Source organism: Balaenoptera ricei, chromosome 8 (assembly GCF_028023285.1).
Source record: "Balaenoptera ricei isolate mBalRic1 chromosome 8, mBalRic1.hap2, whole genome shotgun sequence".
Taxonomy (NCBI): Eukaryota; Metazoa; Chordata; class Mammalia; order Artiodactyla; family Balaenopteridae; genus Balaenoptera; species Balaenoptera ricei.
The window spans coordinates 89,290,307-89,361,873 of NC_082646.1; the positions used below are offsets into that span (position 1 = coordinate 89,290,307).

At 44.4% G+C, this 71,567-nt stretch overlaps 1 protein-coding gene across 3 annotated transcripts; it reads left to right on the forward strand.

The window, feature by feature from the left end:
- Positions 1–13,527: 13,527 nt before the first annotated feature.
- On the forward strand, positions 13,528–55,996 carry EHF (ETS homologous factor). Of its 3 annotated transcripts, none has more exons than XM_059931373.1 (9): positions 13,528–13,702; positions 35,012–35,111; positions 38,758–39,003; positions 41,206–41,268; positions 43,932–44,000; positions 44,119–44,187; positions 49,639–49,701; positions 51,269–51,464; positions 51,568–55,996. In XM_059931373.1, exons 2-9 carry the CDS (start codon positions 35,015–35,017, stop codon positions 51,665–51,667), a joined length of 903 nt encoding a protein of 300 aa, XP_059787356.1. In that variant the 5' UTR covers positions 13,528–13,702; positions 35,012–35,014; the 3' UTR covers positions 51,668–55,996. The 3 variants fall into 3 exon arrangements, with proteins under 3 accessions (XP_059787356.1, XP_059787357.1, XP_059787358.1); XM_059931374.1 differs by having other exon boundaries at positions 49,642–49,701; XM_059931375.1 differs by lacking the exon at positions 41,206–41,268.
- Positions 55,997–71,567: the final 15,571 nt, after the last annotated feature.

The following is a 71,567-nucleotide window of genomic DNA, read 5'->3' on the forward strand; positions in this document are numbered from 1 at the left end:
TTGTCATATAGATATAAATAGATAAATATACACCTGTCACAAAATTAAAACAAAGAAGAATGGGAACTTCCTCCCAATCCCACCCCCCACCTATGGCAGCAACTATTAATATGGTTGTTATATATTCTCCCAGTCATACACAAAATACATAATTTAAACCAAAAAAATACAACAATTTTATAAGCCTTGTTTTTTAGCTTGTTTTTTTCACCGTATGTGGACATTTTTTAATGTCATAGTATACAGACCTAACTCTATCTTCCTAATATCACTGCATAGTATAGATGGACCATAGTTTATCTTAACATTCTCCTGTTGGTGAACATTAATATTATTTCCAGTTTTTCATCATATATTTCTGTGGTCTTTTGTGCATATATCTATGAAAGAAATTCTGAGTAATGGGGCTTCTGGGCCAAAGGGTATGAGCGTTCACATCTTGGTAGATACCACCAAATTGCTCTCCATAAAGATTGTACAAACTTACCCTCCCACAGTGCTCCTGAACCAAATGGGGGTGTTACCTGTTCTTCTGGAGCTTTTGAAACCCCCCTCCTCCCTCCGCTGGCCATGTGGTCCACTGACCAGCTTTGTTCCAATGCTCCTCTGCCTGACAAGCTGAGTGCCACGTGACAGCAGTGGGCAGGGGCCGTCTGAAAAATGGTTACCCAAGAAAATGGTAAGAACCTGGCCCAAGACTATGTGGAATGCTTGCCTTGAGGGTTAAATGGAGTCACTACATTTCCAAACATAAAATCTAGAAGCAATAGAGTCACCTACTTTAAGCACATAGCATTGTACCTGACATAAAGTATTATTATTGTTATTGGTTTTGTTATTCTAGGAAGTTCTGACACACAGATCTTTGTTGTGTTTGGAGGGATGGTGGTGAGAGAGAGGAGGAAGATGTGGAGAGGTTGAGGTGTGAGTTTAAAAAAATGTGACTTTGTCATTGTCAAGCTGTGGCTGGTCACATGTCTTGGTCACATCCAGGCCTTCCGTGTTACAAAATGCAAATCGCCAGGTAACCAAAGAGTATTTCCATGGAAAGAGCTCGTGACCTCCTGGTGGTGCTTGCGTGTGAAAGAGTGAGCTATGAGAAAGAGGAAAAGGGGAAGAGTGGGAAGGGGGAGAAGGAGGCCTCTGCAGCCCTTGAAATCTAAAACAAGGGGCCACTGGAAAGTTCTAGACCTGATTACTGACAACACTGGCCCCGCTTGTGTTAACCTAAGACTTAGGGCCAGCTTGGGGTTGGTCACCAATTCAACTGGCCCCATTCTAAACTCCTTTAAGCAGGGACAGGGAGTCAAGCCCAATGGACGCTGGGGAGACGGTGATCTATGGAAACTGTGTAAGACAGAAGGCTGAGGAGGCAGAATTCAGAATGACAGGAATAATAAATCGAATAACTGAAAAAGTAGCCCTTTACATATATTACCTAACTGAATCCCTTTAATTACCCTACAGAATTAGTACTGTAATAGTCCACATCTAATAAATGGGGAAGTAGAGGCTCAGAGAAGTCAAGTCACTTGGCCAAGGTCACACAGCCACAAGTGGCCGCTCTGGAACACAAACTTAGGTCTATCTGACCCTAAACCCAAACGCTGAGGAGAACCTCTCTTTCGGCCTGGCAGAGCTCATCTTGGATGGGGATGTCATAGATCACTAAATATGATAATGGGAGGTTTTCATTTTTTTATCTTTATGAAAAATGACCTATTTTTACCCATTAGTAGGACCACACATAGAGCCCTGGCTTCCATTTTTAAACCACGTGGCTGATTTTTGTATGCTTGACAATTCTATCACACTCCAACTGTACACCCTCCTCCCACCATCTTTGAGGATTTGGGGCTAGTGGGGGCCATCCAGGGAGGCTTAATGCGGAGGCAGGCAAGGCAAGAGGTTATGCAGTGTGGTAGCTGGGATGAGGAGCAGGGGGTCTGGGCTTTTTGTTTAGAAATTCTAGTTGGGTCCCCAGCGGCCTGGTGGAGCTTCTAGACCTCAAAGGCTTTGAGGTTGTGACTCATCACTGTGTAAACCAGCCAGCTCTCAGCCTTCGTGCCTCCTCTCCAGCCTGTAATGAGCGTTGTCACAGGCTGCTGCCTGGCTTTGTTCTGCAGTGAGAGACTCTTTCCTTGGTCCTTCTGCATTCCCGAGTCACTGTCAGGCTGACGGGTGCTTATCCGGACTGGCCGATCGTTCACTATCACCTTGGAGGGCAGTACAGTTAGGGAGGAAGAGGTGCTCCCATGGAGGGGGTGCTCCCACCCTGAGCCCCTCTCTCGACTTTCCAGGTACTGGTGAGGAGCATGGGCTGAGAATTGTGGAACAGAGGATGCTGCCCCAGGGTGACCTTTGAGTCAGGCATGTTCACGTGTGTCATCTCATTGAAAGCTTTACAGTACATACATAGTATGAGAGATAGTACATGGGAGAATGGGCGAAGAGGGGTAGAGAGCAAGCATCTTGTGTTGGGCCACCTGGGTTTCAGACCCAGCTCTGCCTCTTACTGGATGTATGACTTTGGCCAAATTTCCTAACTTCTCTGAGACTCTATTTCCTCAACAGAGATAAAAATAGTAACTGCATCAAAGGGCTTTTGAGAGGATTTGATGCAAAGATGCAAATATAATGCTTAGTACACCTGTAAGTTCTCCACAAGGGATGATGATGATAATGAAACTGGGTCAAACTTTAGGCCCATTTTACAGATGGGAAAACCGAGCCTCAAGTTGTCCGAAGTGGCATAGCTTGTAAGCGGTAGAGTTGGGATGAAGACCTCAGTCTGTTTCCAAGTCAAGAGCCCTTTTCTCTGTACTGGACGGTCTACAGGCACGAGTCTGCCTATAAGACTGTCATGGGTCGAAAAAAAGTACATCCAAACTACAAAGATTCATCGACCTGGGTTGGTTCTATGTTTTCTGCACAGTCTGAAGCTGGGGAGCCAGGTAATGCGATTATGTAAATATTTACTCAGGGTTCTGGGAAACCCAGCAGGGTTGCAGGATAAGCAATCAACTCGCAGCAAGCAAGGGCTAGCCTAATTCTCCTTCTCTCCGAGGCTGATCAGATTGCCCAGTGCCTCATCAAATGCCAATTTCCTTCTACTGGGAGGGGAGAAAAAGCGATCAGCTCCTGCGGAGGAACGGGGAGAGGATGTTTTTCACTTAAGGTTAGGGGTGGTTAGGGATAGAGACTCTGAGGTCAGGCAGCCCTGGTTTCTGTCTGTCCTTCCCAGTAGTGTGACCTCAGGCAAGTTACTAAATCCCCCTTAGTTTCAGGTTCCTGTCATTAAAATGGGGGATTATAATACTACCTTGAGGGGCTGTGGTGAGGATTAAATGAGAGGTTGTATGTAAATAAAGTACTTAGCATCTGGCACATAGTAAGTGCTTAATAAAAATAATAAGGCAGAGCTGGGTGGATTGTGGGATTGGTTGACAGCACTTGGCTAGCAAGTCTCTTGTTTCTTGCCATTCAGAGGCCCTGGTGAGACTATGGCCACTGTGACCACGTGATCCTTGGCACGGGCACCTCTAAATGAGAGCCACTCGGCAAGCTCTCTTACGAGCTCATTAACCAGCTCATAGGACCTTTGGTTCAACTGCAGCTCTCGGTCCAGCCTCCACAGGCTTAATCACAGCAATCATTTATGGTGCACTGGCGTGTTCCCCTAAACATACGTTATGACTTTAATCCCCTCCACAGCCCTGGGGGATGGCAATGTCTCCATTTGCAGATAAGAATACAGGGACTCAGAGATGGTAGGTAACTGCCCAAGGACACACAGCTGTTAGAGAAGATCAGGTGGGAGCCTTTGTGACACACAGCTGGATTGACCAACCTTCCTGGTTTAGCAGGAGTTTCCTGGACCATGGAGTTTCCTGGGAGGTGGGGCATTCAGTGCTAAAATCAGGAAAGTCTGGGATGCGTTAAGTCCTCTACATGCCACCTCCCCGCCGAGGCTGGGCAGCGAGCTTGGAAAAGACCCGGGGTGAGACAGAGGAGAAGAGGGAAATGCAGGGATAGAACAGTAGGAGCAGCTCTGCACTGTTTCTTTCTGGAAAGATGTCCAGAGCTTCTCCCGCTCCTGACAGTGTTCTCGGGCTCCCTCCTCTTTTCTGCAGTCACTACAGAGCCTTGTACCATCCGTATCTTCTGTGGGTTTGATTCCCGTCGGGAATTAGAGTTGTCTGTGCCTGGAGGTGTCTCTCCCTGAGGCTGGAGGAGAGCGGTTGCAGGGGCCAGAGGAGCCACTGGGAACCATGCACGTGACCTCAGACAGCTGTCCGCTCTGCGCTAACTGTGCGACCTCTGGAAAGATGCCAAACCAAGTGGGGTCATCATTTCAACCATCTTGTATGCATCACACGTTCCAGGGACATTGGGAAGATCTAGGGAGACACACAGAGGAAACAGTTTCTAAAGGACCATAGACACCCAGGGTGTGTGGGTTATGCCACTGCTTCTAGACACCTGAGCCCCAGCTCTGTCTGGGGTTTCACCAACTCAGCGCCCTGCTATTGAGAGAAATCCTGTCAGGCCCTCCTAAGGATAGGCAATGTAGACCCTGTCTGCTTAGGTTACCCAGGCCGGCTGGGGAAAAGCGGAACCCCAAATGGCCCCCATGGCAGAATAGTAAATGTGCCGATGTCTCGCTTCTTTCGAATCTATGTTCCGTGATGGCAGGAATTTTTGTCTTTTTTTTTTCTCCAGTGGCTAAATCCCCATTGCCTGGCACAGTGCTTGGCCCATGGTAGAAGCTCCATAAACATTTGTTAAATGTAGACTATTGACTGGTTCCAAGTACAACCAAACCATTTGGGGAGACTTAAATTCTAATGAAGCAATTGGAGAAGACTGAATGGAGAAAATGGGTTGGCTTCCACTGGGCAAAGATGGGGAAGGGACGGTCCACGTGGTGGGACAGCAGGAAGCAGGGAAGCAGAAGCCATGTGGGCCCACGGTGTCTGGGATGTACCCCCAGGGACTTAGGACATAGGTGGAGACCAAGTGATGGGGACCGGTAACGGTGTGCTCTCAGGGAGTTGGGACTGCCTGTCTTTAAGGCATTATTTTCCACATTTCAATCACTCAAATGTTATTATCACTATTTTTGCTATGTCTTGTACCCATTTATATTATTTGCTTAATAATTTTCATTTTGACTTACACTGACTCTCTTTTACTTTACTAAGTTTGTTTTTACATCAAAAACATATAATTGTTAAAATAGAAATTATTTGTGCTTAAAAATCATCTTGCCTACCCTCTGAGGATCACAGCTCCAGGGAATGGGGAAACTGGCAAAGGTTTTTGAATAAGAGAATGATCTAGCTGCTTTTTGAGAAGGCGGCAAACATGAAGAATGGGAGTGTGTGAACACAATTCTGGTCCAGTTGTGACCAGAATGGTAAGAAATATTACCAAGGTGAGTTTGGAGGGTATTTCACAGTTTCTCTAAGGGCTTCAGGATGAAACATGCAGGAACTGCTCTCTCTCCGTCTGTTTCCTTCTTGGTCTCAGTTTACCCTCTTCCCCAGCAACTCTGCCCCACCGCCTAGTGTTTGCTGCCAACAGGTCTGAGGAATGGAGAGGGGTTGCAGTTAGAGCAACGAGCGGTCCGCTGGGGGTCAGGATGTGGGCTGGGCGGTGACCCATGGTGGGTGTGGATGCCCAGTGATTGTGTCCATGGTGGCATAGTGCTGTGTCTTCCTAGGCTCATCTTACCTGGTTGTTCCAAGAATGTTACCCCAGCCAAGGCTCAAGTTCACAGAGCATTGACCCATCCCCTAACAAGCCTCTTTTTCCTAGCTGTGCATTCAGCGTCCAAGTTAAAGTGACCTGCCAAGCTGAAAAGAAAATGGATTAGCAAAAATCAGAAATCTGCCAAGGGTGTGCCCCTCCACCATAACCACACACAATTGTGAGAGCTAAGGTTGGACTCCCTGAGGTTTTCTGCTCTAGTGGGTCTGGCTATTCCTGGAGAACCACAAACTGGTGAATTTGAGGATGGTAAACCTTGGGCAGACCTTAAAGTCTTTTGGTGATGATGGAAAAAGTCCCTCAATGTCGGACTTTGGTGTTGATGGAGAATGTCCAAGGCAAGCTGACCGTGCCCTTCTCGCAGGCTCGCCTTGTCAGCTGCCTCTGCCCCTTGCCCTCCATCTCCCATTCTTTCCAGCAGCACAGAGCTCGAGGGCCTCCATGTTTTCCACTGTAAGGAAGTGGGTAGACTGTGGCTGGTCCCTTTCACTTGGGGCTGTCCTCCCGAGAGAAGTTTTCAGATGAACCGACTGTGCAGATTTTGGGTTCAGTTTACAGAGGAGTTCCTTATTTCAGTTTTACTGTGCACCCACCTACACAATATCTTTTGGTTCTCAGAATTTCAGAGCTATTAACCTCCAACCTTAAATCAGGATTCTCATAAAACTTTCCTGGGGCACTGTCATAAGAGAAACCAGGTCTCAAAATAGGTTTTTGATATACTGTTCTTGTCCAGGAAGACAGATTGACTAATTCCAAACCCTGAACTCACATGTGGTTGCTAAGAATGGGGATGGGGGAGAGAAAGGGGAGAAAAATCATAGACACGCCATGATACTTGCGGGGAGATTTCGTCTGGAGTTCCCCTAAATCAGGAATTATTCAGAAATAATTCCAAGGGCTTCTTTCTTGACATTCCACCAAAGTGCAGGTGCATATGGGTTTTTTTTTTAAAATAAATTTATTTATTTATTTTTCGCTGTGTTGGGTCTTCGTTTCTGTGCGAGGGCTTTCTCTAGTTGCGGCGAGCGGGGGCCGCTCTTCATCACGGTGCGTGGACCTCTCACTGTTGCAGCCTCTCGTTGCGGAGCACAGGCTCCAGACATGCAGGGTCAGTAGTTGTGGCTCATGGGCCCAGTTGCTCCGCGGCATGTGGGATGTTCCCAGACCAGGGCTCGAACCCGTGTCCCCTGCATTGGCAGGCAGATTCTCAACCACTGCGCCACCAGGGAAGCCCAGTGCATATGTTTTGAATGGCCTGAATGAATAATTTATTTATGCAATGAATTTTTTTACATAGTTCCAGTGGACGTGCTGGTCAACTCTCGGATATCATTTCCAGGAGGTTTCTAGATGCATTATTTCCAGAGGCATGAGCAGGTCCAGAATTCCTAATCTGGAAGGCATTTAGGAGCAGAATCTGGTTGATTAGTATTTTACATTTTCTTGAGACACTCTCAATTGCTTGTGAAGAATGGGATTGAGAAACGGATGAGACCCTGCCCCCAACGAGTTTCAACTACTGCCCTCAACCTTCATATGTAATGCCTTGATCATCACTCCAGCGCTTCACTCTATTCTGCCATTTCTGGATCTAGATGCTGTGGGACTTAGCCTGCCTAGTGCTATTAGGCCTGGTGGGTGGCAGGATGACCTTTGTGTCAAAAGAGACTCATGACTTCCCAGGCAAGACCAAGTCACAACATTTTCCAATGGGTTTCCCCTCAATTCTTACTCTGAGCATTTGGCTTTTTACATATTTGGTTTTGAAGGGCAGGGGGTGAAGACTATCCTAGAAGGTCCAGACCTGTTTGCCTGTTTCATACCTTTTTTCATTTCACCTTTACAATCTCACTCTCCCAAGAAACATTCACGTGTCCAATTGTCTTCCAGAGCTAAGCTTGGTTTTCCCTGTCCCTGGAAGATATTATAATCCAAATTTCCACACACTGTTAAGCTTCTCTTTTTTGAAGAGGGTTGTGGTTGAGATCTTGTTTTGGAATGACACTGGCTGGGTCTGAGCTCCAGCAACTTGCTCTACTGTGTGGCCTTGGCCAAGTTACTTATCAAGCTTATGAGGCTCAGTTTCCTCATCTGCAAAGTAAGAAGAGTAATAAGACCTTTCTCATAGAGTTTTGTGAGGATTAAATGAGGTGATGCAAGTTAAATTCTTAGTCTAGTGACTGGGACACGGTTAATAATGAATAAAAGTGAAGAGTCATTATTACGCTTCCATTTTCCAATAACTTGTCCAGCACCACCCTCTTCTCCTACTTTGTTGAAACGTGGAGAATTAGGGGTCTGATCACCCATATGTAACTTCATGTATTGCTAAGGGGATCTCTTGAGATTCAAGCCCCATACTTAGAGGAGAGAGTAAGCATTTCCCAAGAGCCCACCAAATGCCAGGCACTCTGCTGAGGCTTTGTACATTTCTCATTTAAATCCTCAAACAGCTCACTGAGAGTGTTTATATCCCCAATAAACAGATGGGGAAACTGAGAGCTAAAGTGTAAGTAAATGTGACAAGATTGTCCTGGTCTGTCTGGCTCCAAATTCTCTGTCCTTTCCACAATACCAGTGGCTGTTGAGAAAGCTGAGTCTTTTTTTTTTTTGAGGGTGAGGGAATAAGTTCTTAGCACCCCTCATCTTGCAACACCACAGGTTCTCCCCAATAATTAGACATTTAGATTGTGATTTTACACATTTTCTACTTGGGTCTGAGAGTTTGCTGTCTCTCATGGTCCCTGGGTGAAAGAGACGAGGCACTGAGACTTTCACCCAAGATCAGTCTCATTAAAATGTCCTCTTGGACAGTAGGAACCTAGGCTTCTGGTTTATCATTGGTGGGATAATATGGGAGCCCACAAAATAAAAATAGATGGTGATGAATGCAAAATTGATTACTGTCTCTGCTGTCACCCACCTTTGGAGGTGCCAATTTGGTAGGTATAGGCAGGAGCCCCTGAGTTTATTAGGCAGTACGGTTGCTCCACTGGCTTAGAGCAAGGACACAGGGGTCAAAGAAGGCTGAGTGCCTGTAGGGGAAGGGAAGGGTGACTGATCAGGGGAGGCTGCAGATGCCTTACCTCCAATCCATCTGCAGAAGCATCTCTTTATTCTGTTTTATATTTGGGGGTTCCATGATAATGGAAAAAGTTCTAACGCCCAAATAATACGTAAATACAACCCCTATAATTGTTAAGAAACTCTTCCCCACACAAAAAAGAAGAAAATATAGGCTGCAAGAAGATGGTCTGGAAGTGGCCAACTTTTACCTCGTCTTTCCTCCTGCTCTGAGATGGAGAAATGAACCTTCCTGAAGACCTTGATGGAAATGCTGTTTAGGCGCTCAAAGCAGTTTGATTCAAGAAACAAAGTGCTTACACCAACAGTGGAGTTGGCATTAAGTCAGGGCACTGTGTATAGCTGTCTGTGAGGTGAGCGAGATAAGGCCAGAAAGAAAGTAATAAGATATAGGTGAAGCAGAAGGAACAGGTCAGGGGTGAGTTAAATAAGTCAAGAATGGAGGTATCTTGAGAATAATTAAAATATGAAGGGGGAGTTCATAACATTTATCGTTGGTGCATAGGTAAGATTGGTGACGCATCCAGCTGCCTGAGGGGTAGCTGTGTGTGTGTGCACGCATGTGTATATGCAATGGATCACTTTTTTCCAGAAATGGTGAGCCACCCTTTCCCACTCCAGCACCAAGGTTGTCCCCACTTCAGCAGGTGAGTGGTACGTGCCGTGGGCAGAGAATATTCTCAGCGTGTAGGCACAGATGTGATGGCAAAAGACATGGTCAAAAGGTGCCTTGCATATCTGTTAGGACAGCTGTCAGACCTCCCAAATGGAGCTCAGGTGCTACCTTCAAAGCCCAGGAAATTCCTCCTCAGAGGATTTGTAGATCCCTGGCAGTCGAATCTAAGCCAAAGTGTAAAGGTTTTGGAAGCATAGCTTTTAGAAGGGAGTAGGGTGTGAGGCAAGATGATATTAATTAATCCTAGTACCTTATTTGACTCTAGCCAAGGTAACTGACGATAATGCTCCATGTCACTCCCCTCCCCCCACCAGAGTTTCTTGTTCCTGTTAGTTCTAGAGTAATATTCTTGTGTGGCTCCCACTAAATAGTTGTTCCTTTCTGCCCCCGAGGTAATTCCATGTCATCAAGAGCAGATGATAGACAGAAACAGATATAAACACACTCTTGCTTTCAAAAATAAATACAGGGCCTCTAGTTAAAAGGTGCTGTGTAAAGTAAGCCAGCATCCTCATTTTGCAAAGCAAGCACACTGCTCTCGTTAACCTTGTAACCACAGCCTGTGCTGGTATTAAGACTCGACCCCTTAGGGCTTGATACTTGGCTCAGAGAGATTCTTTGTCTTGGCCTTGATGTAGGAATGTGGATCTCCTAGCAGGCAATTCAACTGAACTCAGGGTCCCCAGGCCACTGCCCACACCCTGGCCTGGTTTGCTCTGCCCCCCTTTCCTCTGTGTGAACCAGCAACGCAGCTTGACTCAAAGCCTCTGTGTCTTTGCACAGGTCTGAGACAGTGATAGGGCCTTGAAATCAGGAAGGTTTCTATGCAGAGTAATTGGGTTTGCAGAGTTGGTTCCAGTTATCTCAGTATTACCTTAATCTTGACCTGAGGGCAAGCTGCTTTGCCTCTCTCTCTTAAGTCCTCCCATCCTTAAAACCCAGGCAGTCAGCTTTGTCTCATCACTCTACTGCTTCCCTTTGTCTTTATCAGTCTACAGGAGATCCTCGGAGCACAGAACAAACAGAATCTATGCTGGGGCTGCAGCTCTGACATGATAACGAAGACTCTTGCCTGATTCCTCCTTGAGAAGGTTATGACTTTCAAGAAACTAACAATGTGTTTATAAAAAGGCTCTGGTGTATTTGATGGTTTTGTGGTTACACTTTTAAACTTATCCATGAGAGACATGCTTGATATATTTGAGGCTCTTGCAGTTGAAGGCTTCAGCATCAAATCCAACTTTTAGCATTTTCAGTTAAAAATCAGGACTTCCATCCATTCCATCATGTATCTATCTATCTATCTATCTATCTATCTATCTATCTATCTATCTATATCTATCTATCCATCAATCTAATTTGATGTAAGTGCTGTCTCTTTTACCATAGAGTAAAAGACCTCATACTCTGAAGAAATTTCTCTATGGGTGTAACATGCCTAAAAATCTAGCCTTTTTTTTTTCGGCTTGGGGAGGAAGATGTTTTTGTTTTTGTTTTTCTTCTGGGAGGTTCAGCTAAGTCCCAAGTAGAGAAAATAGCCGATACTTGAGAAGAACCCACTAAGGACCAGACACATTAGTAGGTACTTTGTGTGTATACATAAAGACTCCACAACTAAAGTGGCTTGTGAGTATGAGGTGACGTCTTTCCATCCTCGTTCACCACTACCATCCTCAAATGACTCTTCTCAGGAGTGCCTTAATGGGGCAGTCCCCTGATGGAAAATGGGCAGGGTAAGAGTGGATGAAGAAATAGAGATGTAACTGAAACTCTTCACCTAGAAATGGAAGAGCCTGCAGTTAAAGGTGGTTGGGACCGAACCGGAGAGTCACGCCACTTTTGGAGTTGCTTTCGAGGTTTACCACCCCTTGACTACACACCCTCTACCTCCCACCTACCCCGCTGCTGTCTCAGGTTTCTTGTTTGTTTTTTTAAAAATATTTATTTATTTGGCTGTGCCGGGTCTTAGTTGCGGGATCTTTGTTGCGGCATGCAGGGATCTTTTAGTTGTGGCACGTGGGGTCTTTGTTGTGTTATGCAGGGTCTTTCGTTGTGGCATGCGGACTCTTAGCTGCGGCATGCATGTGGGATCTAGTTCCCTGACCAGGGATCGAACCCAGGTCCCCTGCATTGGGAGCGTGGAGTCTTAACTGCTGGACCACAAGGGAAGTCCCTGTTTCAGGTTAATCTCAGGCAAAATTGTAAAGAAGGCCAAGTTTGCTTCCTGGAGTTACACTGGCACTCAAAACACCTGGACGCCCCTCCCCCCAACACACACACACACACACACACACGCCCGCATACACACAGCCCCTGCTGTGGGTGGGGTTGGTAGTTCAGGTGGCTCCTGATTCATCTTTTAAGCAAAACATCACCAGTCTGTTTCCTCAGGGCCCTGCTCTCAGATCTGGAGCTGATAGACTAATTTGGGCTAATGTGATAATGGGCAATAATGACATTTACTGTATTTATCAGACATTTGCCTTTTAACAAGGCCTTTGGGAAACACACAGGTTGAAGATAGGGAATGGTGGGAATGTTTAGTGAAGGCCAAGGAGATAGAGGGGATTTTTAGAGCTTCCCTAAATTGCACTCCCCAAACCTTCAAAACCTTCAAGACCTGCCTGAGTTCCAAGACCCTCCCAAACCCACCCCTGCCCTCCCACCAAGTCTTTTACACTTCCCAAAACCTCAGCAAACACGGTGCCCACACTAGGAAAACCAGCAAGAAAGGAGTGCTACCGTCCACTCACCACTCCACCTTAATAGGACAACTGCTTACTTTTTGTTCTATTCAGTTGTTGCCCATATATAGACTTTCCTTTTTTACACAAGGAACTTCTTGGTTTTGATCACAAAATCTTTGTCTCTTTGCCAAAACTCAAATTCCCTTTCCCCTCCCCCAGAGGGGAGGCCTGGTGAGTTAAAGAAATCTGCTTAGACAATTAGCTCATGCCAGGCCGGTGCCCAAGGAGAACCAAGAGAGAAAGTTCATGGTTAGGGGAGGGTATTTTTCCTCGCCAGGAGCCGACACCCAACTGTATTGGCGGAAGGGCATTTGTGACCCGGTGAAGCAGGCCCCTGGCCCAGGGGGATGGGGATAGCATGGGCATTTGAAATCCGTGGATCCTCCCCCAGATTCCATCTTCTTCTTGCCCAAAGTGTGTTGGTGTATTTCCAGTTACAGCATCCTGGTCTTTCCCTCTCTAGCAACTGTAGGGAGGGTCGATATATAGTAAAAAAAAGACCGTGGAAGTGTCAAGAGGAAGTAAAGAATCTGGATAAGGCACCAACCAGATAGTCAGCCCTCGCATTTTTGAAAGCTGACTGTTCTACCTGAACAACTCAGGATCGACTCTCCCTTCCAGGACCCTCCCTTCAAATTTTCCAGAGCTCTTACCTGGGACCAGGGGAGATGGGCTTTTCAAAGTCCACTGAAATTGCCAGGGGTCACTGTTAAGGAGTTAATCATGGTGCCTGGAGAGAGAACCTATGTTCCCGCTACCTGGCCGGGAGTCCCTTAAGAACCTGGTACCTGTGTGGCCAGGGCAAAGACCTTGATGTCAAAGCAGAGTGGACCGAATACAAGCTAGTACATGAGACAGAGGTTTAAGAGCGCCCCCGAATCCCCTGTACCATCATCTCCTCCAGATTTGAGCTTCTGCTCACTTTGCTCTTACATTCTCCATTCCTGCTGGTGTCTTTGGGGAGCAAGCCTGGTGCTTTTCACTTGAAACAGCCTCTAAGTTGGAAAGAACAGTCACCACCAAATCAATTCCTCATCCATTAACAGGTTGTCTCTGTTCTCGAGACACAGGCATAACCTGGTTAGACCTGTTTTGTTTGAACGCTAACGTGTGAGTTGGCCAAATGCAAATGAGCAAATGTTTGTAATCCTTTATTTTATTTTTTTAAAGGGCCCAGCAGCCAATCAGAAGAGGGGGAAGTGACTTAGGGAATTCCCGGTTGGTGGCTTATTGCTTAACATCCTACAAAATGATTTAAAATTATTGTCATGTGCATTGATCTTCACTCTGATGAGAGCTCAGACGTGATAACACTCCCGGTTCCCTGTCCCTGTAGGAGCTGGCGTGAGCGCTGCTCGCTACCTTCCCTCCATTCACTACAGCTATTGGATTTCCCACCCAGAATCTTTAGGTAAATGAGGTAAGTCCTTACTTTTAAACCTTCTTTTGAATCTGGAATTCAAATACCTGAGTGGAAGGAGAAACCTGCCTTGAATCAGACAGGTGAAAATAAACCAGACTCCCGGAGGCAGCTGGCAGGAAGTGAAGCTCGCCTAAGCTGTGCTTTCCTCACTGGGTTGTCTTGGGATTTTATTTTGGAGGGCAGCAGGGCGACTTTGGATGTTATCTGTGAACTCCCTGCATGGAGTCTGGTCTTCGATCACTGTGAAGTTAAAAGCCCCCTGGTTTCCCTCTCTTTCTGCAACAAAGCCATTTCCCTGGATTGAATTCTGAAATTCTGAAAGCTGGGGATGGGTTCCTCTCAGTGAAGTACTGGTTGGCTGAGTAGCTACTGGGGCTCAGAGCACACGTTCTCACTTTCTAGAGATGTCTTGTGTTGGTAGTTTTTCTGACTCATTCCATTAGTTGTAGAGAAAGGCAGATTATCTTCAGTATATTCTGGTGTTGGAAAATGGCTGGAAACAGGCAAGGGTGTATGCACCCACATTGGAAAAAGTGGTCAGGCAGCCCAGGTAGGCAAGGGTATTGGGGAGAACTGCACATCTCTGTCCAGAAAACAAAAAACAAAAACAATTTTGGCAAAGAGCTTTGTCATTTCATATGGGGACAAACTAACCCTTTGTTTGTTCCGTGATGGGATACTATGACCAGACAGGCAGAAGTGAGTCAGCAGCCCCAAATGCCTTCTAAGACAGGGGCTCTTTTGATTCTGCTTGGACACGATGGAGAAGAATTGGCCTATGTGTGGATAGAACTGGAAACAGTGAGGAGTTAATCTTCTTTCTGGTAAATGACAACGCCGAGTCAGGAAATTTATATTTTCACCATCCATCTTTGCCAAGATCTAGGATACTCCTAGGATTGTGGGAGCATGTGTCTTGTTATGATGAAGCATAAGCTTCTGTGAGTCTAAGTTCACAGGTGTCTTGCTGGTTATCTGCACTGACCTTAGTAACAGGGATAAAGTGAGTGAGTGTTTGGACTTGAGAACTTTTCTGTGGAAGGTCTAATTCAGGAGTTGGTTCTATAGGCATGGCTGTGAAGATGCGATAAGATAGAGCCTTTCACTGCATAAAAGCGTAGTTGGGGATCATGAGTGGCCATGCGCTAATTCCACTGAGGTCAAGGGAAGAGTTGATTTCCAACAGGAGAGGTGAAGTCGTGTTATTGGGAAGAACTTCAGGGGTAAGAGATGCTACCAGGAAAGGCTGTTAAGAGATTTTAAGAATGACTTTATGGAGCTCTATAACAGTGAATAATCTTTAATTCTTAAAAAGAACAAGAATGACTTTAATAGCTGCATTTGGAGTTTGCAGAAGGCTCCACTTATCCTCTTTCTGAGACCTAGAATTCTGAGACTATGAAATAACTCATCAATTCCATCTTATAATCTGAAGTCGGGTAGGATCACATGATTCCCACACCATCACTCATGGCTTATATGGATAGACTTTAAAAAACAGTGGGAACATGGAACGAGGGTCATTTGGAAGTGTGTGATCACACTTGAAAAAATAATAAATATAATGGAGACAATCCTCCATGTTTCCAAACTATTTTACAGAGGCATTTTAGAAGAAAGTAACTTTGAGGGAACAACCGTGCTGTAAGTTCTCTTGTGTTACTGTTCAAGATGGCGGCATTAGCCGAGACCTTTTTAGGGTGGTTGTGGGTAGGGTGATGCCTTTGATCCAGGCCTCATATGTATGAACGATCTCAAATTCAATTATATTTGTTCTTTTGTGTTAAAAAGCATCTATTTGTTAAATTCAAATAACCCCCTTTTGATTTTTTTCCCCATTTTTAAAATATACTGTGAGCTCCCCCAAATAGAAATGCCTTGGGCCTTTCTGGACCTCTGAGAAGCCCTACATTCACAGTCATGATTCCACCTTTATGCTCCCATTAATTTACCAACTTTATGCAGATCCTCTTTCATTACCTTTTTGACGACTTCAAAGGCTGAGACAAAATGGAAAGTGAGAGGTTAAAATATTTACTCAAGTGCACTCAGTTAGCTAATTGGAAACTGGAAGGAACTCATATCACGTCCTAGGCCAGAAAGTGAGTGCTTTGGGTCAAAGTTCATTTCCAGGAAGTAGAATTTAGCTTTCTGGAATCTTGTAATGTTTTACTTCTTCCTCAACCCCACCTATACCTCCACCCCCAAATTAGAGTTAGCACTGGGCTGTGTTCTTTGCTTTTTGAAAACTCAGTGTAGGAAGCCTGTTTAATGTTAAAGCATCAAGCCCAGCCATAGAGGTTTATACAAATCGTTAAAAAGTGATTCAGTCCTTCCCCCTCTTCCACAAGTTGGAGTCCTCCCTAAGTCCTTTTGAACAGATGGGATTTTCAAAGACCTCTGGGAGATGGGGTAGGGTAGATACCAAGAACGCGTGGTAGAAATTGCTAACACACTTGAGAAGCAACGCCACGGTTTGAAGGAATCCAATATAAAGTCGGAAGCTGATTTTCGGTGATACCTTTTTCGGCCGTTTCAGCCTATCTCTCTCGTTAGGGTCCCTCTCCGGTAGAATTTAAGTGACAATCATTTCTGTTGTGGGAGGGGCCGGTTGGGAGGATTGGGCTCCATGTAGCCTTGGTGTTTGAGACCACGCTTCTAATCCTGGCTTTGTTGCTGGGAAACTGACCGTGCGGGGCTGTCAGCCTGGGTGAGCCATGCCGGCTCTGTCTGAGCTGGGGGTTGTCACCTGAAGACAGAGGGAGGGAGGCAGCCGTATGGTGCTGGACTTCTCTTAAATCTATTGCTGAAGAACTGAAGAGACAGAGAAGATAATAAACTTTATTTAATGTTTTCTTATCTAATTTTTCATAATAGGATTTTAAATCATTGGATTCGTTTTGAGGAGCTGCAATTACGCTCTTATTAGACATATGTGACTATTACGTTTATTTAAATCGCACAGGGTTTTAAAGCCCAGACTATTAAGCTGTGCAGGAAACAAAGAGTGCAGTGGGGGAGGATGGCTTCCCACAGCAGCTAATGTTAGGATGGGACATATGTTCAAGCTGAGTGGCTTTGATGTCAGGAAGCTGAGATGTGCTGGAGTAGAAATTTCCATGGATCCCTCAGAGTTATTTGATAAAAAATTCATTGGACTTCAGAGGGGGAAAATAAAGATATTTCTTTAAGAACCTTCCTTGAAGAATTCCAGACTCACGTTTTTGAGTGATTGGAGCATGGTGTGGACAAGGCAGGGTGCAGGACATTCATGCGACTGGCAGTCAGGAGACCTGGCTTTGTAGTCCCAGCAAAGCTGTGTTCCCACAGCAATACACTCCACCTCTCTGGGCTTTTGTTTCCTCATTTGGACAAAGGAGATTGAACCCGATCATCCGTAAGATCCACTTTGGCCCTCAGAATCTGATGACCCAGGGAAACTAGCTATGCCTAGAGCTCAGCAGGTTTAGCTTGAGTCTGTGAAAGCTGAGAATAGGGTGGGAGATGCCTTCCTAAGGATGAGACAGGAAAGAAGACCAGTAGGAGCCCTTAAGTGGCTTCCTAATTCTGGGGTCTTCAGAATTTTGGCCAAGGGATGTACCTGGTGGAGGTACTAAAGACTAGTTACCTTTACTAGGGGTGCTTGAGCTGTTCCCATGACAACATCCCATCTTTATCAATTGCCTCATTTATCTGAAGTTGGTGTGAGTGTAGAAGTGGATGCAGCTGACTGTTTTGTGACCACCGGGAGCCATTGGTGTACACGGGTAGGCACTCTAATGCTGTCTTCTGTAAAACACGAAAGCAGCCGGCTGAAAAGAGAATACTCAGGACCCCGTGGAGGCTGCTCAGCTTGTGTGGTGCTGATCAGTTCGTCTGACTGTCCATGAATTATTGGGTAGATGGGATGGACATGGGCTCATTTCTCCGAGAGGAAGACCCGAGGGGTCATCAGAAGGGGAACATGGCTGGCCAAGCCACTGGGCAGCCCACCTGGAGAGCCTGGTCTTCCCAGAGGCCCTTGGCCCGAATCTGGAGCAACCAAAGCTTGCAATAGGGTCAAGCAGGATGGCCCATTTAAAGAGGCTACCAGGGTTTTAATTGGCTTTGTTTTAAAAGAGATACCCTGTAAAATACTTCTTTGAATATTGATTTCACTAGCACCTAAGCACACTCTGTCTTCGGTTTGTTTTATGGGGCTGAGCCCCTTGTTCTGGTTCATTGGATTCACATGATCTCTTCTCTTCCAATCTTCCCCCACACCCCAGCCCTTAGAACCTCCTTCCTGTCCTTTCTCAGGAACATCTTCGTTGTTATTAAGGGTATCTGCCTATTTATTTAAAATGTGGCCAGCAGAGGTGCATTCCAAACATGCTTTCTGATGAAAACCAAGCCCCAAATCAAAAGGAGCCAAAATGCTTACTATAATATTTTGATTATTGGACTATTAGACCACCTCATGAACCCCACTATTAAAATAACTATTTTTACTTTTGTAGGACCTTGTCTACAATTTCTTTGATGTTGTTGTAATTGTGTTGGATTTAAAATTTCCTATTCTGTCACATCCCCCTCACTCTATATTATAGACACCACATAAACAATCTTGGGGGCTAGGTCTTTATTGGTCCAGTTGTGGATCTGAGAAATTTTAGTCTGCCTGCCAGCCCTTTCTTTGCCTGATGCAGACTTCTTCCAAAAGTCTATTGAGTCTTTTTTGGAATATGAAGAAGGTCTTCTACTTTTGTGTATGACAGTGGAGCTTGGAGCATATGACTGTCTCATAGAGATTTTTTTGGGGGTCCCTCTTAGGAACCTTTAAAAAATTCCCTCAGTAGGGCTAATGATATATCCTATTGGATGAGGTAAGTGGGGTCTGAAAGGTGAAGATTATTTCAGCCTTGTCTCCAGGGTGACTACTGACAAGATGTTTTCTTTGCAACAGACTTTAGTTTATTATTTTTTAAAATAAACTTATTTATTTTATTTATTTATTTTTGGCTGTGTTGGGTCTTCGTTGCTGCGTGCGGGCTTTCTCTAGTTGCGGCGAGAAACTAGAGAAAGCCCTAGTTTCTCTTCGTTGCAGTGTGCAGGCTTCTCATGGCAGTGGCTTCTCTCGTTGTGGAGCACGGGCTCTAGGCGTGCTGGCTTCAGTAGTTGTGGCACATGCTCTCAGTAGTTGTGGAGCATGAGCTCTAGAGCACAGGCTCAGTAGTTGTGGCACACGGGCTTAGTTGCTCCGTGGCATGTGGGATCTTCCCGGACCAGGGATCGAACCCGTGTCCCCTGCATTGGCAGGCGGATTCTCAACCACTGCACCACCAGGGAAGCCCCTGCAAAGGACTTTAGATTTGGCCCAAATTCAGCCTCTGTCTCAATTATGTCCACTGAGAAAATCAGAGAGCACCTAGCTTACCTTTCACTTGTCTTAACTCCATTGGCCAGAGGCTGTGGGTTGAGGAACGTTGGGGAAGAGTATACTTTGGCTGCTTGTGTATCTGAAGGAGCAGGAGGCTATGAGTTTTTGTTGCCTGGAAGCAGCTGGAATGTGGTACAAAGAACACGGAGGTTAGAGTCAGAATACCTGGGTTCACATTCGACTCTGCCACAGAGTAGCTGAGTGACTTTGGGTGAATTATGTAAGCTCAAGAATATAAATTCCTCATTTGGAAAATAGGGTTAATAACATCTGCACAGGCTGTTGTAAGGATTAAATTAGACAAAAATTCTGAAAGCACCTGGACAAATACTTGTGAGGAAACTAGTAATTTGTGGAACGGAATTGGAGGGTCAATGCTCAACGTGGGTGTTTTCGGCGAGGCGCTATTGAGTAGGAGTGGCTGATAATAATTCTGGAATTTTGTTTTTCAAAGTGATCGATGTTGGTTCTGCACTGTGACCTTGGGAAAGAACTGCAGTGGGGTTTTCAGTGGGGAAGGTGGGCAGCAGGGAGATGGGATGAGCCATGTGAAGCCGGGAACTCCAAATGGAGCCTTGGGTTGAACTGGCTGCAAACCACCACCCATGGCCGTTCCAAGGAAGACCTGGGGTAGGTACATAGCACGTTTTTATCCCTTCTTGATGCCTGGCATGTAGGGGCCTCCAGAAGAAACTGATCTCCCTCCCAGCAGTTCACATGATTAACTGCAACTTTATATATGTTGCCCAACCCTTAAATTCTTGAGTGTCTCCAGATAACTACTGGCCACTGCAGCTAAGGCATTACTTACTCCGGGTATTCTAGAGGCTTTAAAAAAATTCCTACTTATTTTTCCAAGGCACTATAGGGTCTGCCTCCTGTAAATTGTTCAGCTGAGGCTTCTGGCCATGTGGAAGTGGTCTCAAGAGGCTATCTGAATTGAGCAAGCAGTCCTTGCTGTAAAACAGCAAGGGTTTCTAACCTGGGATCCAAAGATCTCTTAGTGTCCATGGGGAGAAATCAGAGGGTTTGTGAACTTGGATGTGGAAAAAAAAATTACATGTTTATTTTCAGTAATCTAACTAAAATTCAACATTCAGTGTGAATTCAATTCAATTTCAATATGAATGTAAGCAAAACTCCCCAGTAGCAATAGCTGTAACTGACTGGCACCAAGAGGAATTACAGATATTTTCATATCATGTTATACTTGTTACAGATGTCTCAAAATATCACTATTCATCACTACTTTGATATTACGGAAGTTATTGGACCTGCACTAGATATTCTTGTTTAATGTACTAATAAAGAAGCACATATGTTATTATGATATCACACGTTTATTTTTAAAGTATTTTGATAATTGTATTTCAAGATAAACTTCCTTTCTAATCTTATTATTTTACTTTGTCATTTTAAAAGCATTTTTTTGAGAAGGGGTCTATAAGCCTCAGCAGATTGCGTAAAATGGGTCCATGGTATAAAGAGAAAGCTAAGAATGCCTAATTTATAGCACTCTCTCACACAGAGCTGATGAAATGACTTCTGAACAACAGTAGCTAATAGATGGTCTCTGTCGAAATGGGGTGTATTTTCTTCCCACCCATCATTCTTGCCTATGGGTAGCTTTGGAGTTGTCGAGGGACCTTGGCATAATGAAGATAATAATAATAATAATAACAACAATAATAATAATAGCTAACATTTGTTGAGTGCCTGCTGTAAGCCAGGTGCGGTTACAGGCATGTTCAATGTCGTATTTCATTTAATTCTCCTAACTACTTTAGGAGCTTTAGACAGAAAAGTTTTAGACAGCAAAGATTCCCCCTGCCTTCCGTGATGATAGAGCAAGGGTACAGGTAAAGGCAAAAGTTGGGACTGACCCCCGGGACAGGGGGGCCGGTGTCAGTGGGATAGAGCCACTGCAGTGACACAGGGTCCAACACTTAGAAAGCCCCTGTGCTTAGTTTAATGCTCTGTTGTGGCTGTCTTGAAATTCTTAATATATTTGGAACAAGGGGTTCTGAATTTTCCTTTGCACCAAGCCCTGCAAATTATGTAGCTGGGCCACCCTCTGGATGTGATGAAATTATTCAAACATGTGACAGCTCCTGATGCTGGGAAGCCAGCAAGCCGGGAACTTGCTGGGAGAGCCCCTACTCATTCTCATCGTGCTCATCTAGCTGACCTTGGGTGTTTTGGCTTGGTGAGTTGGGTCATTTTGTTTGAGTGTCAAAGTTGTCCACTGAAGCAATGGGAGGGATGGCTGAATAATCGGCTGGAAGGGATTTGATTCCTCAGAAAACATTTCTGATAGGCAGTTGCTTGCCTTGTTGAGGAGTATTTTCATTTGTTATTTTCCAGAGGGCTTAATCCACAGGCCAGTGAGCTAGGAGAAGCGGAGCAAAGTGTGTTTTGGAAGGAAAAATGAGGCTTGGGTTGCTGAGAGTCTATTGTTCTTGTAGGATGGCACTAAAAAGGAACTCGGCTTTCTTGTCTATTGTTGCTTAATGACTGTCTGTACAAAGAGAAAACCCTACTTCTTCTAAAGAGGAGATCCTCTAATTCGTGAGAAAATTCAGATATTATTTGTTTCTTAAGCTGCAAAGATGATACTGGAACGAGTCTAATGAAGTTCTGTCTGTGTTTTATGGCTACATTTTTACTAACTGCTGCAGGGTCGTGTGCCTGGTGGAGGAGGGGGAGGACTTCCCTAGAGTTCTTCTCTGAGTGATGGAATGCAGGCTCCCAGAGTGACACATTCACAGTCCTACCCTTGTGGGTGTGACGTCCACAACACAGCAGGTCTGACATCAGGGCCTGTGTGTGACAGCTCAGTCGTCAGATGCTTTTCCAAAGGAGGCATAATTTTCCTTTAATTTTTCAACAGTTTGTTTCTTTGTTATTATTATTGCTCTTTTATCATGGCTAATAAGTCTGAGGTGGCTGCAAGCAGCCAAGCCCAACTCCTGAGTCAGTCTGGGGCTTTCAACAGGAAGCCAGGCTGAAGTTTTGACAAATGGATTTGCGTGGCCGTGAATTGGTGCTTCTGTAGCATCCACACTGATGGACACTAAGAGAGCTTTCATATTAGGGCACAAGGATGCTTAGTATGCCTCGTGTTCACATTTAGGGAAAAAGTTAAAGAATCTCAACTTCAAAAATAAAAGCATGCGATCCTAAAGAGACATCCTCCTCGTCTTTGGAAATAAAAGGATCCATTTTCAAAGCTACAAGAGTTGTACTGCACTTTCCTTCCACACTCCAATACATGTATTATAATATATCCAGTCCATTTACTAGCTCTGTGTGTTTGGGTAAGTTGCTTAACTTCTCTGTGCCTCCTTACCTGTAAAATGGGGATAATATTAGTACCAACGTTTGAGGTTGCAAGGATCGAGTGAGGAAATTCCTGCAAAGCCTAGCTCAATTCCTAGCACGTCATAAACACTCAATAAATATAAACTATCATCCTCGTCATAATTTTGTCTGTTGTTTTGTAACTATACAGTCTGTGAGATTCTAAATTGGTGGCTGTTGATCTTTCCTTGGCTGGGTCATCTTAGTCTTTCTCTGGGAAGACACTTGAATCTCAGCATGGTCAATTTCATTGTCCAAGTCCATCCCAACCCTTCCCTGGCTCCGGTTCCCACCTCTTACCTCCCTCCACCCTTCCCGCATTCTTGCGTCCTTGGTCTTATTTATTTTTCAGTCAACTGAGGGTGTTGTTAAATCTTTTATTTTTCTGGCCGCCCAATTTGGTTCCAAGGCGCTCCACTCCCTGCCCTGCTCATGACAAGAATGCTTGGGAATGCTCAGCCAGCCATATCCCTCTTCTGTCGGAACACCTTGTTCGTAACGCTCCTTGAGAAGCGGCGTTTCCGAGGCCTTCCCCCACTGCTGTGACTCCCCCATTAAGCCAGTGGTCTGGTGATAATGAAGGCCCAACAGCGGAGAGAAAGCTGAGGGGAGGTGGTCATATCGGGGAACAGCGAGTCTTGCCCACGTCCTAGGCTTTCTGCTCAAGGCTTAAAAAGAGATATTAAGAGGCTTCTTCTGACACTGTGTGTTGAAGGGTGGGTGATGATACCACTGCTTAATTAGTATCGTCATGATCTCCATTTGAGTGATTTGTTTAGCCCTTTGTGGCCCTTTTTGGCTTGAGCTCCTCATGTGATATTGACAAACTGTTGAGAAATGAGATCACGATGATGCTTGAATTAATGCAGGCATCACACTGTGAACATCTTAGGTCCTTTCCACTGGGGACCTGGCACAACAAGTCGCTTGGTGGGACATGAGTGAGTCTACACATCTTGCCTTGGAGGTAGGTATGGCTAACCTCCCTTCCCCACTGGGAAAGCTATGGTCCAGGGACCTGGAGTTTTCAAACTATGCTTGCTGCCCAGGGCTAGATGAAGACGTCTTTGGGAGAAGCAGGCTGAGTGTCTGCTTAGGGAGGTACCCACAGGCCACACCTACTACTTGAACCATATTGACTTTCAGAAGTCAACCATTTGGAAGAGTGTGGTTTGGGTTTTGATCATACCCCAGCAGCCCCTTCTCCGCCCTTGTTAATCTGACTCAGGATCTTAACCTGGGCTGGCTGGAGGCTGGCCATGTCATTCTGCAGATCTTGGACACCCCTCAGCGCCCTCACAGAACCAGCCGATGGAAAAGTACAGTGTCTTCTGGCTCCTTGGCCCTGCCAGCTCTGGCTGGCCTCTTCGATACCGCCTTTTCTTCTGAGGGAGTGGGAGGGTAGCATCCAAACTGAAAGCGCAGGTTTTTCTTTGATTTTTATAGGAAAAACAAATTGGCATGAACGCTCTGTCAAACCAGCTCAGGCTGTTTGGGCAGATGCCTTTCTTTGCTTTTTTCTGTTTATTTTCCAACAAATCAATGCTTAACTGCGTTGTTATTGGAGCGGAGCAACAGGTGCAAAAAAATAACTCTGCTGCCAACTCAAATGCAAAGGTAGGGCTTATACCCTCTGGGAGGTATTCAGAATATAACAGAAGCCCCTGCCAGCAACTGAATTAACAGCTCTGTTTACGGTGGGTTTTATGTTAACCTGCCCCTAACCCTCCAACACATAAACACGCCATTGTCTCGGGGAGAGACATTCAGCCATCCAGACAACCAACTGCTTTATTCTGCCCTGAGCGGAGATTGGTTTTGGCTGAGGCTGCTTCGTGTGAAACTCATGGCTGCCAACTCCAGGTCTTGGTGAGGGTTTCCTGTGAAGGTGAGGGCTTGGGATTGTTGGAGAGAAGAGGATCAGTCCTGTTTTTAAATGGAGTTGAAGTTCTTTCCAAGCTTGGTGATTTCCAAATGCCAGAGCAGGTTGCCTGGCTCTCTCTCTCCTCTTGCTCTATGGTAACCCCAGCAGGAGATGGTGAATGAGGTCAGATGATTTTGGAAAGAGCTATTGTTGTTTTCAGAAGTGGTGTCCTCTCTGGATAGTCCAATCGAGCAGGGCAGCTTCTGTGTTTTGTTCACTGTTGTGCCCCCAGTTCCCAGCACGGTGCCTAGCATCTAGTAGACAGTCAAGAAATATATATTAATTGGAGGGGATAAATATTTATACCTGTGGGACAAACATTCCTTGATGATTGTTTCTCTCTGCTGAAGGCTAAGATACTAATTTTCTTCGGTATGAGGTCTGAAAGCCAAGGTGGTTAAGTAAACTTTGGAAGAGCTGAGGTGGTGGTGGGGGGGGTTGGGGTAAGGGGTGACTCAGCCATCCATGAGATTCCTTTGATGGAAATAATCCTTACAAAAATCCTCTGCAAATGCTGTGTTCTGAGTCTGGCTTTGTTTGTTCGGCCTTCAGAGACTCATACCTGTAAGTTCGTTGAGCACTGTTGGATTGAACCATTTGGTGGTACTGGACATTAGGAACAGCTTTATTTCAAGTTTGCAAATTATGCAGTGATAGAATATCCTCAAATGAACTGGAGCTTGAGTTCTTCGGATTGAATGTATTGTCTCTGACTTTACAAAGATTTCCTGGTGTTTATGGATGTTTCTTTTAGGGCTGATATCTGCTGGAGTTTGTTATCTTGTTGTGGGAAATCGAGGGAAGGCAAGTAGAGGAATCTTTGGCCAGAAGCTCTCAGCTGTGAGAGTGCTTAAGGATTCGTGAAGGGAGGGTCTTAAAAATGTAGATTCTGATTCACGGTCTGGGCGGGACCTCAGGAAACTTCAAATTTAACTTCTCCTCGGGTGATGATGATACAGGTGGCCTATAGACCAACCTTTCAGAAACACGTGTTCGGCTTCATCAGTCAAGTAGGAAAATAAGCACCATAAATGTAATCCTCTAGTCCCCATACCTGTACCTTTCCAAAGACCTACAGAGACCTAGGGTTGTAAAAGTAGGCCTGGTTTTTTGTTTGTTTGTTTTTGGATTTTTTTTGTTTTTTCTATATGATCTTTACTTTATGATTATTTGATCTTAGAATAGAGATCGAGGATTAGTGGAGAGAGAGATACTGAGGTTCAGGGTGGTGGGAGGATGGTGAATTCTTCACTGCATTGCCAAACAGAGGTCCAGAATGACTCTCCTGGATGCAGCATGATCCCTACTTTAGGTGTCGATGTAGCAGGACAGTGGGGCCCCTCCTGGTGTCACCATAGGAAAACTAGGCAACACCCATGTCAAGTAAGAGCAAGAATAGAATCTCTCAGGCCTTCTCTCAGAGGTCAGAGTACACTCGTCTCCCAACCCTAACTCCACTGCAAAGTTTTCTTTACATTTCAATCCAACATGAGTGCAAGAGAGAGATTTTTCTTTTTTTTAAAGATCCATAGTGTCCCTAGATCTTCAGGGGTCAGTGGATGGTCTTTAGAGGGCCTGGGGCCCACAAAATACGTGCAAAACCTGGTGTGCATTTTGAAGAGGAGAAAACCCTAGTTTCTCTTGAGGTCTCAAAAGACTCTGTGACCTTTTATGCTTCAAAGCTTGCCCTATTTTTCTTAGTTTGTCATATCTGAATGAGATTGATAAAGGCTCCTGGGGTCATGAAAGGTAATCTTGTTTTTTGATCAACTTTGGGGCCTGTCCACTGTCAGTATCTGCATCTTGTCTGGATCTGGCACCAAGACTGATAAAGATCAGCCTAATATGTATATTTCCAAATGGCTCACAGTCAGTAAAGTGTATCTATAATGGATCAACTCTTGGCCTCCCAATATGGCATCATTGCTCATGTAAACGCTTGAAAGCCCAGGAATAATGCTTCTGATGTTGCCCCTGGGAACATGAAATGTCTGTTTCAAAACACATTATGAGGGTATGAAATTACCTGTGATGTAATCCCGAGAGGATCAAATACATTCCCCAAGCTTGATTCACATTTTATTTCATTTGGAAAACACAAATTATTGTCTGTATTACATTCAGTTAGATTTCACATGTACTTGAATTTTCTTTTCTCCTCGTTGGGAGTAGTTCTCTTGAAATGACAGTCATATTGAAACAGGAAGTCAGTAATCTGTTGCAACATCCTTCAGGCAAATGCTGTGAATTCACCTGCTGGTAACTTTGATTAAGGACCGAGAATGGTTTGGATATTACTGTCATTGCAAAAGTAATTATTTACAATGTCTAATTGCTCCTCGGGCCTGAGGAGTAAAAATAGCCACACAAGGCAGCCAGGTCTGAGGCCATTTGGGGATGTTGTGGTTGAATGTATCAAGGAGCTGGGAAGAAGGCAGACCATGGCTTTGACTCCCAGTCCCCTGGGGCTAGGAACAGGGAATACAGGCAAAGCCCTGCTTATGGTCTGCTCTGTGGTCCTGGTGGCTCCCAGTGTATCTTTACCCTCCCAGAAAGAGCAAACCCTACTTTCTGGACTGAGAGCCAATTCAGATGAAACACAAAGAATTATGGACCAGTTTATTTCCAAAATATAAAATAAAAATAACTTTATTGAGTCATAAAAGGAGAGTTTATATTATATATGTGTGCAAATATACTCATGTATATATATGCATGTAAATATATATGTATGTGTATATAAATATATAGGTGTATAAATCTGTAATTAATGGCTAAAAGAGTAAAACTGGCCCAGCTTTCATACCCTAAATATTCCTACCTGAGTATATCGTAGGTATGACAGAATGAAGACAGATTTCTACCCTTTCATTCTAAAAAGAACTCTTGAATATAGTGAGAAGAGTGATGGCTTCAGGTTGCTCTGGCAAAAAGGAAAAGGGTTTCAATCAAGGTCACTGCATGATTGAATGAACCAGAGAATTTTGTAATCTTGGAGAAACCTGGTAAAGGTGTGAGGCCCCAGATGGCAGAGGGAGAATGCTGTGAGTATGTATGGAATGGGGATGGGGGTGAGGATGAGTTGAAGGCATCTTTCTTCTCTGGCAAGGCACCCCCTTCTCAGCAGAAAGTTCCCAGGGTTTGTTGCTAGACACTTGGAGTTTGAATTCTCTTCTAGCTTCAATTCTTTCGAAACTGTGTGAGCTTGAACAAGTTATCCAACCTCTCTGAGCCTCGGATAAACCATCTGTTAAATGACATAATGCCTTACAGAGTAATTGTGAATATTGACTGAGATAATGTATTTAAAACTATTAGCACAGAGCCAGCACATTTTAAATGTTCAATAAACCCTAGCTACTATAGTATAGTTACTATTATTTTTTTATTTTTCATTTTTACAGCATTTTGTCCTAGGTCTCAGTAACCTTACCACAGAGCAAAAGACACACCTTGCTCCAGATAAGTGAGCCCAAGCTGGGCTGCATTTGTCTCTGCTGGCAGGTTCTCTCTGTGTGTTTAAGAAGAGAGACCAGTGGAGCAGTTCTTGGCCTCGGTAGGAGTCCCGAGACTGGGCAGAGCCTCCTGGGTTCTGGAGTGCATGACTCTGGTCCCTTGTCAAAGTCCCAGTGGTGCCTCCTTCCCCTCATTTTTCTGTCCCTATGAGCTCAAATCCCAGACCCCCTTCTTCCAGTAAATGAGCAGTTCATGTGCTAAGGGACCCTGTAGGATAGAGAGACCCTCTGGCCATTCTCTGCCAGGAGCTCCCACTTTGGATGTGCTGCTCTCCTGTGCACCTGCAAACCAGCCATGGTGTGTGAGAGCACAATGCCGGGTGGTAACCCAAGGCCTGCAGAGGTGTGCCCTTCCACTGCTCCTGGCAGCCTCAGGCAGCGTGTGTCTGGTGGGACGAAGGGGCGCAGGAAGGATGCATGCCCAGAGGGGCGGAGCACGGCTTCTGTGAGCAGGGGCTGAGAGATGCTGTCCACAGCTCAGCCTAATGGGGCGTCCACCCAGCAGCCCAGGATGGGGAGTGGGGAGGCACGAGTCCAGCCCTAGGCTAGATTGTGCCAGCCAGCTGGGATTGCTGAATATTATGTAAATGGTGGAAGTTAGAAGCCTTGCTTGAAGTGAACTTAACCTTCAATTTCCTCCTTGGAGATAACAAAATAATAGCCACAACACAATAAAGAAATGATAATAGGGCTTCCCTGGTGGCGCAGTGGTTGGGAATCTGCCTGCCAATGCAGGGGATGCGGGTTCGAGCCCTGGTCTGGGAAGATCCCACATGCCGTGGAGCAACTGGGCCCGTGAGCCACAACTACTGAGCCTGCGTGTCTGGAGCCTGTGCTCCGCAACAAGAGAGGCCGCGATAGTGAGAGGCCTGCGCACCGCGATGAAGAGTGGCCCCTGCTTGCCGCAACTAGAGAAAGCCCTCGTACAGAAACGAAGACCCAACACAGCCATAAATAAATAAATAAATAAACCCCAAAGAAAGTAAAAAAATAATAATAATAATAATAATAATGATTATAAAAACCAGCTGGGCTTCCCTGGTGGTGCAGTGGTTGAGAATCTGCCTGCCAATGCAGGGGACACGGGTTCGAGCCCTGGTCTGGGAAGATCCCACATGCCGCGGAGCAACTGGGCCCGTGAGCCACAACTACTGAGCCTGCGTGTCTGGAGCTTCTGCTCCGCAACAACAGAGGCCGCGATAGTGAGAGGCCCGTGCACCGCGATGAAGAGTGGCCCCCGCTCGCTGCAACTAGAGAAAGCCCTCGCACAGAAACGAAGACCCAACACAGCCATAAATAAATAAATAAATAAATAAATAAATAAACCCCAAAGAAAGTAAAAAAAAAAAAATGATAATAATGATTATAAAAACCAGCTAAAATTTACCAAGTACTTAATATGTGTCAAGCGCTTTTCCAAGCACTCTACAGGTATCATCTCATTTTGTCTTTCAACAACCCTTTTCATATCATCTATCAACACTTTTCATACCATTCTATCAATGAGGAAACTGAGACCTTCAAGAGACGTTGAATCACTTGTCCAAGCTTGCCCCATTAGTAAACTGGCAAAGCCAGGGATTGAACCATGGCCATCTGACTCCAGAGCCTGGAACTCCCCACCATTACACCATCCTGCCTCTGAAGGGTCTAACCCGACCCCAAGAATGTTGCCCAAGCCAACCAGCACAGTTTAGAGAGACATCCCTGGGCAGACCCCATGATAACTGCTAACATTTCCTGGGTACTTGCCATGTATGAGATAATGTGTGAAAACTTTACATTCTTACACATTAAACATTCTCATTTAATCCGCACTTCAACTCTATTTCCCCCACTTTCTGTCATAGGGGGAAATTGAGACTTTAGAGAGGATGGTACTTCCCCAAGGTCAACACAGCCTGCCAAGGGGCAGAATCAAGATTTCAACCCTCACCATGTGAGTCACTGTAAGAGCTGCCCTCCAGAAATGCAGCAGCACCGGGCTGGGTTTGAAGCTCCTCACGCCTTGAGTATGCCCTTTCAACCCAGATGTTAGTGAGACTCTTTCTCATGCGTTCCCATTTGTGCCACTGAGCAGCAGCTAACATGTGAGACTCTTAAACTTTAGGGTCAGGCCAAGTGCTCTGATGGCCTCCACCCTGATCCATTGGTCCTCCTTGTGCGTGGTGGTCAAGCTGGTGCTCGAAGGGAATTTAGCCTTTGATGAAGGTCTGGTAGAGCGGGTACAGAGGTGGTAGATCGTCTTTATGCGTGGGTGGCCCAGAAGTGGTCTGAGACCCTAGCAACTTAGGGCTTTGTGGGAATTTGTGTTTAACCCCGAACTGCCACTTAACAAAGTAGGGGAGTAAAGAGTGTCTGTGGCCACCCCCAGCACAGCACGGTGCCGTCTCTCTGCCAAAATGGGTTCAGACTGGTCAAACCTTAGTGGCCCATTGTTTGCCAGGGAATTGCTGCCTAAGGTGGAATAGGTCCTAGCCAGAAGGCTGGCATGAGGTACCGTCTACTGTAGTCGACTGGGTCCCACGCGTGGCTCCAGACTTATGTCGCCCAAAGGGTCAGTTTTAGGACTGCCGTGCAAAGGGTGATGTCTTGGGCGAATGTGGAAGTCAAGACAATCACACGGGGCAAGAAGTTTCCTCCGATTGTTTGTATACACGAAGGGTGGATAAGAGAATGCAGATGGAAAAACGCTGCATCACCCACATTGCATTTCACTCTTTCGGTTTGAATTAAGATTTACCTTTTTTTTTGGTGTGCAGTTTTTAATAGCCCAAGTAGCAATTTATGCTGTGTTCCCAGAATACATACCATGCGGGAATAGACAAAGGTGGGCCTGATACTCAGTGCATTTTCTTAAATTTCCACCTAGGAGGCAATTACCCGGCATGACCAGGTGCTGTGCTGGGGACCTCGCAGTCCCTTATCTCAGTCAGTCCTCCAGCAAGCCTAGGTGGTGATACTAATGCCATGGCTGTTTCCTGGAAGAGGATATAGCAGCTCAGAAAGGATAGAAAACAGTCCAAGGTCACCACACCAGCAAGATCAAAGCCTGAGCTGTCACCTCCACAGGCTCTAATTTGACCGGTGTTCACAACTGGGGGTGATTTGGCTCCAGGGGACACTTTCAGGGGGTGGTGGGCGAGTGCTGCTAGAATCTAGTGACTAGAGGCCAGTGACGCAGCTAAGCGCACTGCAATGCACGAGTCGGCTCCGCAACAGAGAACCATCCTGGACCAAGATGCCGGTCATGCTGAGGTTGAGAAACTGCTTTTCACCCCTAGAATTCTCCCTCGAGCTGGAGATGAGGCCCAATAGGTCCTTTTCCCAGCTTGCTTTTGGCTCGAAGGGTGGAACCATTCTTACTTAGGCTCTGAATTTACTTCCTCCAATCTTGGAAGAAGTAAAATGTGTTAGAGAAACACCCTGAGAACTGATGTTTAAAGAAAGGAAAAGAAACTGATTTTAAATGAGGGCATCGGACTAGGGACCTTTAAATCCATGATATTATTTATCCTTCCAAACAGCCCTTGGGCTTGGAGGACATCCACTTTCCCCGACTTCCCCTTTGAAATCAGTGAAGGCATTGAGCTGGGAAAGGGTAACATACTCAAGGTCACGTGGCTGAAGGATGGGGAGCCTGGATTCCAACCCAGGCCTCAGAGATTCCAAAGTCTCTACCTCCCACACTTGATACATTTTTCTTTTGAAAGAAAATAATAAAAGCTACGCTGAAGGTAAAGTAGAAAACTTAAAGAGCAGTATTAAATAATTCCCTTACTTTTTAATGAAAAGTGTTGCTTTTTATACCCCATAAAGTAATCACCATGTACCATAGAAAGTTTATATTCATATATGGGAGTGTGGGTGAGTTGGTTATAATAATGCTTTTTTTTTTTTAAACAATTCGCAAGGCACATTTATTATCCATTATCTCATTTGATCTTTTCAACAGTCCTGTGAGGCTGCTGGGGGGCAAATGTCCTCATTTTACACCTGAAGAGCTGGGCCTCCGAGGGGAGTAGGACTTGGTGAAAGGCCTTCCGCCATGCTGGGCCCGAGGTGGGGGGCCTTCGGTGCCCACCCTAAGGGCGCTGTCCCTGCAGCCCCAAGCTGGCTTGAAAATACTGATCTTCTTTCCTCACAAGCCCGGGTGACCTCGGCGAACTCTGACTCACTAACGAATAAGCCACATAAACTCTTTTATGGGCGGTAACCATTCACTGTGCCCTGTAAAAAAGGGCCCTCACCCTGCCAGCTGCTTTCCCTTGGAAAGGGGGTGCCATCAGGGAGCACGCTCAGCCTCCTGGGGGGCCGGGTGGCAACCGAGCAGCTGTGACCTTGTCGTCCTCAGGGCTTCTCTGTGGGTTGAGAGTTCTGGGCACCTCGTGCTGAGAAATGATGTCTGCCCGGAGGAAAGGGGCTGGTGGGCATTCGGTCATAAGAGGAAAACTGGCCCACACGGTCATGTGACATTTATTGAATTCTTCCTTAGTACCCACTCGGCTCTCTGCATGCACAAGCTTATCTGATGCCCATAGCCCTCTGCGTCTGGGTTGTTCCCATTTTACAGGGCGGCAAAGTGAGGATCAGAAAGATTTAGGCTAGACAGACTTGAACTTGCTCAAGGTCACCCACGGTGGGCAGAGGAACTAGGATCTGAGCCCACCTCTCCCTGACTTCAAAGCCAGGCGTTCAGTCCTCACACCACCCTGCCTTCCAGTTTTTCGGGAAGTGGTGAGCAGGAGGTCTGGGCCAGCCGGCTGAGGAGGTGGGTCCTTGTTGGCCCCGGCAGGTCTGACTTCCACTGAAATGGCCACTTTGAAACAGCCCTGCGGGCAAACCCTTGTGAAAGAATTTCAGGGAAGCCTCCGCTGCCCACCCCACCCTTACCCACAGCCTGGAGGGCAGATGGGCTGGGCTCTGAGCTGCAGCCCCTTCAGGGTTAAACAGTAACCTGTCTACTGCTTGTAGTTGAGCAAATGCTGGCAAGGAACAAGCCCAGCCTTGAGCAAACAGGAGCCGGTGCCATGCCTCCTCCCTCCCCCAGCCACCCCTCTGGGGACCTGCAAGTTTTCTTGTACCTTGGAGTCCCCCATTTGATTTCTTAGCTTAGGGCAATTGCTGTAGAAAGCTCAATGGGAAAAGGCCCAGTTCCTGTGAAGGCGAAGAAGGCTTGACTTGGGTTGGTTTTCTCTGAGAGTGAGAATCAAAGAGATTTCTGGAAATGAACTTAAGAAGCAATTCACCTTCTTTAAATTTTTGCATGGGGAAACTGAGGCCCAAGGTTGCTTCTGGTTTGGGTTATGCAGAGATGCAGTACCCTTCCTCCTCATAACACCTGCCATGAGGTCATGTCCTGCTTTGCGCCAAGTGCCCAAGGTATAGAAACTCGTTTAAGCTCCAACCAATACGCATGGTACGTATGATGACCTGTATTTTGCATAAGAGGAAACTGGGGTTCAGAGAGGTTAATGACTTCTGTTCGACTTAGTACCAACTTTAGCAGGTAAGTGTGAGAGCGTGGGATAAACCCCCGCTCTTCCTGACTTCGAAACTTATCTCTATGGCACCACCACGTAGAATCCAGCTCTGCCGTCTCCCCACCCTGTGGTCTGTTACAGTGTTCATTATCCCCACCCCATCTTTCCTTGTCCTACCTTCTACTTAGGCCTAATTATTTGCCAAACAACCAGGATGATGATGTCAATAATCATGATAAATGTTCCTGTTTAGCCTAGTTCAACTCTTAATCACTGCTCTATCCCTCGTCCCTAAAACTGTGCCCAGCCCATTGCAAGGCTGATAAATATCTGTTGAATAAATGAATACATGAATGAACTTTTAGGCCTTTTCCAGACGCCTCTTCTCCCCTCTCAAGCCCTACATAGAACCAGAGGAGCACTAGCTAAATTAGAGGAAAGGGTTTTGAGGGATGGAACCAGTCAGGCTGGGCAGTTTCCAACTGGGGGAGGTTGGTGACTCGTGAAGATGCAAGATTTCCCCCATACAGGCAGAAACATTTCCATGATCTGCTACTCTAAAGCTAGACTCTTCTCCCTACCCGAACATTTAGAAAGAGCAGGTTACCCTTCGAGGCCCTGGGTAATGCTCAATCATCCTCTGGAAACAAGCTGTTCATCCTTTGGATGATTGAGCACACTTCTGGGGCTTTGAGTCTGAAAGGTGGAGGGCGCCTGCCTTGAGGGTAGGAACATTGTAGATGCTGGACGACTGAGGTGAATATTTCTAAAGCGCAAAATTTTTACATGGTTTAAAAAACCCAAACAGGCTCATGGAAGAAAGCCTCTTCTCCTGGGGTCCTTTACTGAGAAAATGAGCCCTCAGACTGAGAAAGTCAGCTTCAGATCAGCTTTGAAGCCTGCGGAATTCTCCAGGTCTCGAAAAGGAGAGGGAATGTGGGGCTGAATTTTTACCAGGAAAGAAGGGAAGGGGCAGTGTCTTGTCCCAGAAACCAACTGATTTATCACGGAGCCAAATACTTGAAAAACTCTAGGTCAAATATGGCTGAGGTCCTCCAAGATGAGCCCATCCCGTGGCAGATATTTGTGCTGAGGAAATTTACTGGATGCCCAAGGTGTAGGCTGCTCAGATGTGTCGGGACTTGTAAATGTCTGATTTCAGGTCAGAGTTCCTGCACAGGTGCCGGGTCTGTTCTGCTACCCGTTTGGGTTTTCATTGATTGAAATTTTACTTTAAATAAAAACCTCTTTGGCATTTTCACTTTTGTCAAAAAAAAAAAAAAAAAAAAAAAATTGGCTGCTGGCCAGACTCGCCCAGTGAGCAAGTATTACATTTTCCTCCCGTTTCATTCCCGATCAGAGATTATTCATTTGTGAATGGGTGGCTGTAAAAACTTGCCTCATGCATATGAAAATCGAACCTGGAAATTTTTAATTGCCAGTGAGTTTTGCTTTTACTGAAAGGGCTGTGGCAACATGCTTCGCAGGCAATGGATGGAAGGACCAAATTCTTTCTTCCTTCCTAAATTCACTCTATGATCTATACTCTCAAATGATGTTTGTCCAAGAGGCACTGGCTGAACGGCCTGTTTGATCCCCTTACAGATCATGATTCTGGAAGGAAGTGGTGTAATGAATCTCAATCCCAGCAACAACCTCCTCCACCAGCAGCCGGCCTGGACAGACAGCTACCCCACGTGCAATGGTAAGGGGCCGCGCGGGGGTCAGTGTCACTCCCCATGGGGATTCTTCCTTGGCTTTAATTAGGCTTCGTTTCCCAACTTAATGAAAAATACAGGTTTTATTCAGCCGGGGGTTGTGGGGACCAGGGTGACTGGAGAAAACTCTTCTTCATGCTGGAGGTCCTCACAGGCCCCCCAGGGCCCCAGCCAGAAGCCCATTTGAGATATTCCATGGTTTTCTCCCAATATTCAAAGGTCCAGGTTGGTAGCCTGGCAGAGAGGGTGATAGAAGAGACACCCCAAAGGAAGGCCAACTTTAATAGTGTTGGCTGGGATATCAAGATAGGATAGGATGGAAAACTGTGTGTGCGTGTGTGTATATGTGTGTGTGTCACATGGAAGCGTGGAAGTTAAGGAGAAGAGAGTTGTAGCAGCTGAATCTTTCTATTTCATCTTCTGGTGACCTCCCTTTGTAAAGGGAGGGGAGAGTCGTTAGGAGACCATGTGCCTGCCTTTGGTGCTTTAATCTACAACCGATTGACTAGAAGGAGGGCCTGGTGGTGGGGCTTATAGAGGGTTTGGTGATCAAGCCCATGGCTGACTGTAGAAGCTGGACTGAATAAAGGTGTTGCTGAATCAGGGCACCGCACCCCATTGTGAAGGTGTTCAGTTTGCGTAGACTGCTGTGCACCGAACCGCAGTGGGTGTAGGGAGCTCTGGGCCTTCTCCCATCCCATACCTGCTGCTAATCTCCTCCCCAGAGACTCTGCTGTGCTTGCTTCCCTTGAGAAAATGTAAATGGGCCATCGGTGAACAGAGTCTGGGAAGCAGCAGTGGGAGGCTGATGGAAGGGGTGCATTCTCCAAGAAGTGGCCGATCCGTGGGCAGCTCCACCTTCCAGTTTTGAAGCCCAGCCACACATGATCAAAAGCAGGGATGGGTGACCTTCTCTTATTGATCACCTGTGCTTCTGAACTCCTGCCTTTTCTGGGCATGACCTTCCCTGTGGCAGGACTCAGATTCCTTGTGGGGACCTCGAAGGATGATTCCAAACAGGGAAAAGCTCTTTAGGCTGCAAAATCTTTTGGATGCCAGGCCCTAGGACCCTCGATTAAGGCAGCAACCCTCTGGTTTGCTCTGGAGTGTAGTCAGCAGGGAGTGGAATTTAAACATCACTTTTTTACTCTGTAACTTCTGGAGGCCCCAGAGAAGGCCCAGCTCCTGGTCATGATTGATGGGGGAGGCCAGTTGAATGCCAGAGAGGAGCTGAACTCATACAATTTTCAGTGCTTTTCCCAAAGCTTCAGGAATCTGATGAGTCGCCTGGCTGATGGGGAGTCTCCCCTGGTCAACTTCAGACAAAATTCTCGGGTTCTGCCAAGTTCTAACAGGCTGCACTGTCAGGAAGTATCCTCTCATCTGGGTCACGTGACACTGAGAGAAGAAAATACCGCAGGCCTGGTGTGGGGTTATTGAGAGTTGTTGTCTCCTGTTTACAAACCCGGAGCTGCAAGGTCATAACAACACAATTAATTAAAAAATAAAAGAACAAAGACTTGGGGAGCTGCAAAAAATGTAGCCCACCCTTAAATAGCTGCATTGGTGGGACACCAAAAAGTAGGGAGGAAATAGAGACATCCGGTCTAGGCTCTGTGTGTTGGTGTATTAGGGAATATTTCTATGTAATTAAATTTTGGGACTAGATTCGTCCAGTCCCTGCCCCTTCCCCCTCCACTGTTGGCTTCTCCTTTAGGGCCCAGGCTGAGGGTTTAGGCCTGCTTTTGTGTGGTCATGAGGAATGAGGAGTAAGGCACACAATATGAGTGGCAGGTGGGACCGGGTTGGAAACATTCCCCCTTCAGCCTTACCTCCTGGGGTGTTGAGGCCTAGGCCATAGGCATTATGGGGATCAAACCTTTTGAAGCTCTGTAGCTCCTTGCCATTCAAACTGTATCCACTGACCAGCATCATAATCATCCTGGGGAAGCTTGTTAGGAATGCAGAAACTCAGGCCTCACCCCAGGTCTATGGAATCAGAATCTGCATTTGAACCATATTCCCTGGTGATTCATAATCACATTAGAGTTTGGGAAGTACTGATCTAGCATGACCTTGAAGAAAAAGTTAGGGACCATTTTCTTTTGCTACGTTTTCCTCTATTGGTCCATCCTTAGGGAATATCTGTGTGTCATGCTCAGCTGGATTTCCCCTCCTTCAGCTTGGTGGGCTATAATAGGGTTTTCCCCTTGTCCTTGCCCCTCACCTTTCCCACTAGAGAGCTCATTCCTTTGGCCCACGCTTTCAAGGGGATCGTAAGGTCTCTCAGTCTGGTTACATGCCACCAGAGGCTGGTTCTCTCTTCTCCATCCCTCCAGGATTTTGGGCTGATTTAGTCATGTTCTCTTAAGTGAGTATGAGAGTCACATACATAGATGGTTAGCCCATAGTGAGCTCAGTAATATTTATTGGCTTAAATGAACTCCTCTTCTTCACCGGTACTTGAATTAACCATCTTGTGAATGCACCTCACAACTCTTCCAAGTTCCCACGTTATTTCTTCTTCAGCCCCAAATTTACTAAAGAAATAGAGAGACAGTACCTATGATGGCAAAGTCTCTGAGGTAGTTTTTATGGGAGATACAAGGATGGGTAAGACAGAGTCCATGACCTTGAGCATACAATTTACAAAGGAGAACAGGACTGTAGTTAGAGACCCATCAAGAGAGGCAGAACATGACAAACGTCATTAGGAGAAATGTAAAGTGCATCTCCTGGAGATTCAGAGGACAGCAGCCCTCAGCAGTCAGTCAGGGGGGTCTGCGATGGCTTTATGGGGGTGGTCAGGGTCAGCAAGCTGGGTAGAAATTCAACAGGGAGTGATAGGTAGAATACAAACCGGGCTGAAAGAACAACATAGAAAAAAGGCAAAAGGTCACTTGAGGAATAGTTAGTGAAGAGCCTTAATGCCTGACTTGGCAGTTTTGGGCCTAATTTCAGTGGATAAAGGGAAATTGCTGAAGGTAGCTGAGTAGGGAAGTGACATCCTAGTGGCTATAATAACCAGTATGGGGTGGGAGGATGTCAGCTCAGTGAGCACATGAATCATCTGGACCACTTTAGGGAGCAGCAAAGGCCTCACAGAGAAAAGAACCTGAGTCTCAAGCTTCATTTTTGGTTGAAGATGGTCTGAGTTTTGGGTATGTATGTGTATATATGAGTGTGTAAATGGGAAATAAATGAGAAATAAATGGGAGAGAGAGAGGGAGAAGAAGGAGAGAACTATGTGGGTGTGGACAAGAAGCTAATACTCTGTTGAAACTGTAGCAATGCTTCACCTTTCATGGTAGTTTGTGGGAGGTGGGGAAAGAGCTCATGATCTCAGAGCATTTCAAGTGTTGTGTCCTCATCCAGAGCTCAGGGGTAAGTGTATGGAGAACAAAATGAAGATCTACGGAGGCTGAATGATTGGCTCCCACCACAACTGGGGAAAGAATTGCATTTCCTAGAGCCTCCTCTCCAGAGCCCATCTCACGCTCCAATCCCCACGGATGCATGCAGAGGGTGGTTGTGACCCCTGTGACGTCTGGCAGCCAGAAGGGCATCCCCATGTCTGGGTTCATGCTCGGAAACAAACACGGGTCACTCACAGGGCCGACTCCTGTTTTGCAGTTTCCAGCGGGTTTTTTGGAGGCCAGTGGCATGAAATCCATCCTCAGTACTGGACCAAGTACCAGGTGTGGGAGTGGCTCCAGCACCTCCTGGACACCAACCAGCTGGACGCCAGCTGCATCCCTTTCCAGGAGTTTGACATCAACGGCGAGCACCTCTGCAGCATGAGTCTGCAGGAGTTCACCCGGGCGGCGGGGACAGCGGGACAGCTCCTCTACAGCAACTTGCAGCATCTCAAGTGGAATGGTAACTCTGTCTCTGTCTCTGTCTCTCTGCCCTGCTAGGAGCCAGCTGGGAAGAGCAGAGACTCCACAGCTGGCAGGGTTCCTGTTTAGGGCCATCCAAGGATGGTCTCACCTCCAAATTTACTGTTTCCTGAGACAGAGAAGTAGAAGGGAGGTGAGAGGACAGGCTTGAAGCCTAGGGTACAAGGTGTGTCTAATCCCATACAAATCCAGCATAATGTAATTCTCTCCTTACATGGTTAATTTCCAAGGAGACAAAGGTTAGCTGGGTATTCACAGGATACTTGGTACTCTCAGAAAACCACTTCTTTCTCTTGCAAATGGGGTTCAATTGTTTCATGCCCAATCCCTTGCTTGTTAAGATCATCATGGCTATTTTTTAGAAAAAATTTCTACACCTAGGTTCTTAAGATGGGACTTAAGTGTGGTAAGAAAATAGGCAAAATTAGATCTAGTTTGTTTTTTGGGAGGGGAGAAAGCTTACGATATTACAACAGATTTTTAAAAGGTCCTGAATCGAAAAAAGGCTTAAAACAAATGGTCTGGACACGTTTGGGATGTTTCTGCAGTGATTTCTGGGATTGGTGCTGCCCTAGAGCCCCAGGTGTCTTTCCTGAGGCCTCACCTAGCACATAGACAGGCATCGTTTAAAGGCTGTCCATTGGTGATAGTTTATTCACACATGCACGCGTGCTACACTGGCTTGTAAGAGCTGGTAGGGTAGACAACTATCTTGCAGAATGTCCTTGACACTGGCCTAAGGTGCTTCTGATAATGGTTATAAAAACTAGCTCCTCTGAGAACTATTTTGGAAAGCAGTGATATGTACGAATAGTGAGCTGTCCTGTCCACATCAGAATGGGCATGTCTGTCTAAGCAGAATCTGTGTTTGGGCATGTAGCTGGGGCTTTGGGAAGCATGAGCTCCAGGGCTATGAACCAGATTCAGATCCAGATAGCTGCCATCAACACTGAAGAGAACCCAACGTCTGGCTTCGGAGCGGGCAGAAGTGGTGGCCATTTGAGATGACCTCATTCAGCTCCTGGGCACTCCCTACTTCCCACCCACCTCACAGAGGTGGTTGTTCATTTTTCTTTTACGAGAACCAAACCAAACAAAGCTCTAAAAATAACCCCCAGGAATCTTCAGAAAGAGCAGACTTACACTTGAAGAATTAAAAGTATTTACCTCCCCACCTCCAATTAAATCCGCTCCTTTAAAGCTTTGCCCTGATTGAAGCTTAAGGCAGGGAAGCATGGGAGGTGATGTGGCCATCCTTGACCTTCCACCTTTGACCTTCCATCTTTGGCCTTCCATGACTTGCACGCTGCTGGTGCCTCTGAATGCCTAATGGCCAGATTTCTCACCTTTGTTTCGTTGTTTGCCTTTTTGTAGACATTCTACTAACCTACATTTATTGAGTATTTACTTATACAAGGACTCTAAGTGAATTGATTCATTTGGTGACCTTATGAGAAAATAAATATTGCACCCATTTGACAGGGGCAGTTTTCATCTGGGAAAACTGAAGGTCAGAGACATTAAAGCATGACCTCTGCTCCTGAGATACTTATAATCTGGGTGGGCAGGAAAAACATATGAAATGAATTCACATGTATATATGATACATCTGGAGAGAAGTTGCCAGGCATAAATAAGGGAAGAATCACTGCACTTATCCAGACATAGCTCATAGATTAGATCTAATCAAAAGGGGTTTGATTAAATTTAAGATCAAAGAAGAATTAAGGTGGTTTTCCTTGTGTTTTCTTTGCATTTTGTATCAAATCTTAGTATGGGAAAGCACCTTAGAGGAAATCTAATGACTTTATCTAGTTTAATCCCCTAAATATACAGTTGAGGAAACCAAGATGAAGAAAGGTGAAGTACCTTGCAGCTATTAGTGGAAAAACTGGTCTTTCAACTTCTAAAGTTCTATTTCCTTCATACTGGATGCCTTCTCTATACAAGGCCAAATAATTCCATCTGATGTTGGTGCCCTAGCTACTGATTTTCTAGGTCAAGGGCCCCAGGCTTGAGATTATAGATCCAGAGAGGGAAGCCCCCTCCCAGAAGCAAAGAAGGGTGATCATGCTGCGGGATTGTCAGAAGCTCTTCCATGAAGCCAGCTTCGTCCTTGGTCAAGCATCACACTTTGGCTCCACGTGGGCCTGCCCTGAGTTTCCCAATCTGTCCTTCACAGGCCAGTGCAGCAGTGACCTATTCCAGTCCACACACAATGTCATTGTCAAGACCGAACAAACTGGTGAGTCGTGGCAGATGAAGGGAGCCAACTTGGTAGGCAAAGGCCCGCGGAGGACAACTGGGAGGGAGTGTGAGGGAGAGTGTGGGAGCAGGACGGAGCCAGGACTTTGGCAGGAAACCCAGGGATGTCTCTTCCCTGGCTGTCTCCACTGGGCCAGGCAGCCATGAGCCTCATCCCTCGTCCTTGGGACCAATGACTGCCGACAATTTCTGATTTCTAAGGTTGATGGTGAGCCTAATTCTGCCCACACTTCTCTGCTTCCCATGGTTGGTCAAGGGAACATCCAGGCTCTGATCCAGGAGCCCAGAAAATGCAGAGTCTAAGTGGGCTTTCTTGTCACCACAAAGAGTCAGGGGATTGCACTTGGCCAAGTTAGGAGAAGCAAGGGGAGAGAAGAGGAAAGGTCAGTGTCTCCTCTCTCCCTCCTCCCTTGGAGGGAGTGTGTTTCACAAGGAGGAGGAAGATTCGGACTCTGTGTTGTAGTTACTACAGTTTCTGGGGAACTTGGAGTTTCTGTAGGGGTGTCCAAAGGCAGCTGTGGAACTGACTCCTGCCTTCAGTATGCTTTTAGATAAAAGCCACTATTCTGAGCTCTGAGTAGGGTCTGCAGTCCCAGAGTAGCTACATTCATTTTTGTTCTCCTTCATCTGCCTAATCATCCCTCCTTCCTCTGTCCCAATATCTCTCTCCTGGGGACTGTCTGTCTCCCCTAGGGACTTGCAGGGGGTAGTATCTGCCTCAAGAAGTTGTGCCCTAGAGCCTTGTACCAATCAGAGGTCTTTGCATAGTGACCTTTGGCCTATGACCTCTTAGTCTAGGGAGAGCTCTGCAAGTCCCCCCAAGTCCATAGGAGCAGCCACTGCTCCAAGGTCACTCCCCATGTCCACATCAGTGAGAATGTGGGCCACATGGACCAACCACCGAGTTTGCCTCAGGCCTCCCTGCAGGTTGCGTGCCAGTCACCAAGGACTGTATTTGACCTGGGGTGATTTGTGAGTCACTAGGGGCAGAAATTGGCCCCATGCATTATTTACTCTTTTATAAGGGGGCTGGTCTACCATTATTAAAGAAAAAACAGTAGCTGCTGAACATGTTAATTAGGTATTCCTAGCCCTGCCCTTCCCCCCAGAGACCAGGGTTGAGTTACCCAGATGGTCTATGCTTTACGGGCGTGACTGCCCTAGAGGCAGGCACAGGACTTGGCCGAGAGGATGGTGCCCCCTGACCCCTAATCCCCACTGTTGACTGGACAGATAGCCCAGCGGAGGAGCCAGGTTGGTACTGGAGAGGTCCCAAGTACTTGACAATTCCTCCTTGACCATCCAGACATTCTCATGTTGCCAGTTCAGAAAAGCTGAGCCGAAGGGTGGGGAAGAAGCTCCACCCTGGGAGGAGGGGAAAGGAGGCTCATACAGGGGCCAACACCCCCAAACCTTATTGGTTCTGTTTGTTTTCAGAGACAACAACAGGTGTATAAGGTGACCCAACGAGGACAGAGGGTGTAACCCCTAAGAGATCAGGCTTGGGGTGCCCAAACACGTAGCTATTAGTTCAAATACCAGCTAAATCCCTGTGTCGTAAACAGGAGGACTTAGCCAGTGAGTCAGGTTTTTATACCATTTATGCTACAAAAACAAAATGAAACTCGGCCAGTGGCTTACCACCCCGACCCTGAAATTCAGAGGCTGGGCAGGAGGGAGCTGAGGGCAGCCTCTGTCTGTGACGAGGGGAGAGCAGGAAGTTCCTGGTGGGGATGAGGTGACAGCTCCTGCCAGGTCTCACAGCTCTTGGCCAGCCAGGAAAGAAGAAGCTTCTGTTGGAGATCAGCCCAGAGGTGAGGGGTGTGTAGGAGTCGGGCTTCATTTAGGGTAGGTGGAGGGGAGTTTCCTTGGAGTCTGAAATCTGAAGAGTCAGGAGACGTGCTTACCCAGCACACTGAAGAGAGAGAGAGAGAGAGAACTTTTCCTAGATGAAGCAATGAGGCCCTACTCTTAAAACCTGTTTATTTGATTTGGTAACACTCTTATCTCCTTCTCCTTAGTTTTGTTTTGAAAATTTTATGTCACCCCTTAATCATATTGGAGAAATCCTGGAGGGAGGGGGCTGTCACCCAACTTGGGGAGAGTTTCTCTCTGGATTTTAGCAACAAAGACTCTGTGATAAGACTGAGCAGACTTTTTCTTAAAGAAACATCATTAATTCTCCCAGGAAGATGTTACTAGGAAAAGATGCTCATTAATCATGAAATTATTTTGTCCCTACCATTTTTTTTACTAGTATAAAAATATTCTGGTGACAATATAGTAGAATGTAAGACAACACCAGGCTCCTGGACCCCCCCAAGTGCAGACTGGGAATATCCTCAGGAAAGCATTGGTCTAGGACAGGATCCCACTGTTGCAACTTCTCTCACTTCCCTCAAAATGCAACAGGTGTAGAACACCTGCATGGGGCCGTAACAAAGTCCATCTCCCTTAGGGCCCTGGAAGAAAACTGGGGTAACATTATTATAAGGTAACATGTGGCTGAAGCAGAATCTTATCTCTTCTCTCTGAGAACCACCCCCTTGTCCCACACCTCTTTGATGAACAGCGAGTAAGAAAAGGCAAACTCCTCACCTGGGGAAGGTGATTGCTAACATTCCCATTTTCTGTCCTTTGTAGACCCTTCCATCATGAACACCTGGAAAGAAGAAAACTATTTATATGACACCAACTATGGTAGCACAGTAGGTAACTAACTCCCCAACGCTTAAGACCCTTTTACATTCTTATTCTGGTTTTCTAACAGCCAAAAATTTATATTGTAAGGAGGGGACTCTTAATGTCCTTTATGTTTTCATTGCCACAGAGTTGTTGGACAGCAAAACTTTCTGCCGGGCCCAGATCTCCATGACAACCAGCGGTCACCTTCCCATTGGTAAGTTGTCCTGACATCCGAGGCTGAGTGTGCCTCCTGCAAGTGCTTGCCGTGAATTAATGAGAATTACCAATGCCCTACATTTCCAACTTTGCTGGAGTCTTTCCCATTAAAAGGCTAGGAAAGGTTTATAAAGAATCTGCTTTGGGGCCCATATTTGTACATTGAAAATGACCAGCAAGGATGCTTCTAGGAAATGTGTTTTGCTCCTGTGAAACCAAGTCACTCTCTGTGACAACAGAAACTCTCTTTTCAGTAAAAACTTGCTTTTGTGAAATTATCCAATAAAATTATTCATATGTGGGTATATTTATGGGGGAGAAGGCTCTATTTAATTTTCAACAAGCTGTCTTTGGCTTTAGAGAAAGAATGTCTAACAGTGGAATTCAGAGGTCAGTGAACCTGGGATGATGGTCTCTGGGTGGAGGGGCAGTAGCTGAAAACTTCTGGAACCCTGGGAATCACAGGTCAGTTTTAAAGTCTGACCTTGTTGGCTCATCAGGACTCTCTAATTAGTCAGACCACCTGCACGTTATGAATTATGTTCATATGAGTTGTGTTTGGTTAGGATTGATGCATCTGGGGGCTACCCATGACTCTCAATCAAGGTTACACTGAGTGGGAGGGTTGGTCTGTTGGGAGTCTGGGAGAGGAGCTTTCAGATTGTATTTCAGATTACTTCCCCTTGTCCACTTACAAATAGGTCCATTGGTAGGAATGAGTGCATGGGGGAGGTGAAGAGAGGGTTTCGTGCTGTCCCTTGATCTCGGTGCGAATTTGTGAATCTGTTTGGCTCTGTGAAATGAAGCTTAGACCTGTCACAAGTGAATCTGTCTTTTCCTGGAATTGGATTTGGGGCAACTTCAGGACTGGGATTTAAAAGAGTGTCTGTGAAAGGAAGAATCAAAAAACAACCCCTCCTCCTTCCTTTTTTTTTTTTTTTTTTTTTTTGATTTTGTTGAGTGTGCTTTTGAGAACTGAAAAAATGAAAGCTTTTGGTTTGAGGTTTTGTTCGGGTCAAGCCCTTTGAATAAGACAGGGCTGGGAGCCAGGGTAAATGCTTCTGGAATTGAGGTTAAGAATGGAGGCCAATTCATTTCGCGACCTCCCCCTCCACACAGAGGCCCATCGCATTATGTGTCACTAAGTATTTGCTGAAATTAGGGAACTAGATCAAACACTGGAAAGGTTCTGCAGTGGATTTGCCGTGCTGGGGGATCTGAGCCAGCCAGGGTAAAATTTCTGTGGCAATCGTTGTCACCCAGTCAAGACCAAGGTTTTCAGAGCTGAAGAAACCACCCTGGTCACCCTCTGACTTCCTGACACACCTCCTAAGGTGTCATCTCCCATGTCCTGGGTCTTTGGCTTAGGGCAGAAGATTCCAAGGAAGAATAAAGTTGAACCAACCACTTCCTGAGCCTCAGGGATGGTTAGGTCTCTAGGCACCTGGGAAACGAAAAGCCATAATCAACAACTCTGCTGCCCTCACAGCCAGGCCACCCTGCTGTCTCCTGCATCCTGACTTAACCTGCTGGAATCTCCCAATCAACAGGGACCAATGTCGGCTTTCATATTTGTAGTAACAGGGAACTCACTGTCTCCTGAGTGCGACTATTCTACTTTTGAATAGTCCTTCTTCAAATGGGCTTTACAAATCTGCTCTCCTGCACCCCCCTTGATTCTTGATCACCTTACTCCAGATTCCTATCCCGAAATTGTAACACAGGCTGGAAAATGAGATAAGCCATCCAGGACCCCGATCAGAATGATCACTTTAAGAATCATTTCAGTGTCTGGGTTGGTAAATTCTTTGGGGTAACAGCCTTCCAGGTAGGATAGTTAATTACAGCCTTGTAAGGATCAATTCCTTTCAGAATAGTTTAGTCTCTACTGGACGGGACCAGAACCAACCCCCCCCCCCGCCCCCGCAAAGACCCTTGTCATTTGTCTGAGTCTTTAGATTTCCAGCTCCCATGAAATGGAGCGCAGTTAAGTATCTTTATGTGTTTTAGTGCAAGTCACAAGCCGCGCTGAGGCGAGGCCACATGTAAACTGATGCCCTCGCTGATAAACACAGGTGGGGAAGCGGGCTCTGTTTTGATTTCTCTGTCATCTGCTCATTTCATAAAATGGCCGCCGTCAGTGTTCCTGATCTGCCCGATAGTCCTCGAGCCAATCACGCTAACTCGGGATTGATGTGTTTATTTACCGACTCGCTGAGCCTAGAGCGAGGGTGGCATGGTCTATTATAACACTGAAATTTGTATATCCCGTAAAGAAATGGCTCACAGCTGAATCATATGCAAATGCTTCTAATCTTTGCTTCTTGTGAAGCAGCTTAGATGAAGTCACGCTCTGGAACTCATCATAAACTTGTGCCTTGGTGCTGCCCCGTCTGGACTGGACCTTGACCTCAGGTGCCTGGGAGTGGAGCAGGAGAAGGCCAAGCTGGACAGTTTCCCCAAAGCAAGCCATTATTTTATAAGGATGAATCACTTAACCACGAGGCTAACTTCAAAGGTTTTGACTTTTATTTTGGGGCCAGGGGAAGATACAGGGGGCAAGGCCATCATATTAAGGTAAGGTTTCAGATCAAAAGATTTTAGTGCTGAGGCAGGTGGGTGATTCCACAGCTTGTCCCCCACGCCCTGGGGGCTGGAAGAAGAGGCTGGAAGAAATTCAAGTTTCTTTTGCCTTTGGCTGCATATTCTTGCATACGATGATGCACACATTTTTATTTGGGGAATTTTTTTCGCGGGAGGTCTTTCTTAAGCTGGATGGAAGTCTAGCTTGGGTAAATGGCTGACATCTCAAAGAGAACATTTCCTCGTGGTGTAGCTGGTCTGGGGGTTCTTAATCTGGAGTCCATGGACTCCTAAGTGACCCACATACTCCTGAAATTGTTGCAGAATTTCACGAGTGTACACATATGTGCCTTTTTCTGGGGAGAGGGGCCAAGGTTTCCATTTTATTCATAAAGGTACCTTAAGCCCCCAAAGTATCTGATTCTTGCATTACATGAGTTTGCAACCCCTAAACAATGATTGAGGCCAAAAAGCTGAGAGACACCTATACTCAGGTTTTTCTGAGTTCAATGCTGGCTCTGAAATAATGGCCCTGCATCCCTCCTGGATGCCATTTGAAAATGAGCTTTGCTTGTGGCCTGCTGGGTAAATGCCACTCTTTGTCTGCAGAACAACGTGGCCCTGTCAGAGTGATGTATCACTTGGAAACCGGGGTGGGTGCCAACCTGTCGCAATATTGTCACATCCTGATGGGATGTCGCAACCTCACCCTGAAACCTACAGGGAGGGAGAGTGGAGTCTCCTTGCATTTCCTGCGAATTTGTTCATTCAGGTTTCAGAGAAATCCAAGTCAGGTGCAAACCCTCCTGCTGACAATGTTGAGGGGGAGGGGCGGCGGGGCGGGGGAGGGTGGTGGCGCATTTAACCAGAAAAAGAGGTTTCTCTTCTAACCAGATCTTATTAGAACGCTCTCATCTATCCCACCACGACTTTCAAACTGCTGGGAGCTCTGAGTTGTGACAATCTGGGGGATCAGATAGGTGAATGCATCCATGCACGCGGGGAAATAGAGAATCATCAAATTGGAATGACTCTTCCCCACTAACTAGTGGGTTGCAGAACTGAAGCTGATTCTCGGCAGGGAAGACGTTTATGAAATCTGTTATGTGGCACCATCTTTGGAAATGGCATAGAATAGTGGTTATGAGTAAAACCTCTGGATCCTGCTAGTACCTTCTTCATAGGATGATTGTGTGAATCAAATCAGGTGATTCATGTAAAGTGCTGACCACAGTGCCTGGTACATAGTAAGTGGTCAAGAAACAGGAGCTAGTCTTCTTAACCATTTTCCTTAGGAGCTAATGGTATTCAAACTTTATTGAATATCGGATCACTGTTGACAATCTTGAAAGCTGTGGACCCTCTTCCTTTGCCTGCGGTTTCAGTCAGTCTGAAATGCCCTTGAAGTCCACACATGGGTCAGCAAACCTTAAGTTAGGGAGCCCTGATGTAATGTACACAGAAGGGATGCAATATACTGGTCCAATTTCTTATCAGGATTGGCTACCACTTAGGGGCTGTCCTGGATTCAAGTTGGCAGATTTTTGATTGTGGGAATTTTTTTTGGTAAGATCTGCTTTAGTCTTCCTGACACTTGAAGTGCCCACTGACACACACACACACCCACACACACACACTGCTAGATCATTTAGTTTTCTCTTTAACAAGTTTTATTTCACAGATTTGCCTCTGTCATCTCCTCTTTGTTGATAATCTCAAGGGTTACCATAATGAGTCATTTGTTAAACTAATCTGTGTTTCCATAGTCCACTGTGGCCCTCTGTACTGAGCTCAGGCCAGTCAATGGCCCCTTTGTCAGGCTGATTAAAAGGTAACTTTGCATGCCAAAAAAGGCACTCCTCTGGCTTAAAAGTCATCTTTCTTTGTTATAAATGTTTACATTTTTGTATTTTATATATATATATATATATATATATATATATATATATATATATATATATAAACCTAAAACTTTTCAATGACCTAAATCCTTCAGTGGGGACTTCCCTGGTGGTGCAGTGGTTAAGAATCCGCCTGCCAATGCAGGGGACATGTGTTCGATCCCTGGTCCGGGAAGATTCCACATGCCGCAGAGCAACTAAGCCCGGCACCACAACTACTGAGCCTGCGCTCTAGAGGCCGCGAGCCACAACTACTGAGCCTGCGTGCCACAACTACTGAAGCCCACGCGTCTAGAGTCCGTGCTCCGCAACAAGAAGCCACTGTAATGAGAAGCCTGTGCACCGCAAGGAAGAGTAGCCCCTGCTCGCCTCAACTAGAAAAAGCCCGCGGGCAGCAAAGAAGACCCAACGCAGCCAAAAATAAATAAATTAAAAAAAATAAAAATAAAAAAATAAAAAATAAATCCTTCAATGGCTTCCCATCTCTCACAGAATAAGAGCTAAAATCCTCAAAAAGTCCTACAAGGCCTTAGTGATCCGAGCCTCACCTGCTCCCCTCTGCCCCTTGTTCACAGCCACACTGGCTTCCTTCTATTCTATGCACACTGACCTCAGGGCCTTTGCACTTACTATTCTCAGGCATGGAAAGCTCTTCCACAAGCTCTCTGTATGGCTGTCTCCCTCACACCTTTCTGGTCCCCTTATCAGAGACGTCTTCTGTGACCACCTTATATTTAATGGCAAAATTATTCTCATCTCCATACTTCTACCCCTATTTCTTACCCTGAAATTTTTTCTCCAGAGCACTTATCATCTCTGTTTTGTTTTGGACACGACCACCTACCTGAACAGTGCCAGGCATGTAGTAGGTGCTCAATAAATACTGGTGAAATGAGTGGATGAATGGATGAAGATGATAATTGTAGGAAATAGAGAAATGAAGCAGTTCTCATTTTTCTCTTTAGCAGAGTCGCCTGATATGAAAAAGCAGCAAGACCAACCAACAAAGTCCCACACCAAAAAGCACAGTAAGTTGGCTGGCTTTCAGATGCCTCCTGGCCCTTCCCCTTGAGTGGAGAGTAACTGGAGGCCACCAGTTTTTAGACAAATATTGCCTCTGCCTGCTGCCTGCATTTCTTCACCTCAGACTGGGTAGGGTGTGAAAAGAGAGGCATCACTTGCTGGCTAAGTAACCCCCTCTGCAGTCGTTTCTCAAAGTGGAGCCCCCGTGGATATTTCCTCCTCATTCTGTTCTCTTTGTGCTAAAACTGAGACATCAGTGAACGAGAACTTCTTGCAGGCATAGGGTGAGCAATTTCCCTTTCTCCAGAAAAAAGGGTGGGAAGAGGAGAAAGATGGGAAGAAACAGCTGAGGGTGTATTCTTTTTTTCTTTTGCTGAATGTTGGCTTCTTACTTTTGTGGCGTTATTGTTCCAAGAAATACTGTTTATTCTTAAGATTCAACAGTGCTTTTGGGGAGTTGTATTTCCCCCGATAATAAAACCTTATGAAAGTGTATGAAATATCAGAGACGTGGAGGTGGGTGGGGGGAGGACACGGAAAGAAATCAAGGTGGTATAATCTGGAAATTGTAAGGAGTTGGACTGCTATCTGCTATCTGCTACTCCAGGTCATACCACAGAACTGAATGAAGACAGCCCTTCAAATTGGGTGTGGGAGGGAGTTGTGTGTCACAAATCCAGTGGGGGTAGAATTGAATTTGGTTGCTAATTTCATTACAGTAGCTGTTTCATTTTCAAATTGGCCCCTGCAACCCCTGTGAGACCCTGCCCCAATATATTCTAGGAGTTAGAATTCTAAAACCCTACCGATGCGCATTTGGCTGACACACAGTTGCTGGGTGGCAGCTGTCTAATTGGTTGAGGTTCTAAATAAAAGAGATTCTGAATAAAAGTGGTTGAGCCGTTGCTCTCCTGGGAAGTAACAAGTTGAAATGAATGCCCACCAATCTGTCAGCCATATTTAGAAGATACTCCTCCTAGCCTAGGAGATCTAAAACCTATTTTTAAAATTTATTTCTTTTTATTGAAGTACAGTTGATTTACAATGTTGTGTTAATTTCTGCTGTACAGCAAAGTGATTCAGTTATACATATATATACGTTCTTTTTAAAAAAAATTTTTTATTATTGTTTATCACAGGATATTGAATATAGTTCCCTGTGCTATACAGTAGGACCTTGTTGTTTATCCATTCCATATAATAGCTTACATCTGCTAACCCTGACCTCCCACTCCGCCGCCTCTCCCAACCCGTGCCCCCTTGGCAAACACAAATCTGTTCTCTATGTAAGACATATTCTTTTGTCTTGGCTTTGCCACTAGTTAGCTGTGCGACCTTGGTCAAGTCAGTGAAATTCTCCATGCTTCAGCTTTCTGATTTGTAAAATTAAAAAACTGTGCTAGTTCATTCTTAACTACCCAGTGGAGATTCTGTGATTTGGCGTCACAGGTGGGTAGCATGGAATCAAGTATCTCTGACTTGATGTAAGATGTTTCAACTCTAGGCTTCCTCTAGCCCTTTCTTTGCGGTGACTTCAGCCATGAATAAACTCCTTTTTCTACTTTGCCTCAGATCCGCGAGGGACTCACTTATGGGAATTCATCCGCGACATCCTCCTGAACCCAGACAAGAATCCAGGGTTAATCAAGTGGGAAGACCGGTCTGAGGGCATCTTCAGGTTCTTGAAATCAGAGGCTGTGGCCCAGCTATGGGGGAAAAAGAAAAACAACAGCAGCATGACCTACGAAAAACTCAGCCGAGCCATGAGGTGAGGAGTTTCCCGTCTCCAAACATGATAAGGCCGTGTGACCAGTTATTCCCCCGGCTGTCTTAATCAGACCAGCCACCTTATGCAATGTGTTTTGTTACAGATATTACTACAAAAGAGAAATTCTGGAACGTGTGGATGGACGAAGACTGGTATATAAATTTGGGAAGAATGCACGCGGATGGAGGGAAAATGAAAACTGAAGCTGCTGACACATTGAACACAAACCTAAACACATCCCAAATGATAACCAACCAAGAAGTCCCTGGACGTAAATATTTCAAAGACTACTTTTCTCTGATATTTATGTACCATGACGGGGAAAAAAATACATCCACTTCTAACAGGAAGAAGGAACATGACAGTTGATAGAATTATTTTGTTACTTTGAAGTATGTCCTATATGGGGAACAAACGTACACAGTTTTCTGTGAAATATGACACTGTATGTGGTTGTGATTTGTTTTTGCCTCTGTTGTGAAGTTCTTTTCCACTGCAAGAACAGAGTCTGTAGCCATGTGCTTCTTGCTAAGGAGAAAGAAAAAAAAAAAAAAATCAGACGGCATTAAAAGTTTTTATATGCAAAATGATTTAGGAAAAGGTGACGTGTCCTCCGCACATAGCATCTTCGTGGCCTCGTCAAGAGAGGTGGGCGTGGTCGCTAGGATGAACTCCAGGGTCTCCGATTGGTGGGATGAACCAGAAGGATGCTGAGAATTCTACCCTGACCTTCAGGAGTCAGTGAGTGAAGAATGAAGACTTCCACAATCCACAGTGGACTGAAATCACTGCATAATCACATGACTTTTATGCTTAAATCAGAGAAGAATAATGGTGGAGGGGGCTTTATACTCATTCAGGAATGATTTACCTGGTGCCAAGTCTATCTTCCCTCCTCCCCCTTGGATGATTGGTGAAAAACTTCAATTGCCACCTCTGCTCACTTTTAGTTACTTAAGAGAAGGTCCGGCTTTGGTTATTTTTATCCCAGTTGCTTAAAAATAAGTGGGAAAAGGGAGGTAGTTATGAGTTTGCTCTTGTACTCCCGTTGTCCTGTGGTTTCCCAGTTAGCACAATTGATATTTTTGGCTGAATTATTCTTTGTTGTGTATTATTTGGCTGTCCTGTGTGTTTTGGGATGTTTAGCAGTGTCTATGATCTCTACCCACTAGGTGCCAATAGCACTCTGGTCCTCGAAGTTATGACAACCAAAAATGTCTCTAGACATTACCAAATGTCCCCGGGGCCGGAGGGGAGGGAGAACCACTGATTTAGCTAGTCAAGATGAAGATGGTGATTTATTCTCAGAGCAACAACAACAAAAAATCCCTAGAGTGAAGCAAAAGCAAGACTTTAAAGTCAACCTATTTTTCATTTTTAAAATGTTTGGACAATGGGTTGAAATAGCTAGAGGGATTTCTTTTCAGAACCTGAGATGAGAGCTAGACTCTGATAAATTAAACAAGGGCTAACAATAGAACACATTTGCACTAGAATTACAAAACAGAGTAAAAATTATATTGCAGAAGGAAACACTGAGAGGAGAGAAAAAGAGTGTGTGTGTGAGAGAGAGGAAGTTAGTTCCAGGGGAAAATCTTTGCAGATGTTAGTTCTTATAATCTTTCCTCTTTTGGATAATCTCTTTCCTGTCTCATCTTAACTCATTCCAAAGTGAATGATGTCTTGCCTAGATTTGCATCCAGAAGAATGTTAAAAAAAAAAAAAAAAAAAAAGGACAAAGAAAAGAAAGGAAGGATGGAAGAGAAAAACAGAAAACTCAGTTCAGGATCTATGGTCAGGAAGGAGTTGGAGACTTCTCCAATGATGGCGTTGTTCTGGGTCCCTGGAAACTTATCGCCAGACCCTGAAATCTGGGAGGAACTTGAGCCTGTAGACACTTTGAAAGTGAGTTTGAACATCCAGATCCCTTTTGCAGCTTTTCTTTTCGGCTCCCCATGTCCTTGGCTTTCTCCTCCCTCCTGCCTCTCTATCTTGAGCATAATATGGGAATGAAGACATGTACCAATAAGAGGGGGCTCGTCTCATCCACTGATGGAACACCTCCTGCAGTGCCTTCCTCAACTCAGGCAAGCGAGTCATAGTCAAAGGTTGCAGAGTGTCTGTAATGTATTCAGAAGGTTGGAAGTATGAAGAATTAAGAATTTGTCCTAATTATAATGAGAGCCATTATGGCCAGTGACCTTGGAGCACAGCTTAGTGAGATGAATGACCTTCTGAAGGTACAACCGAGTTGTTTTTCTCTCTGCCTGACTTGGGTGCTACTCAGTGTTGTCAAGTCACAGTTACTGAGGGAACTGAGAGAAATGAAGGTGAGCAGCACAGATCTGAGACATTCCTGCATGAAAGACACACCTTGCTCTCCAAGGAAGACTAAAGAACTATGAGGCTTTCCCAGCAGTTGACTATACTTCCCACAGAATGAATTAAACCTCCAGATATTTGAATTAGTATAAACACATGAATGTTTGTGTGACTGTGTGTGTCTGAATTGTGTGAAGTTATTAGGGGTGTCGGCTAATTTGCTCTCTGCTGTTTCTTCTCTGGCTTGGCCTGTTCATCATCTAGACAGCCTGGATCCTTCTCCGACCTTGCTCTTCCACAAACGTGTAAGTTTCTCACATTCCTCCAAATTGGTCTTGGCTCTTTCCTCACCCTCTCCATTGAAGAGCAGTCCCTGCTTGGTACTGAGTCTGGGGCGTACTGACTGGAACGCTCTGCAGATAATTAACAGATTGTGTTATTTGTTGAAAGTGACGGTTTCTTGGCACCCGGGTTCCTGCATAAATAGGTGGGCGTATTAAGTTCTCAGCATATCTCTCTATTGTCTTGGCTTGAGTTTGATGCATTTTCTGTGTGCTGTTCATGACTTGGAGAACTCAAGGTAATCGAGCCATACCAATTCAGGGTGTGAACAGAATCCTTCCCCCCGGTGTTGCAAGGGAAAGCAAAATCCCAGAGACAAGTCAGCACCAGGTGAAGCCCCCTTCTTTTGGCAACTCACAGCTTCTCACTTGAGAAGCTCGTCTGAGCCGATGCTCTTATGGTCACTACGCATGGTCTCCTTAAACTCTCCTTAAACTAAAGGCTTGGGCTCTTATTTGTTTTTTTCCTGGGAACCTGAGGCAGGAAAGGTATTGTTAAGACTTTACTAGACTCAGATCATCTGAGGCTTCTAGATATTTGACTTGATGAAACGAGCAAAGCCCTGACACCCAGGGACATACTTAGAGCTTCTTGAACTTGCTTTCTGAGCAGGGCAGACCCGGGCAATGAGTTTTCCTTTGAATGTGCTTGTCCTTCTTTAAACTCTTACCTTGCTAGACCATAAGCTCTTTGAGGGCAGGGATGATATCTTAGCAATATTGTTTTCCCAGTATCTAACATGAGACAGGTCCTCAATAACAATATGTTGAGTTAATGAATGACTGTCTTCTGGAAGACTCCTCGGATTGGGAAGCCATGTCCATAATCGTGATGTAAATTGTTTTCTTCACTGGACGAAGAGCACAACAGCCAAAACTTCAAGGACATATTATCTATCAGGTGAACATTTTACTGTGAGACTCTTTACTTTGCCTTCCTACCTGTGCTGAAATAAAATCAAAACAGGTTATTTGGTTCTGCAAGTCAACATATGTTGTGTGAGAATTCTGTCACCTTATTAGGAACTGTGAGACTTATCTGGTATAAGAAGCCAGTCATGAACCTTGAACCTGTTTAAACCAATGAAGATTATGAATGTGTTTATATGATGTAAATTGCTATTTAAGTGTAAAGCAGTTCTAAGTTTTAGTATTTTGGGGTTGGTTTGTATTTTTTTGTTTGTTTTGAAAAACATTGAGGGATCTTTTGATAAGGTTAGTCATGCATGTTAGATTTTAGTTTTGCAAGTGTGTTGTTTTTCCAATGTATAAAGTGTAGGAAAAGTTAAAATAGTAAGAGGGAAAGGCAATTATATTATTCTTCTATAGTTAAAAAAAGTTTATCGAGTGCCTACTGTGTTCACAGCATGGAACCATATTTGTGAGGAGCTTATCTAACTATGTGGGGTGTAATGGGTACTCCATAGGAGCCCATTGGATGGATACTTCCCGTGTGAAAGAAAGAACACAGCAATCACAATTATCGGAGTTGAATTAAGCTCAGCATTGCTTCTCAGTATTCCATTTCTGGAATAAGAGATAGAGAGAACATTTAATAAAAACGTGTTGAGACTGGGCCTCACGAACCACTAAAATGTATAAGCCTTCACAAGTTTAGCTTAATTGGGATTAATCTTTCTGTAACTATATGCCTAATTCTTGCTTTTCTTCCCATCTGGCTTCTGGGTTGACAATTTGTGGGAAGCAACCCTACTGCTGCTATTTTTTTAGAAATCAGAAATCTTGCCCTTGAAACTGTGTTAAATTCAAACTGAGTATTTCTGTTTTATGAAAGAATTATATTTTTCAAAATACGGTTTTTTGGTTTGATGGGTCCCAGAAAACACTAATAAAAACCACAGAAACTAGCCTGTAACTGTGTGCTTCATGCTTCAACAAGTCATTCAAAACCAGGCTTCGAGGGAATGCACTTAGCAACACAACATATGCAGTTTCTGCATGTAGTTACTCAATATGCATTTATCTACTGAGCATCTACTACCATGTGCCAGGCACTGTCCTAGGTACTGAGTTATGGCAAAGAATGAAAGAGACAAAAAAAATTCTGCTCTCGTGAAGTTTATGTTCTATTGGATGGAAACAGACAAGAAACAAAATATTAACAAACAAACATAGCATATCCGATGTGTAGTCAAGAAATGTAGAGCAAGGAAGAGGAGTAAAGTGTGCTGGATGGAGTATGTAGGGTTGATTGCAAGTTTAGGCAGGGTTAAGAAGGGTAGAAGGAAAGGAGCCATGAAGATGGCTGGGGGAATGGTACCCTACTGGAGGGACCAGCAGGTGCAAAGTTCCTGAGGTTCCTGACGCGTGTTCCTGACATGTCCAAGGAACAGCAGGGCCCGTGTGTTTGCCAGAGTAGACTCAGCAGTAGTAGGAAATAATGTTAGAGAGGCCCTGGCAGGCCAGATCACACAGAACTTGGAGGTCATTTTGAAGGCTCTGGTTTTTCTTTTGAGTGAGATGGAGAGCATCTGATGCTGAGTGTACATTCTTAGTGAAGGATGAACAAAGGGAGGCAGAAAAGATCACTCTTACATCCAGGTTTCCAGTAAAACAGGTAAAAATATTTCCAGGCAAGAAATGAGCTCTAGGGGCTTCCCTGGTGGCGCAGTGGTTGAGAATCTGCCTGCCAATGCAGGGGACACGGGTTCGAGCCCTGGTCTGGGAAGAGCCCACATGCTGTGGAGCAACTGGGCCCGTGAGCCACAACTACTGAAGCTGCACGTCTGGAGCCTGTGCTCCGCAACAAGAGAGGCCGCGATAGTGAGAGGCCCGTGCACCGCGATGAAGAGTGGCCCCCACTCGCCACAACTAGAGAAAGCCCTCGCACAGAAACGAAGACCCAACACACCCAAAAAAATCAATCAATAAATAAATTAAAAAAAAAAAAAAAAAAGAAATGAGCTCTACCAGTTCATAACATATTTCTCCTGGGGCCCAGAAAGTCTCAGTCCTTCAGTCACTTAAGAAGTCATAGCGAGGGACTTCCTTGGTAACGCAGTGGTTAAGAATCCGCCTGCCAGTGCAGGGGACACGGGTTCGAGCCCTGGTCCGGGAAGATCCCACATGTCACGGAGCAACCAAGCCTGTGTGCCACAACTACTGAGCCTGCACTCTAGAGCCTGCGAGCCACAACTACTGAGCCCGCGTGCCACACCTACTGAAGCATGCATGCCTAGAGCCTGTGCTCCAGAACAAAAGAAGCCACCGCAATGGGAAGCCCGCGCACTGCAACGAAGAGTAGCCCCCGCTTGCCGCAACTAGAGAAAGCCCGCGAGCAGCAACAAAGACCCAATACAGCCAATAAATAAATAAATAAATAAATAAATAAATAAATAAATAAAAGTCATAATGAAAATAATAATAGCTAACCATTTGGGGAAGATCCACTTGATCCCAGGAACTATGATATGTTCTTTGCATACACTATTACATTTAATCCTCATGCAAGCCTGCTATTTATAGATACTATCTCCAATTTTCAAATGAAGGAAATGAAGGTCAGAAAGATTAAATGACTTTCTCAAGGTCACACAGCTAGTAGTAAGTGGTAGAACTGGCATTGTTCACCCAGCTCTCTTTTTCCCAAAGTCCATACTTTTTTTTTTTTGGCCTCACCACGTGGCTTGCAGGATCTTAGTTCCCTGACCAGGGATTGAACCCGGGCCACAGCCCCGCAGTGAAAGCACCGAGTCCTTACCGCTGGTCCTCCAGGGAATTCCCCCAAAGTCCATACTCTTAACCTTAGTATTTCTCTAGTGTGTCAAAACACTAATGTTTTACACACACACACACGCACACACACACATACAGAGTTTCATGGTTAAATAACATTGGAGAAAGTGAGTCAAACAATGTATCACAGAGTTATTTACTGTAGGATTTCCCAGAGCCTTTGTGTTATGATGTGTATTGTGAATCTATAGGAGAGGGAAAAAAGTGTTCCCGATTTTCCAAGCCTATTTGACAATGCACCTTTTTCATCAAAGAAGACTTCATGAAATCAGCACCCTTTAGAACACACTTAGGGAAATGATGATCTTCAGAGATTACCTCTCTGATTTACAAGAAGCAGTATTTTCATGTTTGGGCTAAATTAGTATGCTGATAATATTCAAGCACATCAAACTTGGCCTACTTTGTATATATTCCTTTTTTTTTTAATTGAGAAGAAATTCCCTCATTGCCCTGGGAATTATTTATTTGCATTGATGCATTTCTCAGTAATCACAAAGAACTTGCTGAGTGTCTTCTCTTTGGGAACTATGAACTCTCCTGAATTTTAACTTTAGAACTACCTGTCCAAAAATACGGGTGCTAGCCACATGTGGCTATTTAAGTTAGCGAAAATTATGTAAATGAAATGTGGCTTTTTTTAAAACTCTATTCTGTTTTAATGTAAAGCATCATAAGTCAATAACATTATGAAATTATATTCATATACCTACAGAATAGGAGGATTTGTCAAATCTGCTCTTTAATATCTAAATAATAGCTTAAATTAACTCTCTGATGAAAATAAAATGAGTCACATATGTAATTTGAAATTTTCCAATTTTCCCTTTAACCAGTAAAAAGAAATAGGTGAAATTACTTATAATAATATATTTTAAAATCTAATATATAAAAATATTGTCATTTTAAAATTAGTTAATATATTAATAATGAGATATTTTATGAAATAAGAAAAAGGTTTCATATTAAGTTTGTAAAATCTGGTGTGCATTTTACACTTCCTGAACACATGTTAAATATTGATTGGAAAGACTTGATCTGTATCTAGATTTCATAAATTTTATAATCAAATTATTTGACTCATATACTTGATTTTTTCCAAACATACTTGTTTTCCGAACATTTAAATGTGCCATATTTTTAAATTAATGTTTAAATAAAATTAAAATATAAATTCTTCTGTTGTCCTAGCCGAAATTTTGGCTTCTTAATTGCACTACCCAGATTCCAAATGCTGCATAGCCACATATGACTAATGGTTCCTGTATTGGACATGCAGATATAGAACATTTCCATAATCGAAGAAAGTTCTATTGGACAGCCTTTCTCTAGAATTTGACCTGGGAGGATGGGGTAAGGGTGGAAAGATAGTGAGCAAAACTAACCAACAGTAAAATAAGATACAGTAAGCCTTAGAAACCAGAGGTGACCCTGAATTCTAGAGAACAAAAAAAATAATAAAGATCCAAAGCAAATATCTCTGTGTTTGCTGGAATGGTGACAGTATCTACAAGTGCAAACAAGTTCCATGCTGTCAGTGGAGACTTGGAGTGGGAGGATTTGAGTATTCTTATCTCCAAACCCCACAAATACCTCATAGTCATTAATGTGAATGTTCCAAAGATGTGGCTTTCCGGTTGAGAATATTGGTATGGAGGGGAAATCACTGAAATGGGAAGGGAAATGAAAGGTACCCAAATAGAAATGGCTGGCACTGCCCACTGTCGACCATAAATGCCACCAATACCATTCTCTTCCTTCTTTTCAAGACCAACTCTTTGAGTGAGTAGTTTACCCATAGACTCTCTATTTCCTTATACTTCAATTCTCTTCTGTTAACTGTCATGATCTGACCTCTGTTCATATCAAGTCACTGAAAATGCCCCACTGAAAGTCATAGTCAAACTCATCCCTACCTCGGGAACTTTGCTTCAGCTGTTCCCTTTGCCTAAAATACACTTTTTTTTTTTTAACACCTTTATTGGAGTATAATTGCTTTACAATGGTGTGTTAGTTTCTGCTTTATAACAAAGTGAATCGGCTATACATATACATATATCCCCACATCTCCTCCCTCTTGCGTCTCCCTCCCACCCTCCCTATCCCACCCCTCTAGGTGGTCACAAAGCACCGAGCTGATCTCCCTGTGCTATGCAGCTGCTTCCCACTAGCTATCTATTTTACATTTGGTAGTGTATATAAGTCCATGCCACGCTCTCACTTCGCCCCAGCTTACCCTTCCCCCTCCCCGTGTCCTCAAGTCCATTCTCTACGTCTGCGTCTTTATTCCTCTCCTGCCCCTGGGTTCTTCAGAAACATTTCATTTTTTTTTATTCCATATATATGCATTGGCATACGGTAGTTGTTTTTCTCTTTCTGACTTACTTCACTCTGTATGACAGACTCTAGGTCCATCCACCTCACTGCAAATAACTCAATTTCGTTTCTTTTCATGGATGAGTAATATTCCATTGTATATATGTGCCACATCTTCTTTATCCATTCATCTGTCGATGGGCACTTAAGTTGTTTCCATGTCCTGGCTATTGTAAATAAAGCTGCAATGAATATTGTGGTACATGACACTTTTTGAATTATGGTTTTCTCAGGGTATATGCCCAGTAGTGGGATTGCTGGGTCATATGGTAGTTCTATTTTTAGTTTTTTAAGGGACCTCCATACTGTTCTCCACAGTGGCTGTATCAATTTACATTCCCACCAACAGTGCAAGAGGGTTCCCTTTTCTCCACACCCTGTCCAGCATTTATTGTTTGTAGACTTTTTGATGATGGCTATTCTGACTGGTGTGAGTTGATACCTCACTGTAGTTTTGATTTGCATTTGTCTAATGATTAATGATGTTGAGCATCCTTTCATGTGTTTGTTGGCAATCTGTATATCTTCTTCGGAGAAATGTCTATATAGGTCTTCTGCCCACTTTTGGATTGGGTTGTTTGCTTTTTTGATACTGAGCTGCATGAGCTGCTTGTAAATTTTGGAGATTAATCCTTTGTCAGTTGCTTCATTTGCAAATATTTTCTCCCATTCTGAGGGTTGTTTTTTCATCTTGTTTATGGTTTCCTTTGCTGTGCAAAAGCTTCATTAGGTCCCATTTATTTATTTTGTTTTTATTTCCATTTCTCTAGGAGGGGGGCCAAAAAGGATCTTGCTGTAATTTATGTCATAGAGTGTTCTGCCTATGTTTTCCTCTAAGAGTTTTATAATGTCTGGCCTTACATTTGGTCTTTAATCCATTCTGAGTTTATTTTAGTGTATGGTGTTAGGGAGTGTTCTAATTTCATTCTTTTACATGCAGCTGTCTGGTTTTCCCAGCACCATTATTAAAGAGACTGTCTTTTCTCCATTGTATATTCTTGCCTCCTTTATCAAAAATAAGCTGACCATATGTATGTGGGTTTATCTCTGGGCATTTTATCCTGTTCCATTGATCTCTATTTCTGTTTTTGTGCCAGTACCATACTGTCTTGATTACTGTAAGTTTGTAGTATAGTCTGAAGTCTGGGAGCCTGATTCCTCCAGCTCCGTTTTTCTTTCTCAAGATTGCTTTGGCTATTTGGGGTCTTTTGTGTTTCCATACAAATTGTGAAATTTTTTGTTCTAGCTCTGTGAAAATGCCATTGGTAATTTGATAGGGATTGCATTGAATCTGTAGATTGCTTTGGGTAGTATAGTCATTTTCACAATATTGATTCTTCCAATCCAAGAACATGGTATGTCTCTCCATCTGTTTGTGTCATCTTTAATTTCTTTCATCAGTGACTTACAGTTTTTTGCATACAGGCCTTTTGTCTCCTTAGGTAAGTTTATTCCTAGGTATTTTATTCTTTATGTTTCAATGGTAAATGGGAGTGTTTCCTTAATTTCTCTTTCAGACTTTTCATCATTAGTGTATAGGAATGCAAGAGATTTCTGTGCATTTATTTTGTATCCTGCAACTTTAGCAGATTCATTGATTAGCTCTAGTAGTTTTCTGATAGCATCTTTAGGATTCTGTATGTATAGTATCATGTCATCTGCAAACAGTGACAACTTTACTTCTTCTTTTCCGATTTAGATTCCTTTTATCATATGGTTTTTCTCCTTCAATTTGTTAATATAGTTTATCACATTGATTGATTTGCATATATTGAAGAATCCTTGCATCGCTGGGATAAACCACACTTTATCATGGTGTTTGACCCTTCTAATGTGCTTTTGGATTCTGTTTGCTAGTATTTTGTTGAGGATTTTTGCATCTATGTTCATTAGTTATATTGGCCTGAAGTCTTCTTTCTTTGTGACATATTTGGTTTTGGTATCAGGGTGATGGTGGCCTTGTAGAATGAGTTTGGGAGTGTTCCTCCCTCTGCTATATTTTGGAAGAGTTTTAGACGGATAGGTGTTAGCTCTTCTCTAAATGTTTGATAGAATTTGCCTGTGAAGCCATCTGGTCCTGGGCTTCTGTTTGTTGGAAAATTTTTAATCACACTCTCAATTTCAGTGCTTGTGATTGGTCTGTTTCTATTTTCTATTTCTTCCTGGTTCAGTCTCAGAAGATTGTGCTTTTCTAGGATTTTGTCCATTTCTTCCAGATTGTCCAATTTATTGGCATATAGTGGCTTGCAGTACTCTCTCATGATCTTTTGTATTTCTGCAGTGTCAGTTGTTACTTCTCCTTTTTCATTTCTAATTCTGTTGATTTGAGTCTTCTCCCTTTTTTTCTTGATGAGTCTGGCTAATGGTTTATCAATTTTGTTTATCTTCTCAAAGAACCAACTTTTAGTTTTAGTGATCTTTGCTATTGTTTCCTTCTTTCTTTTTCATTTATTTCTGATCTGATCTTTATGATTCCTTTCCTTCTGCTAACTTTGGGGTTTTTTTGGTTTTCTTTCTCTAATCACTTTAGGTATAAGGTTAGGTTGTTTATTTGAGATGTTTCTTTTTTCTTGAGGTAGGATTGTATTGCTATAAACTTCCCTCTTGGAACTGCTTTTGCTGCCTCCCATAGATTTTGGGTCATCGTGTTTTCATTGTCATTTGTTTCTAGGTATTTTTTATTTCCTATTTGATTTCTTCAGCGATCTCTTGGTTATTTAGTAGTGTATTGTTTAGCCTCCCTGTGTTTGTATTTTTTACAGATTTTTTCCTGTAATTGATATCTAGTCTCATAGCATTGTGGTCGGAAAAGATACTTGATACGATTTCAATTTTCTTAAATTTACCAAGGCTTGATTTGTGACCCAAGATATGATCTATCCTGGAGAATGTTCCATGAGCAGTTGAGAAGAAAGTGTATTCTGTTGTTTTTGGATGGAATGTCCTATAAATATCAATTAAGTCCATCTTGTTTAATGTATCATTTAAAGCTTGTGTTTCCTTATTTATTTTCATGTTGGATGATCTGTCCATTGGTGAAAGTGGGGTATTAAAGTTCCCTACTATGATTGTGTTACTGTCTATTTCCCCTTTTATGGCTGTTAGCACTTGCCTTATGTATTAAGGTGCTCCTATGTTGGGTGCATAAATATTTACAATTGTTATATCTTCTTCTTGGATTGATGCCTTGATCATTATGTAGTGTCCTTCTCTGTCTCTTGTAACAGTCTTTATTTTAAAGTCTATTTTGTGTGATATGAGAATTGCTACTCCAGCTTTCTTTTGATTTCCATTTGCATGGAATATTTTTTCCATCCCCTCACTTTCAGTCTTTATGTGTCCCTAGGTTGAAGTGGGTCTCTTGTAGACAGCATATATATGGGTCTTGTTTTTGTATCCACTCAACCAGTCTATGACTTTTGGTTGGAGCATTTAATCCATTTACATTTATGGTAGTTATTGATATGTATGTTCCTATTATCATTTTCTTAATTGTTTTGGGTTTGTTATTGCAGGTCTTTTCCTTCTCTTGTGTTTCTTGCCTAGAGAAGTTCCTTTAGCATTTGTTGTGAAGCTGGTTTTGTGGTGCTGAATTTTCTTAGCTTTTGCTTGTTTGTAAAGGTTTTAATTTCTCCATCGAATCTGAATGAGATCCTTGCTGGGTAGAGTAATCTTGTTTATAGGTTTTTCCCTTTCATCACTTTAAATATGTCTTGCCACTCCCTTCTGGCCTGCAGAGTTTCTACTGAAAGATCAGCTGTTAACCTTATGGGGATTTCCTTGTATGTTATTTGTTGTTTTTCCCTTGCTGCTTTTAATATTTTTTCTTTGTATTGAATTTTTGATAGTTCAATTAATGTGTCTTGGCATGTTTCTCCTTAGGTTTATCCTGTATGGAACTCTCTGCACTTCCTGGACTTGACTATTTCCTTTCCCATATTAGGGAAGTTTTGAACTATAATCTCTTCAAATATTTTCTCAGTCCCTTTCTTTTTCTCTTCTTCTTCTGGGACCCCTATTGTTCGAATGTTGGTGCGTTTAATGTCGTCCCAGTGGTCTCTGAGACTGTCCTCAATTCTTTTCATTCTTTTTTCTTTATTTTGCTTTGTGGTAGTTATTTCCACTATTTTATCTTCCAGGTCACTTATCCGTTCTTCTGCCTCAGTTATTCTGCTATTGATTCCTTCTAGACATTTTTAAATTTCATTTATTCTGTTGTTCATCATTGTTTTTTTGCTTTTTAATTCTTCTAAGTCCTTGTTAAACGTTTCTTTTATTTTCTCCATTCTATTTCCAAGATTTTGGATCATCTTTACTACCATTACTCTGAATTCTTTTTCAGGTAGACTGCCTATTTCCTCTTCATTTGCTTGGTCTGGTGGGTTTTTACCTTGCTCCTTCATCTGCTGTGTGTTTCTCTGTCTTCTCATTTTGCTTAACTTACTGTTCTTGGGGTCTCCTTTTAGCAGGCTGCAGGTTTGTAGTTCTCGCTGTTTTTGGTGTCTGCCCCTAGTGGCTAAGTTGATTCAGTGGGTTGTGTAGGCTTCCTGGTGGAGGGGACTGGTGCTTGTGTTCTGGTGGATGAGGCTGTATCTTGTCTTTCTGGTGGGCAAGACCAGGTTCAGTGGTGTGTTTTGGGGTGTCTGTGAACTTATTATGGGTTTAAGCAGTCTCTCTGCTAATGGGGGGGTGGTTGTGTTCCTGTCTTGCTAGTTGTTTGGCATAGCATGTCAGCACTGTAACTTGCTGGTCGTTGAGTGGAGCTGGGTCTCAGCATTGACATGTAGATCTCTGGGAGAGCTTTCACCGTTTGATATTACATGGAGCTGGGAGGTCTCTGGTGGACCAATGTCCTAAACTCAGCTCTCCCACCTCAGAGGTACAGGCCTGACACCCGGGCGGAGCACCAAGACCCTGTCAGCCACACGACTCAGCAGAAAAGGGAGAAAAAAATGAAATAAGTAAATAAATAAAATAAAATAAAGTTATTAAATACAAAAATTATTAAAAATAAAAAAAATTTTTAAGTAATAAAAGAAAAAAAATAGAGAAAGAAAGAAAGAAGAGAGTCACCAAGCCAAAAAACTAATCTACCAATGATAAGAAGTGCAAAAACTATACTAAAAAAAATAAATAAATGGACAGACAGAACCGTAGGACAAATGGTGAAAGCAAAGCTATACAGACAAAATCACACAAAGAAGCATACACATACACACTCACAAAAAGAGAAAAAGGAAAAAAATATATATTTCTATATATTAAAAAAAAAAAAAGAAGAGAGCAACCAAATCAATAAACAAATCTACCAATGATAACAAACTCTAAATGTTAAACCAAGATAAACATAAAACCAGAAACCAGTCAGTCGCATACAGCAAACCCCAAGTCTACAGTTGCTCCCACAGTCCACTGCCTCAATTTTGGGATGATTCGTTGTCTATTCAGGTGTTCCACAGATGCAGGGTACATCAAGTTGGTTGTGGGGATTTAATCTGCTGCTCCTGAGGCTGCTGGGAGAGATTTCCTTTCTCTTCTTTGTTCACACAGCTCCTGGGGTTCAGCTTTGGATTTGGACCCGCCTCTGTGTGTAGGTCGCCTGAGGGCATCTGTTCTTCGCTCAGACAGGACGGGGTTAAAGGAGCAGCTGATTAGGGGGCTCTGGCTCACTCAGGCCGGGGGGAGGGAGGGGTAAGGATGCGGGGCGAGGCTGCGACAGCAGAGGCCAGTGTGACGATGCACGAGCCTGAGGCGTGCTGTGCGTTCTCCTGAGGAAGTTGTCCCTGGATCACGGGACCCTGGCAATGACGGGCTGCACAGGATCCCAGGAGGGGCGGTGTGGATAGTGACCTGTGCTGCACACAGGCTTCTTGGTGGCTGCAGCAGCAGCCTTAGCGTCTCATGCCCGTCTCTAGTGTCCGCGCTGATAGCCACGGCTCGAGCCCGTCTCTGGAGCTTGTTTAGGCGGTGCTCTGAATCCCCTCTCCTCGCACACCCCAAAACAATGGTCTCTTGCCTCTTAGGCAGTTCCAGACTTTTTCCCGGACTCCCTCCTGGCTAGCTGTGTTGCACTAGCTCCCTTCAGGCTGTGTTCACACTGCCAACCCCAGTCCTCTCCCTGGGATCCGACCTCCGAAGCCCGAGCTTCAGCTCCCAGCCCCCGCCCGCCCCAGCGGGGGAGCAGACAAGCCTCTCGGGCTGGTGAGTGCACTGATCCTCTGTGCGGGAATCTCTCTCCGCTTTGCCCCCCGCACTCCTGTTACTGTGCTCTCCTCCGTGGCTCCAAAGCTTCCCCCCCACCACGTCCAGTCTCCGCCAGTGAAGGGGCTTCCTAGTGTGTGGAAACCTTTCCTCCTTCACAGCGCCCTCCCACTGGTGCAGGTCCCATCCCTATTCTTTTGTTTCTGTTTTTTCTTTTTTCTTCTGCCCTACCCAGGTACGTGGGGAGTTTCTTGCCTTTTGGGAAGTCTGAGGTCTTCTGCCAGCGTTCAGTAGGTGTTCTGTAGGAGTTGTTCCACACGTAGATGTATTTCTGATGTATTTGTGGGGAGCAAGGTGATCTCCACATCTTACTCCTCTGCCATCTTGAAGGTCTCTCCATTTCCTTGTTTTCTGCAACAGTTTTCTTCACCTGCTTTCCTGAGTACTCATTCTTCAATTCTTACTCTTCCCATCCTTCTAACAACACGTGTTCCCGAAGATTAAAGCCTTAGCCTTTACTCTTCTCCCTTTTCATTCTCACCCTCAAAGCTTAGCCTCTTGAAAGCATAGTTCAGAGACTTCGTGATGATATGGGGGCTGGACAGTCTATTTTCTTTCTGGTCCTGGCTTCAACTCTAAATGGTTGGAGACCGTGGTCATGTCACTTAAGTTCTCCATTCTTTAGTTTCTTCCTCTCCTAAATGGAAATACATACCTATTTCCCATTGGTGGTGTGGGAATGGAGTGGACAAATTCTAATATTTATGGAGGGTTTATACATGTAGGCACTGTGCTAAACACTATTTATTTAAGTCATTGCCCATGAGATAGGTTCTACTGTTATTTCCATCTTGCAGATGAGGAAACTGAAGCTCATAGAGGTAAAGAATCTTACCTGACTTCACCCTGCTGGTATGAGGTAGAGCTGAGATTTGAGCCTTTGTCTGGTGAGTCCAGAGTTGGGATCTTAATCATGATGCTCTATAGTCTCTCTTGGAGAGTGCTATGAAAAGAATTAAGTACTAAACAAAGTAAAGGAATTATTACTAAATTTGTGACAACTCCAAGAGAGGTATTTAAGGTGTCTAGTCTGGGAACACAATGCTATCTAACCAACATGGATGTCTTCAAGCCATTTTGCCTTGTGTTAAAGTCATACTTGATCAGCCCTAGCCAGGGACGAAAATTCAAAGAGGATTTGGTGTCTGATCCACCTTAAAATCTCAGCTCCAGAGATGCTTAGAGCTGGAAGATCATCTGATGCAAACTGCCATCATAAAATTGCAGAGAGCTTAATGCGCAGTCCCAAGGTCACCCAGTCTCTTAACTAAGAGGGGAAGCTGGTTTTCCAGTTTTCCTGTTCATGAATCATTTCACCCGAGTGTGACCTTTCCTGACGGTGGGTTCCTCCGTCCCCAACATGGAGGTATCCTTTAGAAAGTTCCTTTTTCTCCTGGCCTCCATGGTGATGCCATGTAACTTTCTTATGCTGATTCTTCAAATCCAGCCAACATCATCTCTGCTCTGGGTCCCAGCCAGGTCTGGTAGGAAAAAACTGCACATCCTAGAAGTTAGTAGAAGAGCAGATGTGGAATCAGGGAGACCAAGTCAAAGCTGCTAAGATATGATGAATGCAGAGGTCTCTAGCACTGCTAAGGAAGGAGCACAAGAGAATACAAAATCTGGTAAAAGATCCCATTAATCATCAGCTCTCTGACTCTCCTCGGCTTCATTGTGTATGTGTGTGTGTGTGTGTGTGTGTGTGTGTGTGTGCGCTTGCACGCATATGTGTGTATGTACCTGAGCCTACCCTCCTCTCTCTTACTCTCTGTATCTCTTTGAGTCCCTGTTTCTTTCCCATACCTTTCCTTCCTCTTGCTCACCAGTCCCTTTCAGACTCCTTCCCTCTCCAAACCTGTCTTTCCAGGTTGCTGAAAGACAGAGAGCTGAAAAGAGGACAGTCCAGGGCCAGGAATGGTGCCATCTCTCTGAAAGCCTCAGTGGTGACAATAACAAATGGTATTTACCTAAGGGTTATTAACACATCAACTGTTCTCGCCTTGACTGTTTAGTCATGACATTCAGCACTAATGGACTTTTCCAACGACAAACAGAACGAGAAGAAGGAAAACAGTGTATTCACACTCGATGATAGAGTCAGTGATCCCTGCTGAAGCTGTGAAACCAGAGGCGATCTCTTCAGTTCGACCTGAGGATGCCTCACCTGAATGAGGAGACACAGGATTCCGGGCCCATAATGGACTCCGCTGAGGTGCCCTGTGAGAGGGAAAACAAGAAGTAAAGAACGTGGCTACGTGGTACTGGGGGAAAAAAGCTTCACACATTCAACAATTTTCAGCTACATATGGATCACGGCCAAGGTGTCATGCACTGCACCAGGTGCTGCCACAGTCTTACTGCACAAGACAGACTAAAAGGCAAGGTCAAATGACTGGTCCAAGTTCACACAGTAGGTTAGTGTATGAGTCCACTTGACTTCCTGTTCTACTCCACTGTCCTGCGTCCACCGTTGATGTCCATTCTTTCTTTAGGAAGAGATATCTTTAAGTCACTGGGACTGGAAAACAGGCTAGCAGCATAAAAAGCACAGGCTTTTGAGTGGAAGCAACCTAAGTTCCAAATCTCATACCTTCACTTACAAGCTGAGTGACCTTGGGCAAGTGACTTAACCTCTTTAAACCTCAGCTTCCTCATGAACAAGCAGGCACACTAAGTTGGAGCTCATACTTTCTGGGGGAGACGGCCAATTAACCAACATATTACGTGGCAATATGATCAATAATAGGGAAATGCAGGAAGATGGGACCTGGGTTCCAGTCATGGCTCCGTTACTAACTAGCCATGGGCCCTTAGGCAAGTTTCTTAAACTCTCTGGCTTTGGTTTCTTCATTTGTAAATCAACAGGTTGGACTAGATCATCTCTGAGGTTGTTCCAAATAGAAAATTCCAGGAATTTATGAAAGTAAGTTTGAATGGAGTCCAAAATTTATTTAAGTGTTTATGATTCTGCCCTGGGAAGGGCTGGTGGACTGAGGTGAACATGGAGTTGTCTCTGGTGGTTTTGTAGGACTGGGGATGTGGGAAAGGGGTGGAGACAAAAACAGCAGAGCCTGGATCCTTGGACATATGTGGTCAGTTCCAGGGTAAGCTGTCCTTCAGGATCTAAGAACTGTATCTCCACCTGGTAAAGTTGCCCCCCAGGGATATGGCTCATGGGTAACAGTGATGGGTGATACTTATGTCGTGCTTACTCTGTCAGGCAGAGTACCATGCACTTTACTTATATGATTTCACTTAATTCTATGAGATAGGTAAATATCATTGTTACCATCTCTCCCTTGGGATGAGGAAATGGAGGCTCAGAATGATGAAACAATTTGCCCAGGTGGCAGAATTGGGACTTGAACCCAGCCTCCAAGCAAAGACCTTTCTATCATATGAACTCCTAAGCTGCTAAAGGAGGTACCACCTGAGGTTTGAACAGCTGAGTGAAGTCCCTTCTTTCTTTGAGTAGGCTTTCTTAGAAACAGGAAGTTGAATTTTGCCAAAAATGCAAAAATAAACAGGTTCCTGGGACACTGAGTATAATTTGAAATTCAAAACTCATGTTAGCTATCACTTTTTCTTGAGGCTTACTGGTCTGTGTAATGCTAACAGTGGAACCCCAGATTGGACTTCCAGGGAGCTCCTGCTGCAGGAATGCGTTACATGTCCACAAATAGCGTTGGTCTCAGAGAGTATGTGTATGGTGTGCGAGGGCTGCAGAGTAAGGGATATGGATGATGGAGAAGAGGGAGAGAGGTAATTCCTGCTCCTGAAAACCAGCAAAGTCTTCACAAAAGAGTGGGATTTAATTGGCCATTGAAGGAGAGGAATTATTTTCATTTTTTTTTTTTTAAAGGTAGCTTAAAGAAGTCAATCTACCATTGCTTAAACAACACACATGGTAAGCTGCTCTTTATTTTTGAATCTTTTTTTTTTAAATTTTATTTATTTATTTATTTATGGCTGTGTTGGGTCTTCGTTTCTGTGCATGGGCTTTCTCTAGTTGCGGCAAGTGGGGGCCACTCTTCATCACGGTACGCGGGCCTCTCATTATCATGGCCTCTCTTGTTGCAGAGCACAGGCTCCAGACGCCCAGGCTCAGTAATTGTGGCTCACGGGCCTAGTTGCTCCGTGGCATGTGGGATCTTCCCAGACCAGGGCTCGAACCCGTGTCCCCTGCATTGGCAGGCAGATTCTCAACCACTGCGCCACCAGGGAAGCCCCTTCATTTTTAATATAATAACTTAAAAATTATATCTGATTACTATTTGAAAAAAAGGAAGTATAGATAAACAGTAAGAAAGGTAAAAAAGAATCTCAAATCCCACCACTCCAAATAACCATGTACACTTTTGGTGGACGTAATTCCAGGCTTCTTAACTAATAAAAAGATAGATGAGTTGAGGGCTGGGAGTTGGGAGGATGGAGGATATGGGTGAAAGCATGACTTTTCACTGTAAAACTTTATATATGAACCATATTAATGGATTACCTCTTCAATAAAAAGAATAGATAGGTATATAGATAGAAGTAATTTTAGAGAAATGTGATCTTATGCACAATTCACAAAGTTAAAACTATTCAATTTGACTTCAACTCAACTTGAAGAAAAAGAAATGGAGGGAATCTCTGAATTCAAATAAATGTTTCTTTAATACAAGGTATATTAGTTCAAAAAAGGTACCTTTAAGTTCACAAAAATGAAGCACGAAAATTTTGACATTGGAGCAATTGTGCTTTCTAAAAGTACATGTTTCCATTTTAGACAGGATTGATTGACTCCTTGCTCTGAAATATGATAAAATTAACATGTGTTGTTCCTCATATATCCCTTCCTCCATTTCCTGATTTCGGTTAGTATATTTTAATTGCTGAGGGTTAAAATTTTTAGTCTTTCTTGACAAAATCAAAACCCCAATTCTAAAGTTGTTTAGTCAGGTCTAAATTTAAGTGTGTTAAATGTTTGCCCCCAGATCTTTTACCTTGGTTATCCATTTTGTGTTTCTTTATTTTGATTCACCTCTTGGATGTCAGGACTTCA

What these genes read in the sequence shown, in the direction of transcription:
- EHF (XM_059931373.1), top strand. Translation starts at nt 35,015, where the DNA reads ATGATTCTGGAAGGAAGTGGTGTAATGAATCTCAATCCCAGCAACAAC. An exon ending in CAACTATGGTAGCACAGTAG is followed by an intron (nt 44,001 to 44,118) that starts GTAACTAACTCC and finishes TCATTGCCACAG; the next exon opens with AGTTGTTGGACAGCAAAACT. An exon ending in GTCCCACACCAAAAAGCACA is followed by an intron (nt 49,702 to 51,268) that starts GTAAGTTGGCTG and finishes ACTTTGCCTCAG; the next exon opens with ATCCGCGAGGGACTCACTTA.